General features: G+C 43.4%; 4 protein-coding genes across 5 annotated transcripts in view; 1 reads left to right on the top strand and 3 right to left on the bottom strand.

The window, feature by feature from the left end:
* dlec1 (DLEC1 cilia and flagella associated protein) overlaps positions 1-15,534 on the bottom strand; it is a gene marked incomplete at both ends in the record, with an annotated part of 29,723 nt that extends 14,189 nt beyond the window's left edge. Inside the window, 17 exons of the mRNA XM_080855469.1 lie at positions 381-511; positions 875-968; positions 1,074-1,199; positions 2,301-2,493; positions 3,448-3,605; positions 4,281-4,376; positions 4,567-4,659; positions 4,876-5,012; positions 5,293-5,466; positions 6,760-6,847; positions 7,230-7,311; positions 9,678-9,898; positions 13,795-13,988; positions 14,095-14,205; positions 14,523-14,679; positions 14,782-14,925; positions 15,499-15,534. Of these exons, the coding sequence (XP_080711595.1) occupies positions 381-511; positions 875-968; positions 1,074-1,199; positions 2,301-2,493; positions 3,448-3,605; positions 4,281-4,376; positions 4,567-4,659; positions 4,876-5,012; positions 5,293-5,466; positions 6,760-6,847; positions 7,230-7,311; positions 9,678-9,898; positions 13,795-13,988; positions 14,095-14,205; positions 14,523-14,679; positions 14,782-14,925; positions 15,499-15,534 (2,235 nt within the window). The remainder of the gene's footprint in view (positions 1-380; positions 512-874; positions 969-1,073; positions 1,200-2,300; positions 2,494-3,447; positions 3,606-4,280; positions 4,377-4,566; positions 4,660-4,875; positions 5,013-5,292; positions 5,467-6,759; positions 6,848-7,229; positions 7,312-9,677; positions 9,899-13,794; positions 13,989-14,094; positions 14,206-14,522; positions 14,680-14,781; positions 14,926-15,498) is intronic.
* A 3,007-nt stretch (positions 15,535-18,541) lies between these two features.
* Positions 18,542-40,026, top strand: plcd1a (phospholipase C, delta 1a). 2 transcript variants are annotated; one of them, XM_080855167.1, is made up of 15 exons: positions 18,542-18,674; positions 23,783-23,941; positions 29,888-30,116; positions 30,673-30,802; positions 30,977-31,205; positions 32,368-32,569; positions 32,810-32,954; positions 34,007-34,159; positions 35,566-35,715; positions 36,031-36,187; positions 36,507-36,623; positions 36,973-37,151; positions 37,549-37,684; positions 37,977-38,126; positions 38,663-40,026. In XM_080855167.1, exons 1-15 carry the CDS (start codon positions 18,644-18,646, stop codon positions 38,752-38,754), a joined length of 2,259 nt encoding a protein of 752 aa, XP_080711293.1. In that variant the 5' UTR covers positions 18,542-18,643; the 3' UTR covers positions 38,755-40,026. The 2 variants fall into 2 exon arrangements, with proteins under 2 accessions (XP_080711293.1, XP_080711292.1); XM_080855166.1 differs by lacking the exon at positions 18,542-18,674 and adding an exon at positions 20,028-20,153.
* Positions 40,027-41,205: 1,179 nt separating this feature from the next.
* vill (villin-like) lies at positions 41,206-51,718 on the bottom strand (the record flags this gene model as incomplete). Its single annotated transcript, XM_080855622.1, has 19 exons — positions 41,206-41,319; positions 41,580-41,843; positions 42,422-42,490; positions 42,798-42,986; positions 43,814-43,958; positions 44,544-44,689; positions 44,962-45,141; positions 45,549-45,707; positions 46,007-46,144; positions 46,528-46,628; positions 46,934-47,087; positions 47,346-47,444; positions 47,830-47,908; positions 48,486-48,691; positions 49,199-49,309; positions 49,944-50,052; positions 50,349-50,548; positions 51,065-51,139; positions 51,647-51,718. 19 exons carry the CDS (start codon positions 51,716-51,718, stop codon positions 41,206-41,208), a joined length of 2,610 nt encoding a protein of 869 aa, XP_080711748.1.
* Positions 51,719-59,641: 7,923 nt separating this feature from the next.
* Positions 59,642-70,000, bottom strand: part of ctdspla (CTD (carboxy-terminal domain, RNA polymerase II, polypeptide A) small phosphatase-like a) — a 36,550-nt gene continuing 26,191 nt past the window's right edge. The window contains exons 4-9 of the mRNA XM_080855160.1: positions 68,954-69,055; positions 65,130-65,186; positions 63,897-63,989; positions 63,306-63,491; positions 61,102-61,223; positions 59,642-60,304 (exon numbers count right to left, since the gene is read on the bottom strand). Coding sequence (XP_080711286.1) covers positions 60,250-60,304; positions 61,102-61,223; positions 63,306-63,491; positions 63,897-63,989; positions 65,130-65,186; positions 68,954-69,055 — 615 coding nt within the window. The 3' untranslated portion in view covers positions 59,642-60,249. The remainder of the gene's footprint in view (positions 60,305-61,101; positions 61,224-63,305; positions 63,492-63,896; positions 63,990-65,129; positions 65,187-68,953; positions 69,056-70,000) is intronic.

Raw genomic sequence — 70,000 nt, 5'->3', positions numbered from 1 at the left:
TGAGGGGTTATAGTGGTTGGCATGATTATAATTATCCGACCTAAGTAGTGTAGAATGGACCTGGGACATCATCTTTTATGTTTATCATATTACAGTAATATCACAACAAAAAGTCACCCGAAAAAATGCAAAGCCAATTACCTATTAAAACACTATTGTACCTTTATAATATATGAAAGCCTTGCACTTATTAAGCATTCTATTTCCTATCAAAATCTGATTGTCCCTTATCCCAACTATGAACAATATACTAATGCCATTCAGAGGAAAGAGGATCTGCTTCCAGACTGAAGCCTCAGACTCGTTACTAGGTGTTAGTGAGTATCCCTCCCATGAGAGATGGCACTCGTCTCACCAGGGTCCATTCCATTCTGTCTCACCTTGAACTTGATGTCTACGGGCAGACCCACAGGCTCCGGGTGGTGCTGGACGTGGCACTGCAGAGTAGTCGCCAAATGGTCTGGTTTCCCTCCGGTCAGCACCAGGTCCAGATCAATGCACTCATTGGGCTCTGCAGTCCAAAAAACAAGCACACAGAGCGATCATGCAGTCGCAGTTTGTTGTGTTACATGACTCTGGTAATATCAAGGTCATGGATTCAATTCACAGTGTGTGTTCACAGTGTGTTAACATGTGTGTGTTCACAGAGTGTGTTCATATGTGTGTGTGTTCACATGTATGTGGGTTCACATGTGTGTAAGCACAAACAGAAATGTCTCTCTTATGATACTGTCAGTGGCTTGTTTATCACGGTTTCATGTTGCACAATAAAACTCTTTATATCTCCGAAAAGAAAAGGCTATCTTGTCTGCATGGGTAATAGCTATCTGAATAGTTTTAACAGACTAGCACCCATGGAGACCAATGCACTTACCTATTTCTCCTGTAGGGGGCTCCACCTCTATGATGTGGCAGTCGCTGATGCGCTCCCACTCAAAGCGAATGATGGATTTACTGTGATTCCACATCTGAAACATTGGGCACATGAGTAGTCAGCATTTGTGTGTATGTGTGAGGGTGTGAGTCTGTGTATGTGTGTGTGTGTGTGTGTGTGTGGGTTTACGGTTAATTACCGTAAACCTCCTGCGGATGGTGGTGTGGATGTAGTGCTCCCCGGGCACAAGGATTGCGTACGGCTCCAGTAGAATGTGATACGGCTCAGTGGAACCCTTCACCTCCACCTCCATCACCACCACATCCTGCAGTCTGGGCATTGAGCTCACCGGCTGTGCAGCACTAACACACACACACACACACACACACACACACACACACACACACACACACACACACACACACACACACACACACACACACACACACACATTATATTGTATTATATTATATTATCATATTGGGTGCAGTTAGTCAAGAGCACTTTTGCACATACCCATCCTCTCTTGATTCTTGGGGGAGTTCTGGCACATCCCTTATGACCAGATGACAAACACTGTGGTTCTCAATCAACTGAGGAGAAAAAGAAAATGGGTTTCTTACATCCTTAGAGCAGCCTGGATGAGTGTGTGTGTGTGTTTGTGCATGCGTGTGTATATCAATATTTGTATATTTATTAGAAAACAACAAATACAACGTGCCAGTCAAAATGTCCAGTAATAATGCTCAATCAAGAGCAGCTATAACGTAGGTAGGCTATCCCTAAACAGCCTAAGAACAGCCTACACTATATACTCTTCCCCTGTAGTGATGACTGAATCAGCAGCCGCATCTCTTAGTGTTGCCAAGTGCGCATGGTGCTGATCCACGGTTATGGGGGTTTTACTTTAGCAACAGCAATTTGTCTGGTAAAATAAATCTTCTCTGGACACCGGACAGTCAAGAAAAATCCTAGCAGAAATCTTGATTTATGTGTTTGTGTGTGTGTGTGTGTGTGTGTGACTGTGTGTGTTGGTGTATGCGTATGCATTTTTACGTGCTTGTATGAGGAGCACTGGTGCTTGTGAGAGAGTGTGTGTGTGTGTGTGTGTTTGTGTGTGTGTGTGTGTGTGTGGCTGTGTGGGAGTGGGTGTGTGTGTGTGTGTGGCTGTGTGGGTGTGTGTGTGTGTGTGGGGCTGTGTGGGTGTGTGTGTGTGTGTGGGGGGGTGCGTGTGAGTGTGAGTGTGTGTGTGTGTGTGTGTGTGTGTGTGTGTGTGTGTGTGTGTGTGAGTGTGATTGTGTGTGTGTGTGTGTGTGTGTGTGTGTGTGTGTGTGTGTGTGTGTGTGTGTGTGAGAGTGTGTGTGTGTGAGAGTGTGTGTGTGTGAGAGTGTGTGTGTGAGAGTGTGTGTGTGTTTGGGTATAGTACCTCCTGTGGGTTGTAGGTGATCACAAACTCATGCTCCTGCATGGGACCCAGCAGGCCTGTGGCAGGGCTGATGAGGAAGGCGTCGTCCATGGCAACGTGATTCTGTATGCGGGAGAGATCCGGAGCCTCGCCAGGGAGCAGAGCCTGCACGTTTGGCACCATCACATGCCACTGGAACACCAGCTCCAGATGCCTTTAAAGTCACAGTCACACACACAAACATCAACTGGAACTTATATCACTCATCACATTAATACTGTTACATTAAAAAAGCTTAATATGTTCTACCATGTGCTAAGGTATTAGACTGGGTGCCATCCGTTTGTACGCGTTCCACTGATTGCTGCCTTCTCGCTGAACAAACGTGACCGTTTGGTCAGCGAGATCAGTGGAACGCGTACAAAGGGATGGCACCCAGGCTACTAAGGTATACCAATGTGATTGTTTTTTTCTATACAGCTACAACATAGATTACTATAGATTAGTATATGCTGTCTAATATATTCATACTTCCAATATATGTTCAATATGCTGATAATATGACATCAATGAAGAATATATATTAGTCAGTAGACATACATACTGCATATCTAAGAGTATACATTAAATAAAAAAAACAACAACATTGAGGTGCAGACAGTGTTCTTAACTGGGACATCCATGTTGCCATAGACACTTGGTTGTTTTGGTGGGACTGTGGATACCTTGCATGCCTCACCATATGGGCATACTAATTGGATTCAAATGTAATCACGGCAGTCACTGAAAAGTCTTGCCCAACATTCTGGCTGCATGCCAACCCAGTTAAATATTTTGTGTGTATGGTGTCTGAGTGCGGCTTAGTTGGAGACTGGAGTAATATATCCCTGCTCATTAGGCCGTCAATCTCACGCTATTAGCTCAGTCAGAAACACAAACAAGCCTTCTTGCTTGAATTCTAAACAGAATGACAAACATGTGAGGTATACATTTCTCTCATTCTTCATCATGCAGTTTAACTCATCTATTCATATAACAAGTTTCTGAACGTTAAATTCGGTATTTACAGAATGTTTTTAAAATGTGTCATACAACTGTTCAGTTTGACGATGGTGAAGTCTGTTGAGAAGTGTGTTGATGTGTCAAGAAGATTACTATTTTTCCTTACGCATTGTTTCTGATGACCAGCTTCTTCTGCAGAGTGGAGTAGGGGTTGGTGGAGTCAAAGCGCACAAAGTGATTGGCCGTGAGGTCACACAGCTCCCCAAACTCGGGGCTGTCCTCTCCGCCTGTCACAGAGAGCAGCTCGACCGCAACCACCTGGCCCTCCCCTGAAAGACACACACATGAGTCATCAATGGTCTACCAGGTTTGATGTAAACATGTTTAGCCTGAGAAAGAGCTTGCTTCATGTTCAGTATATGAAATGTAGGCACAGCACATTTATTACATATTTACAAGGCATGTCACGCACTAAGCATGCTCTCCCAAACCATCTCTGAATTCAATGTTGGGTATTCCAAAAATGTTGTCTTGCTATCACCCACTTAGATATTAAACTACAAACAACAAATTAGTGGCCCAGAAAATGTGTCATGATTGTTTATGAAACAAGTGTATGGTGGAAGTGCATGGTCATCATATTTGTATGAGGCACTGTACACCTTAATCTCACAAACTGATGATAGACACTTTTTCATGGATTTTGTCAGATCTATTTCCATCCACCTCACAATGTGGTTGTGTTGATCATTACCGTTGCGTGACACTTAGCTCACTTGTAAATACTATTGTTGAAACACTGTTGACCTTTAATGGTCTGACGTTGCCATTGTGGTGAATTTAACTGTAACTAACAGCTTATCGTAGCCTGACAGGTTTGTTGAGCATAGGAACAAAGGTACAAAGTTCTGACTAGTATGGTTTTGCACAGGAAACAATGGGCAGGAAACAGAGCTTCAGAGTTTGTGGGCAGGAAACAGACCCTTAGCAGACAGCCACTGTACCTTTAATGGTGATGTCTCTGACCTGGCAGTTGTCACATACGATAGTGAAGAGCTGAGAGAAAGGCCCAGCAGTGGTGGGGAAGAACACCAACTGAGAGGGGAGTCATGGAAACAACAGACAGGTGGGTTGGCATCTGAACAGGCACACTGAAGACACTTTGCCATAAGACTCCAAAATCCAGGTAAACAGCAGAACAGCATATTTTATTTTTTATCTTTGATCTATTCTGAACTATCTTTCTGTAATGGTCTATCACCATGCAGCTTTAACCTTCACTTACCTCCAACATGGTTGCTTGTCCTGGCATTAGCTCAAACAACGAGGGATACACAGCAAAGGGATGCTCCTCAGCAAAACTGCTCTTCACTACTACCTGGAGAGTGGGAATTAAATTTGGTTTTAAACCATACTACAAGGAAACGATAAAGATGTACAGTAGATGTAGAGTGTGCATGTAACTATAAAATGTATCTTTTTTGTTGAATGTGATCTGTGGGATTGATAATAACGATAATTACAGGAACTGAAGGCACAGGGGCCTGGTCTGGAGACCTCTGAACAAGGCTAAATACTTCCTAATGGGTCTTACCCTCAGACTGGGTGCAGGCCACTGGTTCTTGGACATGATGCAGAAAGTTCCAGAAATAAAGCCCTCATTCTGACACAGGAGTTCCAGGAACTTAACTCCCCCCACCAGGCAGTATCCACAGTCCAGAACAGCAGGAACTATGGGTCACAGAAGCACAAAGGGATTTCAGTCATTCAGAATATGGTGGTGGTCTAATCCTAAGGCTGATTTGGCCCATTTAACCATTTACCTTCTGCCATTACTCAGAGGACTAAAGTAGTTATATATATTCTATTTAACCCATTGGTCTTCCGTTGAGATGCTTAATACAAACATACTTAATGCTTTTTTTATCCTTAAACATAAAGCTAAAAAAAACTCAGATCTGAGTTATGAATGCATGAAGTGTACAGGGCTGAGGAGTCTTCCTCTACTCACGTGTGAGTACGGGTGGGGGCCTACGGGCCTCCAAGGGCACTATGAGGGAGTGAGGGGACTGGGTCTCCACCACCAGGAAGTCCTCATAGTCTGCCAGCGAGTCCGGGGCAAAGCGGACCGTGTACTGGCAGCTCATCCCAGGAGCCACCATGCCCCCTTTACCCGGGAACTTCCCTGCATGGACATACAAGCTTTAAAGATCCTAAAACACACAGACATGGAACACAAGCACATACCAAAAAACAACCACATGCTTCAGTACGGGCATCAAATGTTTCGCTCACTTGGCTGATATCGTCTAGATTAGCTCTTGTGTCTCCTAATTTTACTTATATGTCCTACATCCCTTACTCATATATGAATTCAAATTCAAGAAAACTCAACATTCAAAACCTAAGCAAATAACTAATTTCTCAAGGGTCTCCTTATCCTGTCATAATTCCCTGCGTCATCCACGGAGCTTGACACAAACACTTGAATTCCTTACAACAGATGGTGCTCTATCCCTTTCTTTTTCAACACACAAACACACACACACTCAAATTGTGATGAGAAACTGAGCAGACAGAAGTTCCCTCCAGTCTTGTGATAATCTTTAGTCTAGCCACAGGCATCTGAGAACACGTTGCTCAATTATCTCCGGTGCTCAACACAAGTGACTGCAGAGACTGAGGTGAGGCAGTCGTGAATTACACATAACCAGCCCTGATTCTTCCACATAACCAGCACCATTCCATATCACACTGTGTGTGTGTGGCTCTGACAGCACAGCATGTTTTAGCTCTCTCTCCATCTCCCTCTCTCTCTCTGTTTCTCCCTCTCCTCCCCTCTCTCCCTCTCCCCCTCTCTCTCTCTCTCCCTCTCCCCCTCTCTCTCTCTCCCTCTCCTCCCCTCTCTCCCTCTCCCCCTCTCTCTCTCTCTCCCTCTCCCCCTCTCTCTCTCTCTCCCCCCTCTCCCGCTCCCCCCGAAGTTCTCTCCCTCTCCCCCTTTCTCTGTCTCTCTCTCCCTCTCCCCCCTCTCTCTCCCTCTCTCTCTCCCTCTCTCTGCTACTGATTAGCTCCAACACTGGGATTAGTAATGATCTGAAGTGTAAAGAAAAGGTTTGTTTTCATTAGAGGCCAGACAGAAACGGCAGTAGGATTTAAAACATTCAGGTCTATGTGGACCCCTGGAGACCAGCGCGTGAGTGTTGGTTGAAAAATCTCAATCTGAAAAAACACAATCGACAACCTAGACAGCAGTCCTTAAATACGCTGTACTAATTTGTAGTTAGTTATGGGTTCATGCTACTGGACTTATAGGACTTATGTTAAACTGTTCATGATTCATTTATATAAATCTTCTTTTTCTTGTTATTTTTAACGAGAATGTGCACTCAGCATGTGGAAAATCTTTAAATATTTAAAGAATCCTTGAGGAACTGTTTTTTCCCTCTGAGCAAATTGGATTAATGGGAAGAGAACTCACCCAGGCCAATGGAGAAGTAGGGTGTGGTGGGGGGGATGACTCGCACGTGACGGCAGGTGGCAGTGAGGTTCCTCAGCTCAACAGTGGTCTGACGGGGGAGGAAAGGACATGGTGCAGTACCAGACATGATCAACAGGGGGCACAGTTCAAGAATCAAGAACAACATGTTTACATAACTGGTTGCTATAATGCAAAACAGCAAATGTATTAAGTGTGATCCCAGATTCCAATTTGACTAAAGCTAATAACTGGCTGGAAAAAACAGTGGGCAATAAGGTTTTTTTAATATGCTGGGTTACAGCCCATCCTGAAAAGCTCATTAGTGAAAAAAAAGCATGGAGTAAACAAGTGATATTTAACAATGAAAACCTGATATTTTGTATTAATATCAATAAATATTGTGTCTATGAATAAAAAAAATAGGTAGATAAGGCCGATAATGCCCCCACACACACGGGTGGCAATGGTACCTCATACACTTGTCCCACTTTGTAGTTGGTGAAGAGGACCACAGGTGGGCTGGCCAGGAAGACAGGCACTGGGGACTCGGGGCTGCAGCAATAAAAAGGAATTTAAAAATCAGCTGCTGGCATTCTACATTCTGTGCCATATCACTGTGACTCCTGCTCCGCAACACAGACATGTAGCACGGCAACGGCACATGGAACCATCCCTGGAATGTCAAAGGGAAGCTCATGGCCTGAGGCGTCCCACCACAGGTTCCTCCAGATGAATTAAAAGCATATCTAGCTGAAAGTAACCCAATTTGGGTAATTGCGGCATGCAGACAAATAAGCCAAAGCAGCGGTTTGAAAAAACAGATGATTGCAGTAAGGCTCTGCTGGAATGCAGTGTCAAATTGAATCAGCAAGCCAAATGAAATACATTGAACTGTCTTGAGTGATTAGGCTAGCAAATGTCTTGGAACTCGCCATGTCATATTATTGAGTTGGGGATGACAGGAGTCATTAATAATCAGTGATAAACACTGAAGTTCAATTCAAAAACTGAAGTTGAATGAGGTCAATCAAAAGTTAGATTTCATGAGCAAGAACTAATCTCTTTGTGCTTAATACTTTTGTTTACAGAAGATAAAACATGAAGGTTCACAAGTGCAGTGCTATGTTTTCTTACATGTTAGTTTTCCCCCCGAGACTCGCAAGCGCATCTGGGCCTCATTTCCCGATAACGACGTATCTTAACGGCCTACGTGGATTTTGGCGACATCGTAGACTCATCATAGCCGTAAGTGCGGCATCGGGAAACCGCTCTGCAAGGATCCCTCTTACGACCGATTTCAAGTCCTTTTTAGCGTTCGGGAAACTAGGCCCTGAACAGTAACTTGTATGTTGAGTTTGTGTTTGTTTGTGTAGGCAAATCTGCATCTGAACAGTAACTTGTATGTTGAGTTTGTGTTTGTTTGTGTAGGCAAATGTGCATCTGAACAGTAACTTGTAGGTTGAGTTTGTGTTTGTGTGTTGGCAAATCTGAAAACAGAGTCAGATGATGGGCTTCTATGGTCTTATGATTCCCTCGGCTCTAATGAAATGGAAAACCCCGTAAGGACATGTGCCTTTCACTTTGGGTCAGATACTCGGTCACACGCAGGGTAAGGAGAGGGTGGCTCAAATCATTTGTTTGCCCAGTCTAGTTTCCATCATTAATATTATCGTTTGCATCATCGTTACACAAGTTCTGTGCTGAACGCTTGAAGCAATGCTTTGCATCGGTGGTAAAAGCACCCATCCTTCTCCTCATGAAGAATGGCCTGGAACTGCCTACACAATAATGCTAAATTAAATGTTCACTTTGTTTTGGCTCAGCCAGAGACAATACCATAGAATTGCATATCAACTGCTGTGTTTGTTTGGTATAAGCCCTACGGAAACAATAAAGACGCACATAATAACAGTGGTGTGACAGATGACATAAGGCTGGGTGTAGAGATGACTGTAAGATCATATTTCACTTCATGAAGGCCCAACTTAAGCACACACACTGGCTCAAACACGGCTGAAAGGCAGCAAACGCTCTTCAATAAAGAAAACAAATAGCATCTCAGTACAGCCCAAGAGACGGGAAACAATGGGCCACATATAGCATTTGTCTCACAGGCTGCTGTTGCTATAAACTGAACACTGAACTCAAAATCTGTTTGAAAGTTACATTTAACTACCTTACAGTGTTACAACATTAAATTACAGTTGTTTATGTAAAACTACATTACTTTAAAAAGTTCCAGAAATTCATTTTGGTACAATAATTAGAGAAATGGACCTGTCGTTTATGCATATTTTGTGGAAATAATTCTTTGTCTTCCACTTATAGAAAGGTAGGTGTGAAGTGAGAAGCAACCACATCCTGTGCATACTGCTTCCGGGGCGTCTGAGTGAGCGGGCCGTTATTTTCGGAGGAATACGTGAAACAAAGTGTGATCAAAGGGTGATTCCAAAATCAGTAGACCACATACTACACCCTGCTTGATTATGGTTGTTAGCTTGCAGAATGCCAAAAGGGATCCCGCCCCATTGCTACAGTCATAATTATAGTTTATCTAACTTTACATTGCTGGTTTTGGCCATGTGTACCTCACCTACAGCTACACCTACACAGAGTTACTGCAACCTATAGTTAACCACACAAAACTGTCTGCTGGCTTTCAGACAGACTCAAATGGCATTGTATATTCTGCAGCATGAGTAGTAGTCTACTATTGTATACACTGAGGTGTTATTTATATAATCTTAATGGCTTGATGTGCATTTATTTAGCTAATACTTTCATCCAAAGTGACGAAGTACAGTAGAAGTATAGACTGTTCAGTATGTACTCTCTGGATATTGAAACCACAGCTTTGACGCTGTTACTAACTTGGTTGAGATAAAACAACACTTCAGTGCCTTGAGAGCAGGAAGTACCTTTCTTCAACAGTCACTTTCTTCCCGTCCACCACTTTCTCTGACTTCTTCCCGCTCAGGATGAGGGACTTGCCGCCCCTCTGGGCGAGGGGGGGCAGAAAGCGTGGGTTTCGCAGGAAGTTCTGACGCTCCTTAAGCCTCTGTAGTGCTGCCCTCTGCTCCGCTCGGCTCTGGGCGCTGGGCTCCTTCATCCACTGGGGCTTTAAGGCTTTATTGGTCTTCTGGACACAGCGACACACATCACAGCACAGGTCATTCTTGGTGACACTTTACTCATAAGGTCAATACTTTAGTCATACTTCAGTCATAAGAATGATGTGACCATGTCATACACATGTTATGGCAGATACCATATTATGTCATGTTAGTTCAAAGATATATGATGGAAACTGAAAACTTAAATTTTCACTATAATTACCCAAGATCATTTTTGTAAAAGTACAACCTCAAGTAATAGCAGGATTGAAGCGAAGACGACAAGGTGCTATTCTTAAAAATACAGTTGTAAGTTTGGGCATCCCTGAGCAAAATCCGTATTTTGTTGATTTTTGGAGTGAAAAGAAGTAAATAAGACCACTGCAGCCAAGGAGCATTTAAAATGAGGATTTCTTCTAATATTTCTGCACTCTTTTTTGCACTTTAAAAAAACAACTAAAATGAACTGTATGGCATGTGAAATACAACCCCTGTCTGCTTGGCAGAAAGGCCAGCAAAACCCCTCATATGACTCAAAATACCTGTAGGAAGATTTATCTGACACAGGTGTGAGCCATTTCAGTGTGCAGTGCTGCTTGCACAAACATTGTCTGTTTAGAAGGGCCATCAGAGGAAACCAACAACCTTATCATAAATGTTACTATTTTCAAGGTGCAGTCTGCAATTCTAATCCCATACACTTTTCATCAAATTTCAGGGAGTGACTCCTCGCTACCTGTCTGTGTTTAAGCCAAAAAAAAAAAAAATAAATAAAATTAAACTCCGGTACCCAGCCCTGGCTCTGTAAATGGGAAACAAACACATACCTCGTTTCCACCGGGGCCGGGCCGGGGCCGGGCCGGGGCCGGGCCGGGGCCGGTGCCGGTGCCCTATCTGGCACCAGTTCTTGACCTTGAGTTGCTGGGCCCAAATCGGGCACCAACTACGTCACAGAGGTGGGCGGAGTTAACCCACCAGAAACAGAAATTTCCGTCGGAAAATAAATTGTATGCATGTGGAACAGGTTAGAAAGGGCAGTTTAATAATTGCACAAGTTACCTGTGTTTCAGTTTCTTTTTTTATATCAATTGTATTGGGGTCTCTGGTAGCCCCCCCTTGTATTGTTCCTCTCTCCCCCCTTCCTCTTTCCTGTTTGATTTATGCTTGAATGAGGTAGGTAGACAAGTTTCTTTGGGATAGATACATCTAATAAGTATTGCCTTTGAAATAGGCATCCATGCGATTATATATCCTCTATAAACGCATGGATGCCTATTTTTAAAGGCAATACTTATTAGATATCTATCCCAAAGAAGCACTTATTATTATATGTATTATATATCTTAATTAGTTATAAGAAATAACCTGCTGACATATTGTTTATATGATTTTCATTTGCTACATGTGGGGGCTAGCATGTCAAGTGAACCTAGCAAGCTGGAGACCAAACCATGTTCTGTTGGTGAGCTTAATACATGTGTGATACGGTTTTTACTTCTCTTTCTTAATTTATATATTCTTTATGTATATATTATCTGTTTGTATAGCCTGTTTGATTTATGCTTGAATGAGCATGTAAAGTGAACCTAGCAAGCTGGAAACCAAACAATGTTCTGTTGGTGTGCTTAATACAGGTTTATATCCATCTTGCAACAGTTGTTCACGAATCAAATATTTGATATTTAATATAAAAAAACATGTTTTCTTTGTCAATTATTGATTGAAGACATGTACAAGTTGTGTTAACTGATGCTTTCGAACACTATTTTGCAGTGGATAGGCGGGGTCTCCAATCAGAAAGTGTCCAACATCAAGCCCTGAGATGGTGACCCACAGCTCTAAAGTACTCGGGCGTCATGAACACTTCCCGCAGACTCTACACACATCCGGGACTGGAATGTGTTGCGTAAGAAGCACAGCAATGACAGCATCCCCTCTCCTCTCTCCTCTCCCCTCTCCTCTCCCCTCTTCCCCCTCCTCTCCCCTCTCCTCTCTCCTCTTCCCTCTCCTGTCCCCTCTCCCCCCTCCTCTCCCCTCTCCTCTCTCCTCTCCACTCCCCTCCTCTCCTCTCCTCTCCTCCTGTGCGGACACCCCATCTGTCTCTTAAAAAGTTGGACTTTTCATTCTGCCATCCGGGACTGGAATGTGTTGCGGAAGAAGCACAGCAATGACAGCATCAGAGAAATCCCCCATGCAAAACTGTGCTAATGCCGTCACCAAAATGATGACTCACGGTTCTGTATTCGTTGTTGGTAGCCAGCCTCCAAAGTGCGATGGCAACTCGCTTTCTCACAGGTATGCACAGGCGATAATTTGCGTCCCTTCTACCTTTTCTGTTTTTAAGGCGGCGACATACATTTCAAAAGGCTTCAGGAGAGACTGCTAAATAACACAAGCATTTTCAGACAACATGTTTGTATTCCCAGTAGTTTCTTGTCATAACTCCTGTTCAAATATTTAAGTTAAATTTTACTTTAAAGTTCCAAGTTTAATAAATCATACATTTTATATTATCCTATTTCTTTTTTGGTATGACTTAAGCATTTGTATTACTTTTATATTTACTGTGATTGTTTAACATTGTAGAGCACCTTGAGACTTATTTGTATTTTAAAGTGTGGTATATAAATAAAATCCATTATTATTACTATTACTATATTTCTGTTTGCCATGTCTTTTCACAAGATAATGTTGCTTGTGAATAACTCACAATTGTAACCATAGGAACAATTGAGTTTTTCAGCTGAGCCGTCAGAAGTAACGTTAGAAAATAGTAATAGCGCAAACAATTGTCAACAAAATGTCAGAAAAAACTATTAAACAGTGGGCCACCGAAGAAAGTGACATGCTCATAGCGATATGGACATCATCTGAGATTCAGGACAAATTAGACAGGGCGGTAAGGAAAAATTAAATTTACGAGGAGATACGGAGAGAGTTGGAGATAGGTGGGTTCATTCGAACAACTGATCAGGTAACAAATAAATAAAAAAAAATAAAGAAAGAGTATCAAGATTATAAAGCGGAAACATCAAGAAGTGGCTTTGACCGAGCCATCAACATTCCCATTCCCAACATGGTGCTTTAGGAGCATGGAAGGGAGGGTGCTGTGAGCTGACAAAATTCCAATTCTGTATTCGGCCGTGGCCGAATAACGTAATTTGAATTTTTGTTTTGTGGACAACCACCCCAGGTCTTTTGGAGTAAAAAGGACCACTGTTAAACGTGTGGGTGGCTCTCATCGGAACGGAAGAACAGATTCCTCTAAAAACATCCGCAAATTCAGAATGCAAATGTCATGCAGTCGGTCAACAGACTGAAGTCTGCAAGATGTTGGTCTCTACAACAGGACACTGATTCAAAGTATACTGTACCTCAAAACACAACACCAATTACTTCAAGAAAAGCAAACCGTAGCTTTTGGAATGCCCTGCAGTCCAGATGTAAAAGCATGATTCAAAATCTGTAGGTAAATCTTAAATATGATGTGCATGCAAGACACCCTAATGTATTTCTAATGCATGCAAGACACATGTATCTCAGAATTTAAAGTGATCTGCAAGTGTGGGTAAAAAACTCATAAATGTGCTGTGATATCTGCCAAAGAAGTGTTACTAACGCTGACTTTAGGGGGTTTAGGCTCTGGGCTCTGTTAAGCGCCTAGAGGCAATTGTTTGTTATGGCGCTATACAAATAAAATTGAATTGAATTGAATTGAATTGAATTGAATTGAATTGAATTGAATTGAATTGAATTGAATTGAATTGAATTGAATTGAATTGAATTGAATTGAATTGAATTGAATTGAATTGACTTAGTTGGGTGTCCAAACTTTTGCACACACCACAATTACGATCATTGTCAATTGCAAGGCAAGTCAACAGCCCTAATAAAACCCAGAGGAGTAAATAGTGGGGCGCACTTGCGGGCGAGTCCCTCTCTCTGTGATGGGGTCCACACTGGAAAATAGTGTGAGTGTCCCCTCTGAGGCCTCGAGCAGATCCTCCTCGGTCTTCTCTGGCCGAGGGATGAATGTGTAGCCATCATCCTGTGCCTGGGTGCAGGTATGTTTGTTGTAGGAGAAGGTGGGATGAGTAAAGCCTGGCGGACCCTCACCTAGTCAGATTAACAAACAAAACAAACACCACAGTTTTATTTTCAGTCTGAATCGCATCATTTTTTCCCACTTCCTGAACATTTTCAGAATATTTCCTGTATGTACCTTGTGGAGCTTTCACTAGAGGCGATTGCTCAATTATGTAATCCTCTGGACATATCAAATTATGGCTCTTGAGAAGTCTACCGTCCACGCACCGCATGAAGGAAGACTTGACTGGATGCAGAAAACACACAGAAAAACAAACCGCCAGATTTGAAAAAAAAAATATTTTCTCTCTCTCTTAACTCAACAAAAAAAATTGGCATTTATCATTAGAAAAGCACACATTTGGAAAGGCCAAGCCTTTTGTTAAGGGCTATCTTCGTATTCACGTAAGCAATTAAAGGAGAAACCAAATCACAAAATGCACCTTTAATGCACAGATGTGATCTGAAAAGCTCACATTTAAATGGTCTAATTTACATCGATTAAATACATTAAATGTTTCTTCATGTTTTCACAATATACAACACAGCGGAGATGTAGCATACCAGGAGGTAGGCCTAACTGAGTGTAGGCCTCTCCAACCTCCTCCACTATCTGAGCCTTAGCTCGGTCCTCTATGGCAGTGGCCTGAATGCGTGCCTGAATGATGTGGCTCTCCAGCATATCCGCATCTTTCATGCGCTTAGTGTACTCAGCATGCACCTGTTTGTGTGTTAAAAAATGCCAAACTAGTTAGCCACGACACGATGAAACATTTGATTATAAACGAGGAAGTGTCTATGTAGTTTTCTGTCACAGTCGTGCCTTCTGGAGCTCCTCCACATATTTGTCATGGTAGCTGACTTGATCTCCCCGCCGCGATTTGAAAAGGTTGTCAATGGTATCTTTTCCGATAACCTCTTTGGTGTAGAGGTCTTTAAAGATACCTGCGAGTAAGTATGAAATGTCCTGTAGTTGAACAAAAGCAAAGTGATCACAAAGATGATATAAAACATATTTTTTTATGCATATATGTGATTATGCTTTTGTTAATTTTTGCTATATTGTTAGTGTACTCACTTATATCCCAAAATTGTAACTGAAAACAGCTGTATGTTTTCTAAATACTGTTATTCTATTATTTTAACACACATGCATTCTGATAATACCTTTAATAATACAGGGAATTTCATTGATGAGTAGGCTACGGCTTTACCCAAAATATGTCACTAAACTGATACCTCAAAGCTCACACACTCAGAGATACATAAAAGACAAGACGCAAACACAGGTTACTTGATTTGCCTATTCCTTGTGATTACATCTGATAACCTTTCCTAAATCATATAAATGTGGGGAGAATGTGGGATAAGGTACATGGTTTTAAAGCAACACAGATTTACTCTGTACTTGTACATCTCTAAAGGTGTGCATGAGTAATTGATTTTCCCTGTTGATGAAAATTATATCACTAATGTATAATCTTGTAAAGTGACATTCACTTGTATGTGAATATCGCTTGGCATCTATTGTTCATCCTACCTGGCTTTTCTCGGAGGCGGGCCTGTGTCGATTCATGTGAAGCTCAGACCCATTCTGGCTGTTTTCTGACCCTTCAGCCATCATACGCTATCTTGTGTTAGCCGGCTAGCTAACTCACACAGTGTTCCTGTTGATCTAGCTAACAAACCAAAGCCAGCTAGCTAGCGACCTCCCTACCTTACATTACATAAACACTGTATATATTTCACATGTCAAATTACCTTTTTGTACACCTAGGTAGCTACCTAGCTAGCTAAGTATACACTTTATTTAAATTCATGAGCAAATGCATTAAAAGAGAAAGGACCTTAATTGCAAAGCATTAAAGTTGAACTGTCTGCCTAAACTCTGTCCAACCATTTCTGTATACACATCGTAACCAAGGAAACAAGTACTGCTCCTTAAAGGGTCCGCGTAGCCTTGAGTGAAGAGATGTTTGTCCCTTTTCTCCTACACTCCCTACCACAAATATTCAGTCTCCATTGTGTAATCACAAAGAAATGAGGAAAAAAATGTTTCCACAGTGGTTTGTTGACCAGCATGATTCTTGGAAGCCAACCCACTGGCAGGCAAAGGAATCCAGTCTTGCCATCTTCCTGCTCTACACATGACACAACACGCCTTTTCAGCTGCCTGGCGCTCAGTTCATTTCTGTCCGGAGAGAACAATCACCCTTTGGATTGTTGTTGAGTAAGATAACTCTACGAAGTGAATGTCTGGTTTGCAGAAAAGGGTGTGCGCAGAGGTGTGTCAGTCATCAAAAGAATTGTTAAAAGTTCAGCAATAAGCTAATATCCTTTCCTCACCTCTGTTAAATATACACATCCCTTGAGTGTGTGTGTGTGTGTGTGTGTGTGTGTGTGGGGGGGGGGGATTCTTATGACTATGAGGGTTTTTCCTTTTTCGAAAGCTATCCATAATGTACATTTTTCACAGGGTAATTTTTATGTTATGGTTATATCAATGCTGACTGAATAATAAGTACCTGCGTAGGCTATACCCTGGACTACACCACTGGTGTCAAGCCTTAATTAAGGAGGTTAAACCAAGCAGACAACTTCAAACCCCTGTGTAATTTGCACCCAGAGAATCTCCAAGCATTATCATGAGGTTTGACACAGTCCTCCTTCTTGCCCTGCCTTCTTGTTCCCATGCCATCCCTGTTAGGCAGTGTAACCTTAATGTTGTAGTTCATTTGGCAGCCTTGATGGGTTAGATACAATAGCGCAATAGAGGGATTGCAGGAGTACTGTGGGGGCAGGAGCTGTGCAACAGAGACCTCACTCTAATGAGCTAAAATGTCGTCTTGTCTGGGCTCTCGGTCATGTGATTCCTTGGCAGGATCTGCTCCACAAGAGCAAAACAGTAGGGTAAAGGGAAGACATGTTGCCATCATTACACTTTTCTTCTGCCAAAGACTCTTTGAACCAATTGGTTATAACAGCTGGATTTTTAAAAGATTCGGTTACAAACTTTATTGGTATTTGCTCAGGGATTTACATACGTATATACATCTGTATCATTCGACTAATTGAATGGAGTTTGAAGTGTTCTTCATTTCTGTTTTCAAGGCACAATTCAGATAAGAGAACACATGTTGCTACCAATGAACTTTGCTCAAAGAAAAACACTTGCACCATTTTTAGCTGTTATTTTAACACATTCTTCTGGATGAATGGCTTTTGACAATCAAACATGGGACCCATGGGCTGGCAACACTGTTTTTCTCAGCCTTGTCAGAGTGTTAGCTATGTGGAAACTTAAAGGCAACTGTAGGACAGACCAAATAGAGTTGGTACACCTTATGCTTTGTGTCTTGGCCCTTATTCCATATGCCACATACATGTTGTAACGTGCAAAGAGTATTGAGGTAAGAGTCTCTGGTTCAGATGTTGTGCGTTAAATGGTGTGGAGAGGTATTCTGTGTTAGAAATGTGTGTGTTTTGCCCTTTCCAGTTTAGAATGTATGATATCGGTGCAGTGTCACCGTAAGTATATCCAAGCTAGACTTGGCTATCAGTTTGCTATATGTGAGTGTATACCAGTCACCAGCACAATAGCATGCCCGGCGTGGGAAAGCTGCTATCAAACTGAGCAGTCTCACTGTGAAGTTTTCTTGGCTAGCTTGTTATAATAATTCCCACAACTGACTCAGATAGCAGATACAGTAGCTTGGGGCATTTAAAAAACACTCGCCCTTGATGCTGTAAAGCTGCCTGCAATACATTGCGGAAGAGTACCATTCAACAAAAACAATTAATATAATTTTTGATTCTTATCCTGTGCCTTGAAAACAACTGTCACAATAGATAATTGGTAAATCACACAAAAACCCCTTAAATATTTCTAGAAAAGGCCTGATATCTTTATATCTTTCATGCCAGAATATCATTATTGGCAGACAGGTCAACTATTACAAATATACAAATTCTAAATCATAAATTCTATCTGCATATGACAGTTTTGTAGTATGATTGATTGATTGATTGATTTAATTGAACTGATTGAATATTATGGGCCTAACACCATTTGAGACAATGGGATTCTACTGCGCGGGTAGATATCTTTTATAAATTATTGAAGCTGTTGCAACTGTCCCTCTGTTCCATGCGGGCAAGGCATAACACATCGTGGTATAAACAAAACAGTTTAATTCTTCACGAAGATGTAAGTAATAAGGTGGTAAACATACTGCTGTACATTTGGAATCATATTTCTAAAAAAAAAAAAAAAATCCCCGTCTGGGACCTCGAGCCAACTAGGTTAGCCTACTCTTAAATCAAAATCAGGCTACATCCACCTATGGACCAGCCGGGGTAAGTGTTGTAGTCTGCACATAATCACATTACATTTTCAATTGTGAGCAGTCTACAAAAACAGGAAACACAGATGCCGCATTAGTATGGGTACGGCCAAACTCAGTCGAATTCACTTGAAGGACTGGTGTTTCAGTGTGGGTGTGTACGAGCACCTGACATCAAGTCTTCCAGTGCGCTCATATTTCTGCCTGAGCGGGTTGGCAGGTTGCGAAAAGGCAACGATTTGCAGTCATTCAGTCTGATTACACATATTTCTGCTGTTGTGTTGATAGCGACAGCTCACCTTACTTACTGGGACTATTCCTGAAGTTGGTAACATTTAAAACATGGAAATAAATGGCACTGCTGGTAAACACGGTAAGCTTTTTGGGATGATCTATATCGTAACGTATGCTATGCTATAGTTTGCTGCGGCTGAATGAAGTAGACTATGTGATTTACACATAAAAAAAGTCTCTGCTGCATACAAGACTAGCCTATAGTGGTCTCTGTCTTTTAGAATAGTCGAAATGTGAGCAATTCTATTGGGCAGCTAACGTTATGAGTTTAGGCTATTTAGTGTGTTCTCTGTCAGAAAAGGCTATCCTACTAACGTCAGGAAAGAAGTTGGAGAAAGTTTAACACGAGGGATGCCTGATGACCACTATACAATCACGGAGTAGGATTTACTGTCAACGTTGTCAGTATGAATAAACTACATAGTCTAGATGTATATGTAATAATTAAAGACTATGTTAGATATTTGGCATATGGCATATTTGGTCAGTGAGGGGCTGTGCACTATTGTATCGATGTTAAATCTAATTTATTTTACCCTTTTGTCAACTGCATTTTCCTTATTGTGCTTGTCTGTTGTTTTTATTCTTACTCGTGACTTTATGCCCTGTTGAATTTTAGTTATTTTTTAATTTGCCACATTGGTCATTGTTATTGCATTGTTCATTGTAGTCTGAGTAATGTTCATTTATTTTTTTCTCTTCCGAACAAAAACTGTGGACCTCCATGGTAAACTACTGCGTTTCCATGTCCGTGTTGTAGGCCTACTGTCAACTCTACCGGAAAATATAACATGAAGTCCTGTCAACAAGCATTTAATTCTTACAGTATGGCGATGTCCAAAAATATAGCCTATGTGTGACGTGGTCATTGAAATACCACAGGAGGGCGCAGTGTAGCTATCATACACTCGGCTACTGTTTTCAGGTGAATTGCATTCCGATGTTAAGGGCAGTAGCTCGAAAGCTTTAAGCTTGGGACAAGCTTGCGTAAAAGGTTCCCCAAACAAGCTGACACATGAACCTTGATTGTCTAACAACATGAGGAATTTATAGTAGTCAGTGACACATACGTTTTTCGGGGTCGTTTATGGTCATGAAAGTTTTTTAAACTTCCATACGCATAAAGAACTGACTAATATTCAGCAAACTTATACAGTAGGTTTATAGAATAGGCTGTCACAGTGTATCCTCTTTATTCAGAGATGGACATTTGTGACGTTTAAGTAGCCTAAGTCGCTTATCATGTAATGCATTTTTCTGTTAGCCGCCCTCTACACACTATGCTCTGTGAGTGGAGTATGCCTGGAGAACCGCCTGATTGCAGAATCACCCACGAACACGCCCCTAGAACCAAATGGAAAACGTAATGTGAACAACCTAATGTTTTTTCAGCCATCCCTTCAACTCACTGTGAACTGCCTCGCCAGTCTGGGATTGTGTTGACTCCTTGCAACAACAATGTCTTGTTTACATAAAAGTCCCAAAAGGACCAAATCTCAGGAGAAAATATATCAAGAGCAGTGCAAAAAAGCTGCGCAAGAGAATGGAAAACTAATAGGTATGTCCCCGTCTTTTTCGTTTTCCTTCAGGAAGGAGGATTCGTTGCATTCAAGAAAGGTGCGCGCCTGTTGAGTTCAGCTGTTGCTGCTGATGTCATTCAGCTTCCTATTGAGTTGATGCGTATGCTTTGAGTCTTGTTCATTCAACGTTTCTCCGCAAAGTATTCAGTGAATTAATAACCAAATAGGCTAGTCTCTTTCACATTGTAAGGTAGGCTATAGGGTGAGTGATTAATGAGTGAGTTAAGAATCGTATGTGCTTGCTTTTCTGAAAGTGTGGATTTTACATAGCTTGCTGCACAGGTTCAAAATCCGTGTTTTTATTTTATTGGTGGGCGTAACACCGTTATTACTGAAATGAACTTAGGCCAAAGTCTGATCAACAGAATGATCTATATAATTACGTTTATTATAAGTTATCCACATGTAGTGCATTGTCTGTTGTTGTCTTTACTGGGTTCATTTCTTTACCAAATAAAATGTTTAATAGGTGATTACAACCTGTCTTCATACTCCTGAAGAGAATAACTAAAAAGCCTCTTTTACATCAAAAGATAGGTCTGATTGAAAATGACTGAAACCTTTGGGAATTGCATCAAAGGAGTTGTCCAGACTGAGTTGACATTCCAGAATTGGAGGCATAGCCTAAGGCTATGATTTTCAGAAGGGAAAGGTCATACCTATTGAGGCTGTGCCTTCCTTTTTGTAACACCATCATTTTCAAGCCAAGATTAGATTCACCTGACGCTTTTATAGTATCATGTAGCTTCACTGGGCAAGAAAAAAAATGGGTGCTCCCTTTATCGCTTAAGCTGGATCTAAATTGTGGTCCAGGCCTAGTGTTTACTGAGGAATGTTTTATTGCAGTTTATAGTAGTTCCTGAGTGCCATGGTGTGGCTTTTCTTTCGCAAGAGACAACGATCCAGTCTGTTTTGGAGATCCTCATGGGAATGTTGCGGGTTCTTCTGAGAAAGGATAACAGTCCGTTTTGCAACGTTTCAGATGAAAAATCCAGTCATTCCATTGGTTTTGGTTAGCGCAGTATGTGGGATGCACATTTTCTACTGAAATACCAGAAGTGTGGGAAGCAAACAGATTAAGAAAGGCTTATCATCACCCAGCCTTACCCTGGTTTGATATGAAAACACGTAGCTGATGTGTCCTACCTAACAAGAGCAACAGAAAAACTAAAACAAAAATGCTGACGTAGCAGCCTGTGGTTATGTTTAAAAGAGAGAACTTTACTGTACGAAAGGGGGGAAATTCAGTTAAAATGATGCCTCTGCCAAGAAACTTTGTTACACTTAGCGTGCAGAAACCATCCAAGAGTTTCAGTCTTGCAGCTCTCACAGATGCAGCATTTACGTCAGCTGGTCAAGTCTCAATAAAATGGGTACTTATTCACATACCTCAACTTAAAAAGCGTGTGTGTGTGTTTATTTTAAGGTTGAAATTGGAAAGATTGTTTTTCGGAAGTAGCCAGCACTTGATTTAGACAGAAATATCTTACTCAATTCCTGTATGCACACTAGGGTAAAGAGGTCTTGACGATCCTTTAATCAGAACCAACTTGCTTCAGGGCGTCCGTTAGTTTTCTGCTGCTCAAATCTTGTTCCCTCTTGCCTGGTACTTCAGCACCAGTGGATACTTTAAATGTTAAGTATGCAGAGTGTAAAGGGCAAGTTCAAGGCAATGGTGCAAACTTTGCTCAGCGAATTTGGGGATGACATGAACTCAGAAGTGTTCAGGAAATGGAGGGATGATTCACATTCATGAGTCAGAAGCTGGACGCACACAAAATACTGAACTTAAATCCAAACTGGGGCACAGAGTTAAAGCAAGCATTTCTTCTTCAATGTAACATATCCATAGCTTTTCTTTTGCACTTAAGTCATTGCAATCTTGACTTTATTTGAAAAAAGCTACACAAATCTCATATATCCATAAGTTATCTTCCAACGTTTTGTCTGAATGAGGGAAAGCTGTGGCGGGGAATTCCCAGAGAAAGCTGTGTAGTTGTTTTGAACTGAACTAAACTCTGACATTCACCCAAACCTGTGAAATAATCGATGCCTGCCAGCATTGACAGGTTTGGACAGGTATGGTCCTAAGGCTTCAGATCCTTCTGACTTCACAGCCACCGTCCCCTCAGGACACACAGAGAAACAGCCTCTTTGTCAGGAGCGTGTCAAAAATGTCTACAATGTCGGGTTGGTGCTGACTGTCCACCGCCCCTTGAGGTGAGGCGAGCTGACTGGGCCACCAGCATCAGAGAGTGCCTCATTAGTTGGTCATCTCAACACAATTGTTGTTGTTGTGGGAGACTCTGAATTAATGCTGTCTTCTCAGTGTAGTAATTGGCTGTGAATTTTACAATTGAGTCAGCCCTCCTCCGCCCTACAGTCTTGTGGTTGTGAGTCAGAGTTGCAATATGGAAGAAGTGACGGTCATAGAATCACAGTGACAACTCTAGCACATGCTGTAGGACTGATGCTTAACAGATGCTGGGGAATGTGGATGGTTTGACGATAAAAACGGATGTTGTGGAATGTCGTTTTCTTGGGATGATTATAATAAACAGAAATCCCTGCGACTGGGCAGGTCCTCAGTGGGGAGGTTGTTAGCGTTAGCCGGAATAAAGCATGCTAAGTGTTAACAGGTAATATATTTAGAAATGTGGAGTCTTGTGGAAAGTTAGCTGGTGGTGCACACCCTGTAGCTGGAAACCACAGTCATCTGTCTATTACGCATGAAATGCTTGGAGGTTTTAGTAAATCTATGAACGCACGGCTGAGACTCAGTCAGGCTTTCCATTGAGGCTGTGACCAACTCCTTTTGAGGGGTCAAACGTGGAGGGACTGACCTGTTCCTCCTTGTCACCAGTAGGTGAAATGGGTATCAAGAAAACTCTGTGTAAGCTCAGTATGAGTTCAAGAATAGAAAGGTCCCAGAATCCTTTACTAGAATTAATGCCAGTGATTTTCTTGTTAACATTCTCTCTAAAGTTCAGGTATCTGAATACACAAAGGCAGACTTACTTGCTTTTGTTATGACACTGTTGTCACTTTCTTAAATCTTGATGCTAGTTCAGGATGGCTTAACCTCTTGCTCTCAGTTTACTGATTCACAAAAATCAGGTATTCAGTAGGACCATGGTGGTGCAGTATGCTGACCGCAAACAGGTGAAAGACCCAAGGGGCAGATTCTTCTAGGATACGATTGCACACGCTTGACTCTCTGGTCTCTGTTACTGTCACGTCGGAATCCTTGCCCCCAGGTGTGAAAGATGTCTAATTTAGAGGTTGAGGTCTCTAATGTCAGCGTTTTTCTTTTCAAAGTAAAGTTTGCCAGTAGCGTTGGCTTCAGGGCCGTTTTTGGTGAGCGTGCTGGAATTAAGTTTACTCTCACTGTCCTCCTGTTTCAGTGAGAACATAATGTTATGTCAGTGTTTTTCTTTTTTACAGAAAACCGTATTTAATGTGTGTATTTCTAGATACGATTTGAACAAGGCACTTTTTATATCTGTTATTTGACACAGTTCCTTAATGAAATCAAAGATAGACTAATGTTACTGTGGGGGGTTGACTACATGAGCTCCTTCCTAACTGGCTTGGATCTGCTGTGCAGGGTTAGAGGGCGATGCAGACCTGGAGTTCCTGCTGGTGGGTGGAGAGCTGCAGAAAGTGCGGTCGACCTCTTGGAAGAAGAACCGCTTCTACAAGCTGCAGGAGGACTGCAAGACCATGTGGCATGAGTCCCACAAGTACTTCAAAAGTACTCAGACCTGTAAGTGTCAGTGTTTGTGTGTGTGTGTGTGTGTGTGTGTGTGTGTGTGTGTGTGTGTGTGTTTGTGTGTGTGTGTTTATTTGTTTGGGAGAGTGTCCAAGGGATTTTGCATGTGTCAATTTGGTTGTGTGTGTGGTTGTGTGCGCGCATGATTGCACAGGTGTTTGAGTAGGAAGGGTTCAACCTCAAAGAGCCACACTTAAATATTGCCATTGAAAGTGATAACATTTGAGAAAGTGATAACAATCAATCTGACACATTTTCAGTTCAAATTCACTCACCATCTACGAGTCTGCCACAGCCGCTTGTCCATGTCCTCCCCAGCATCACATGATGTCTTGCTCTGTTGTAAATGCAGGGATCTAATTCCTTATCTACTCAGTGCAGGAGTGACTTGTCTTTGGTTTCATCATTGCAGCACTGGTAGCAGATCTGATATCTGAGATCCTGAATCAAGCACAGCCACAAACATGCACTTTAACTCACTGTGCTTTGTGGTAAACATAACTGATTGCCTTGAGTTGTAATCAGTGGAGTTGTGTTTATGCAGGGTGTGTTTGTGTGTCTGTGTGTCTATGTGGATGTGTTTAATGTCATCCTATTAATGCATAGGGAATTTGTTTGATGTGCAAGACATATTCCAGAGTAACCTAACAAAGTGTAATTTAATCAAAGGTATCCTAATCCGGTCTGGCAAGATAAAAACCGGTTGCGTCATGCCATATACCCAGAGAGTCTTGACTGAACTTTACCCATTATACACACTCCACAAACACCATTCTCAATTTATGTCTACTCAACAACTGTTAATAGTTTAGGCCTTAATATGTTTATCATGTATCTGAACAAACATATCCTCTTAGGAACTTAGATGACCAGTTTTAACGAGTTCCTCTCTCTGATGATCAGGCTGGTAGGAATATACAAATATAACTAACATAAAAACATATACACCGTATAGACTGCAGAGCAAGAACGTTGTTTTCACCAGCCAGAGCTGTCGTAGTTAGCTTTCTGAGTTCTGGTTATATCATCTAAAATGATCCTGCGCTTTCAAAGCAGGGTCCAGCTATCAGCCCAAGGTTGTAGCTGGCTTTCCGATTGTTGGGTTTATCAGCTTAAACGAGCCTGCTCTTTCGAACCAGGCTCCAGCTATCAACTGATGGAAGTCTCTCAGAGGAGCTGTGGTGATAGAGACAATGGATAAAAACAGGAAGGGATTGTCTTCTGCACTGAGAGACATGAGAGAGACATGATATGCCTGGACGGAGACGGTATGTGTGCCCTGCTGTGTGAGATAAAGTTCAAAGCAGAGAGACCACACCATCGCACATATCTGTTTCATTTCCCACTCAGTGAACTGCACACGTTTCTTTTCGTGTTCCAGTGGTCAAGTCTCAGTGTGTGAACTTGTTTTGTTCCTGTTTGTAAGACATTTACAACACAATGGAAAAGGCTTTTTGATTCAGCCTCGTTCTGACCTCTCAATGAATAATCACAGTGGCAACCTTAGTAGCCTGCCTCAGAGGCCATATTAAAGGGGGGGGGGGGGTATTCCTTTTCTTATTTTGGAAGGACTGGAATGGAAAGAGAGAATATCTCGAAGGATAACATGGCCAGACACAGACAAGAGAGGAAAAAAGACCTACCTCCCTCCCATCACACACACACAAACACTCACACACACACACGCACACACCGACACACACACTCACACACACACACACACACACACACACACACACACACACACACACACGTACGCACACCGACACACACACATCAACATTCTCCACCATCTTTCCCACATACTATCTGAAGCCCCATCCCACCCTGGTGTTCCCCCCAGACCAATCCTGGCCAAAGGGTTCTCCTCAGGCCCGGTTTATCAGCTCAGTGCCAAACCACCGCTGGCTCCTCTGGAAGTCTGGAGGGAAACACTGAAGAAGCGCTCGGAACGCCAGCCTCCTGTGGGCCAACTGAACAAACAGCACGAAACTACAGCGAGGGCCGAGAGATATACAGCATATTATGTAAATGTAGAGTTGATGTTTTATTGCAGTTTGGGTTCGCTCTTCCGGGAGTCTTAGGGGCTGAAGGGATTCAGATGTTCCAGGCATATTTCGCTCAGATGTGGAGGATCCACAGTACCCTAGCTTCCGTTCCTCAGAGGCTTTACTGTCAAACGAGGCAAGCAGAGAGCAAAGGAGGACAGATGTGGCTAATGCTAATGCCAAATATGTGAAGACGACAGAGAGATGGAGCATGGAACTGTTTTATATAAAGACAGAGGAAAAGAAAAGAACGTCTGCCTTCAGTGGCATTTCCTCGTATGGGGAACTGGACTTTTTATTGTCTTCCTGTGAGGCTTATTGTGCCAAGTTCACTGCTGATATGAATGCATCTGCAGGAAGGGAGCAGAGAATGGGGACACATTGTGTTTATAAAATATGGCCCTGCAAACGGCCCCGCCTCAGCACACTTCACTGTCACTGTTTTGTCCGCGAGTCATAATAAAGACTGCTGACGGGCTGAGGCTGGATGCATGGCATGTGTGCGTACACACAAACAGATGTGCACACACACTCACACACCCACCCAGACACGCTCACAAACACACACGCACACAAACACACACACACACACACACACACACACACACACACACACACACACACCCACCCACACGCAAGCACTTACTCACACGCACACACTCACACACCCACCAACCCACACACTCACACCCCACGATTCACACGCACGTCGCACACATTCACATGCACACACACACACAGTGAGGCACACACAGTGAGGCACACACACATGCATACACATTCAAAAACATAGAAACACATAAACAGACACCCACACACACAGATACTCACACACACAATCACTGCTGTGCACACATTCACACACACAAAATCACTGGATTGCACACATACTTATGCTCATATCTGTCTGTGACACACTGTTATCAGTCCCCTTAGGAGGAGGAGGAACAATTTGGGCCCCAGTCAACAAGAAGGGTGTTTATATTGTCTATCCTGTGTTTATGGTAGCCTCCCTCTCCCACACAATGCTACACACACTCATGACAAGCCGCTCTGTACCCTCGCACTGTGAGTGTCCGAGGCAGGTCAAACAAGGTGAAATATGACAGAGTTAGATAATGTGTGTGTGTGTGTGTGAGAGAGAGAGAGTGGGAATACATGCCAAGGGGGTCTAATTTCGTAGCGAGCAAAACAACGAGCAACAAGCAAAGTCTGCCGCCCATGAACTAAAGCTAATTTAATAACTTGGGAAAACAATTTAATACCATAAGCAAGATCCTTAGCACAAACATGTGCGGGTCAATGCAGTGCTCCCACACCGCACACGATAGTTTTAGTTCTTGCAAGACAGACTTTGCTCGTTGCCCGTTAATGACATTCGGGTCCCCTGTGTGTTTCTGGGCCGAGTGGTCAGTGGATGTGGTCACTTCAGCTCTTGAGTGGTCAGTGGGAGTAGTAGTGAAATGGAATGTGAAGGCCTGTGGACGTGAAAGACAGGAATAAGAAAAGAGAGGACAGCGCTGGAAGTGCATAACTGCACTGAGAAAGGAAGCAGCGCCTCGAAATTCAGCTTCTCAAGTCACTGGAGCACTTTCATGTGAAGGGACAAGGGCTACAGTCACTACGAAGAGATTTGTGACACAACTGCCAAAGCTTTCAGATACTGAGTGTTCATATGGGCACTTCCTGGAGGTAACTGCCTTTTAGTTTTAGGCATTTACTGTAGCTTGAGCTCCAAAGCAGTGCAGTGGAGGGAGTGTATGAACAGCCGATTGTGTGTGTGGATTTGATCAATGTTTGTCTAACTCTGTGCAGTATCTCTGTTTTTTTTCACTTCTTTTTCCCTTTTTCCCATCATAGGTCTTGACATAATAATTGTGTGAATGTTTTTAAGTCTCACTGTTTGTATTCTTCTAACTAAAGATTGCTGAAACATATGAAGGCCTCCTCACTGACTAGTGGAGGTCTTAGTCAAATAAGATGCGTCTTTAAGCTTGAAGCTTGCTTGGTGTCCTTGTCAGAGAAGACCTCCCTTGGATTTTTCTGTTGTGAAATAGGAAGTTGTCAAGAAGTTACTGTATCAGGGTCAGAAATATATCATGATAGCACAGTGAAAACAGCGGTAGGTCAAAGGCAGAAGGTGAGATTTAAGCAGAGTGTTTATGATGGGCACTGATCTGAGAGAGGCAAGGATCTGCATGGGACATGAAAGGGATGATTTTCGGAGGCATCGCACAACAATGTCCCTTTTCTTCCAGCGCGTTTAATGGGAATGCAAAGAATTTCAGCATGACATGTCTGGGACACTGCCCGCTCAAACACACACACACACACACACGCAAACACACACACACACACACACACACACACACACACACACACACACACACACACACACACACACACACACACACACGCACACGCACACGCACACACACACACACACAAACACAGAAAGTGAGCCCTCCACTTTGGATTGGGCCGTAATCCAAAATAGTTTGACGACAATGGCGCAGTTTTCTGTGGGCTCCTAAGTGCGAGTGTGTGTGTGTGTATGTGTGTGTTTTGTGTGTGTGTGTGTGTGTGTGTGTGTGTGTGTGTGTGTGTGTGCTTGCTCTGCTCTCCTCTTCTCTGCTCAGCAAGGCAATGGGGCGAGGTCCAAAAACAGCAGCTTATCTTCTGTTCGCTGGTTCTGTAGTATTTGACCTAACCCCTCATCAGCTGAGCATACATGACCCTGCCATGCTACAGTTCACTTCCCTGGCCATGCATTGTGTGGCGCTTCCCCTCCGCCTCACTTCAAGAGTCTGGCTATACTTCACTAGTTTAGTGAAGACTAGTTTCCTCTATTTAATTTCCGCAAAAGCATTTAAATCAGCTGCGCTGAGTCCGCTACAGGATTTGGTTCGAGTTGACTGAACCCCTTTAATGTTACGGGAATAGAAAAACAACCCCCTTTCACTGCCAGCTGCGCCAGTGTCATGAACGTATATATAGTATATTACGCTGTGGGCAGTCCAAGGCTGTGATTGCAGGCCAGACACAAGGTATGACGACAGGAGACAAAAGCCATGAGTCAACCCTTGTTTTGGTTAGGATAGTGTGTTTTGTTGTCTCTGCCTGTGTGCGTAGCAGACTGATAAATGGATTGCGTCATGGGTGACCCTATACGCTCTTCCGTATATTAAGCTGCTGCACAATAGGCCAGGTCCCAGAGCAGTGCAGAGGGCCGAGGTCAGCCCTTTCCAACGCATGTTATCTTTCAGGCACAGCAGGAGCCTAGGCACTATATAACAAGATATAACATGGGATGTTTACTGTTGCCAGTATTAAGTTGTATGTCCATATGCATGGTAATTTTTTTGACATGTAAGTGCCGGGTTTTCAAGTGCATTGTCAGCTGATGATAGGTCTGGTGAATTAAACCCTTTCGCTAATATAAGCACATTTAAACCACAGCTTGGTTGGATTGTTGTTTTCTGGCTTAAAACTCAGCTTAGTGTCTTGGCTGCATCACCAGCCATTCTCTTCTTTTCACTTCTGCCACCTGCACAGCATGTCGTCCATTATCTCTTACATGAATTGGAGGGGTCGGAGGTTAAGAAATGAAAAAATAGTAACCGTCATGTTGATAATGAGGTCTGGATGGGCGAGATAGAACCTTTAATTGGTTAACTTTTGGCCCTTAGCCGAAACACAAACAAACTCTTATATTCTCAGATATTTTAATTTCAGCTCTTTTTCCTTTTTTAATCAGCTCATTTCAGTTCCTTATATCTCCAGGTATCACTTTGATCTGTCTCTCCCAAGGCATGAACTTTCTTTCTTCTCTTTCTCTCTATTTCTCTCCCTCACTCTCTCTCCTCTCTCCTCTCTCTCCTCTCTCCTCCAGTCTCCATTGATGACATTGAGGCGGTGCGTCTTGGCCGTCAGTCGGAGGGGCTTCAGAAGTACACTGACCCCAGCCTGGAGGAGAGCTGTTTCTCCATCATCTTCAAGGGTCGGCGCAAGAACCTGGACCTCACGGCAAGCTCCGTCGAAGAGGCCAAGCGCTGGGTGACGGGCCTGGAGAAAGTCATCACCAACATGCGCGGCCTCAACCGACAGAAGACCAGCGAACAGTATCCTTTCTCAGGGGCCAAAGTAACCGAGGGTCACAGGGTTTGTTTAGAAGACTCATTCTCTAACAGGCTATAGTTAATTGCATGAACCCAAAGGATTGAAATCTTTCCACTTGTTTTAACAAAGCAGATTTGCCACTTTTAAGCGAGATCATGTGATTAGTCAATCATTTTTTTTAAATGTATTAAACACAACATTCATTTGAACTCCATTTAAAATATGTGATCATCATGAAACCATTAGATGTTTAACTATAAGATATATTTAAATAAAGATATTTTTTTATTTTTTAAACATATATTTCTTAAGATTTTTTTCATTTTACAAACAAGACAATACAACAAGGCACATATAATGCAATTTGCCCTCACATATAGTAGCACATATAATAAAAATACATTATTTTGGAGAACTATTACATTATTCAAGGAAATATAGCAGAATTGATCCATCATTATATCCTTTATTGATCAGTTGAAACAGGAGAGTTTTCACCTATTGTAACCAAAGGTTTCAAGGCTCCAGTCATTGTGCAACCTTACATCAGTCACTAAGTTGGATCTTCAACTGCATGCGCAAGGCGGACAAGAACAAAGACAACAAGATGACCCTGAAAGAGCTTAAGCACTTCCTGCGTCAGATAAACATCGAGGTGGATGACACGTATGCCGCAGTGCTCTTCGCCGTGAGTACTAAAATCAGCAATCACGGACCACACACATAATGTCACATCCATCATTACAAACACCTCCTTAGCGCATCTGTGCCACTGACTTAATAGCATCCTGTGTTTATTCTTGGGGTATTGTCTTGCGTCGGTCATGACTTTTTCCTCCCGTTTCTGGCAATTGTCCATCAGAAATGTGACAAGTCCAACTCGGGCTCCCTGGAGGGCTCAGAGATCAAGCACTTCTACGACCTGCTGACGCACCGCGAGGAGATCGATGTGATCTACGCGAAGTACGCGCAGACCGAGGGCCAGATGAGCGCCACTAACCTGCTCGATTTCCTCCTAAACGAGCAGAGAGAGACCGTCTCCATGGAGCACGCCGTCAAGCTCATTGAGAAGTATGAACTGGATGACACAGGTAAGATAGCCAGTGTGACTGTAAAACTTGACTAATTGGATCTACTTGGACGTTGTCTACATGCATATTCGTTTGAATTCCAGTCATTAAATAGTCTGGGAAGTCCCGCCCCACTTCTTCTGGCCAAATTGATTTTGCCTCAGAACTGGGTCTGGCCAAGTTTGCATACCCGTTCATTTCAAGATTTCTAGAATCCTTGGAGCCAATCACAAACTGGCTTTTGGCTACCTGGCGCGCCATTGGCGGATTTAAACTTACCACGGCTACCTACTGCACGGAGAGTTTTTAAACATTGGACATGGTGGCCGCCGAAGCACCGCAAAACTTCGATAAGGCAAGTTTTCTTTGAAAACAGAACAGAAACTTGCCCTGGAACAATTCATACAGAAAAAATATGTGTTTGCTTTATTACCGATCGTTGTATCGTTGTATAGTATCGTTGGTCTAATTGGTAAAAGGACTGTCCAATCAGGTGGCTGAAGTGGAGCGCCGTTGAGAGTTGGCCAGACCAACTGAACAAATGGAATGCAGTGAAGGGGCAGGGAATTCCCAGACAAGTCATTAAAGGCACCCAGTGCAACTTTCGAGGCTTAAAAATAAACATTCAATTTCAAGTCTTTTTTACACGTAGTAAGTTTCAATAACTCCATACCATTACATATCGACATTCAAGGAGCAGAGATGAGACGTCGTTGTGTGGTGAGAACTGATAGAAAATCGATAACAACAACAATCGCCGCCATTTTCTTTATTTATTGGTGCCACCAATAAATAAAGCAGGATTCCGGTCAATGTAAAAATGGCCTCTCCCCACCGGCGATTGTTGTTGTTTACGATTTTCTATCAGTTCTCACCACACAACAACGTCTCATCTTTGCTCCTTGAATGTCGATATGTAATGGTATGGAGTTATTGAAACTTACTACGTGTAAAAAAGACTAGAAATTGAATGTTTATTTTTCGAGTCTCAAGCCTATAAAGTTGCACTGGGTGCCTTTTAAAGATTTTTTATACAACACTCAATAAAATGATGGGATGTGTGGCTTCACAGATGTATACCTTCACTGACATGTTAAACATCTACTATCATTACACTCCTGATATTTAGTATTTATGTATTACGATGGACTAAAACGTAATTATTTTTGTGCTCACATTGCAGCTAAGCAGAAGAACCACATGACCAAGGACGGTTTCCTGATGTACCTGCACCAGGAGGAGGGGCTTGTCTTCAACCCTGCCCACAAGGAAGTGTACCAGGACATGACCCAGCCAATAAACCATTACTTCATCTCCTCCTCCCATAACACCTATCTGATGGAGGACCAACTCAAGGGGCCCAGCAGCACAGAGGCCTACATCAGGCAAGTGCCATGAACATCTGTCCTGAGGCTACTGAATACTCCCCCTAACAACCCCAACTGTTGTTGACATATAAACGACAGTTGGTGGAGTGTGAAGATCAAAGCTGACAGATGAGCTGTAGCGTCTGGGCATCCAAAACCTAATAACCTTCTAGCAGAGATATAAATAAGTGTCTCTCTATCATTTAACAATGGTCAGCCCAGATCTACTCTGACTATGCCAATGTGCTGTGTCCTCAGAGCCCTGATGAAGAGCTGTCGCTGCGTGGAGCTGGACTGCTGGGACGGACCTAACGGAGAGCCCGTTATCTACCACGGCTACACGCTCACGTCCAAGATCCTCTTTAAAGACGTCATCAAGGCCATTAAAGAGTACGCCTTCAAAGTGAGTTCAGGCAAAACTGCCATAGGGAGAGAGTTCTTCAAGCCAATGAGTACTCCAGCTGTTTGGACAACCAATTTTTATACATCCATTTACCCCACCCATTGTATTGAATATAGTCATTTAGCTATTCTGAAATCCTTAAATGATGTATATTTAAAGAGTTCTGTGAATGTGTGTTCAAATCCATATTTTACCTGCAAATGTTTGTGTTTGTGTTTTTTCTTGAAAAAACGAATCATGGAGCCTTGGCAATGAGTTAGCATCAGTTGTGGCAGTGTATCAATACCTGTGGTTGTTAGGCAGAGAGTTTGCCTTCAGTGTCACTGGACCCATGCCACTCTAGGGAAAGAACTCTTATGTCATCTTAACGCAGCCTAAACACCTATTCATAGATTAACACGCATTGCTCTCAGTGTTTACATGCTTTCAAGATATACTTTGCCTTGAATGGCACATATAGCACATATAGTATAAATAATTTAGCCCAAATCCCCCTCTAAGACACTGAGGACCTGCTGCAACCTCACCCCTTCAGGGCTCAAATACACATACGCGTCTTTTTTCAGGCAGAAACGCTTCAGTAACGCCTTGGCAAAGTGCGGCGGCCAAAACAGAAGCGGTGCGCTTCCCTGCCTTGCGCTGGAAAGTTGAGAATAGGACAACTTTTAAGCGCACCTAAAAAAAAGCCACAAAGACGCAACGCGTGGCGGAGAAGGGGCGCCCAGGCAAAGCGCGCCGTCCCATAGGAATCAATGCATTTGCTCGAATCCCGTTTTTTAAAAACGCGTATGTGTATTTGAGCCCTCATAAAGGTCCTGAAATACCATGTGGTTTACATGATGGTTCTCTTTACTGATATTTACTATGCAGGAGTGAACACATATGATGTTTATGATATAACACTTAATATTGCCCAATGTTTATCAAAGCTAATGTCATCGAATCAATGTTTATTAATGCACTGAATAATAAAATGTATAATATATAAACCTATCCTTTACATGGTGACCTCTCACTAATGTATAGTGACTCCTATTGACCCCCTGTGACAGACCTCTGAGTACCCGGTCATCATCTCCCTGGAGAACCACTGCACGGTGGAGCAACAGAAGCTCATGGCCCAGCACATGACCTCCATCCTGGGAGAGTCACTGCTCACACAGCCCCTGGGGGACCAAATGCCCTCAAACTTCCCTTCACCAGAGGTCAGTGTTTTTTATGAAATGGAAATCAATCAATCAATAAATATACAAATGGTAAATAATAATAAATAAAGAAAAGAAAACAAAGAAAACCACAATGAATATAAGGTATATGTAAAGGCCAGCAAGACTTTAGTTGCCATTGAGGTAATGGCTCAGATGCACCGAGCAAAGCACCATGGGATTACCACAGAGGTCAAAAAGAAGTCAAGCTATCAAGATTTGCAGATGTTTTAGATAAAAATAGACTGGAAAACAGTTATTTCAGTTATTATTTGCACAGATTTGAGTATGCCTGTTTATGCTATTAGGTCGAGGCTGTTTTGTTACACCACAGCTAAATATTGACACACCCAACACTCCCTGTAAAGTTTTTCAACATCCTCGCATAGTTCCTGTTTACCATTTCCAAGAATTCAGATCAGATGTTTTAGAAAGGGAGTGCACGGGAGGACATGTTTGTCAGAAGGTATCACTTTTGTGTGAAGGATTGCACCCTTTTTTCACTCACAAGCACAGATGTTGCCTGAAGGGTGTGCTGCACCTTTTAGGGCTGAGCGGCTGGGATGGGATTGGGGTGTTGGGAAAAGGAATTTCCTTTAGATTTGAGCGGGAGCCGACTTCTGTGGACTGTTTACAAGGCATGAGTGGAATGCACACAGCTGGCTCATTTTCCCCTTCATTATACGCCGTTATGATGAGTCTGTTCTCTCCACCGTGTATGTGTGCAGACAACGACTGTCAGGAGAGTTGGGTTCACTTGGCACTGTTTCTGCTCGGGGCTAGAGCTCTGTGCAGCAGGGAGGGGGTGAGAGGGGGGGTGCTTGGGTTGCAGCACCTGGAGAGAGATGCCTCACACACATGCATGCTTACACATGCACAGACACACACGCGCGCGCGCACACACGCACAAGCCTGGGGGAAAGGGGGAGGTAGGGTGTAAAGCTCGACACCTGAGAAAGTCTAGCTCTCCAAGCTTCAACACACATGAACAAAAAACACATTTTCTAATGTAATGCACACTCCCTCCCAACAGATAACAATAGAGAACGGGTCCTCTTACGCCGCCGTTCTTCTCTGCAGGGCAGCATACTGTGTGCAAATATAGCGGGGAATGCTTGTGGTATTGTGTCTCTGGGAGGGAATTTATAATTATCACTTACATAAGGCTGTGCTGCCTCCCATTGGCTGGCCGCGTGGTGTGACTTGTTATTATCCAGCCACCACGCCACTCTGTTTTTCACTGTTTTTCACAGCCGCTTTGTTTGGAAAATGGCCGTCACTTAGTCCTAATTTTTCAGGAGTGTCTGCGAAAGCTATGAGTCTGCTAACACGTGTTGCTAACAAATACTCTACACTTTGCTTTACAGAACCTCATTAAAGTTTTACGATTTGTTCTTTTGTCACAGGAGCTAAAGGGGCACTTTCTGATCAAAGGCAAGCGGCTTAATAAGCTGGACGCAGCCTTCAACAACAACAGCGCTGAGGAGGATGAGAGTGTGTCGGAGGAGGATGAGGCAGCAGACTGCAAAGAGAACATCCAGAAGCCCAAAGAGAAGGTGTGCTGGCTGTGAGCGTCTGAACACTCAGTCAAATCAAACACTGATTATTTACATGCTTCAGAGTAGGAATCTCTCCACTCAAATGCACAAGAGTCACAAAACCACAAACCAACCCTACACAAACAAATCGAGAGCCTACACTTGTTTGCGTAGACAAACAATGTGGTACGCTGGTTTTTCAGAGGCCAGGTGATAAGCAAAACACAACACTGAGCTGTTACTATTTGGTTAGAATTGAGGCAGAAAAGAACATTGAAATGTCTGATTATTAAGAAAAATTGAAATCACAGTCCGCATTTAATTACTTTTCAGACGTCCAAGATCAAGCTGGCCAAGGAGCTCTCAGACTTGGTCATCTACTGCAAGAGTGTGCACTTCGGTGGCTTTGAGCACACTCGCGATAACCAGGCCTTCTACGAGATGTCCTCCTTCAAGGAGGGCAAGGCTGTCACCCTGGCAGACACATCAGGTACACACTGCAACGGCCTCTCCTCTGAGACTCACATGCAGTAGGTTGTTGGGGGAAAAAAAGGTTCTCTTGCTGTGGTGGTGATGTGGTTGTTTCACTCAAAGTGATCAGCCTTGCAAAGACATTTCATAAGCGCTTATCTTTACTAAGCACTCATCAACCAGCTTGGTCTAGTGTTGCACATCATCATGGAAAGTGTTGCCATGGTTGTTTTGTTTGGCCCTTTGTTTGGCTTCACAGTATGGCACAGTATGCTCCTAAATGAGAACATTCTGTAGGTATTACATGATGCTAATTTTCTGTTGTTTTCTTTTGACAGCCACAGCCTACATTCACCACAACATGGACAAGCTCAGCAGAATCTACCCAGCCGGCTCCAGGACAGACTCCTCCAACTACAACCCCGTGCCTCTGTGGAATGCTGGCTGCCAGATAGGTATCAGCAATTCGTCCAATTAACATGAATGACGTCAGGCTTACAAAGTCGTATTTAAGGCTGCTACACACATACACTAAGTGTGATTGTGATCATGCTAAGTGGTTGTTTCAAATCTGTGGTACAAAGAAAACTGGGAGAGTTTTAATTTACTAATATCTAATTTACTTTCTAAATGTAGTGGTCCTCTTCTGGTCCATCCTGCTTACACAGAAAGGCACTTGTCATTTGATATTGGTGGAACGAAAGAATAAACTGTGCGAGGACTTTTACTTTCTTAAACCAATACTCCTAGGTCCTTCCTGCTTACACAAGAGGTGAGCACTAAATACCCCCACTTCCCCTGCAGTGGCCCTGAACTTCCAGACGCCTTCTAAGGAGATGGACCTGAACCAGGGGCGTTTCCTCCCCAATGGACTGAGTGGCTACGTCCTCAAGCCCGAGTTCCAGAGGGACCCGGCCTCCCAGTTTGACCCCAACAGCCTCCAGAAAGGCGCCGGGTACAGGAAGAAGACGCTTCACCTCATGGTACCTGTCAATCACCCCCTTACCTCAATGCCAAAGTTGACATAGGTTTAAGTTAACTCATTTACAAGACACTTTCAGGTAAGGTTGGCATTATGTCAGTTTCCTGAGCGATGAGTGGCACCCTGCTCTACCAGTGCAGCTACAGGAACAGGATATGCTCATTGCCACACTCTCACAGAGTGGGAAGGCCTATTGGGAGTATTTATAAGCCTGTGCCATCTACCCCATCGGCCTACGTAAATGAATGATTAACCACCCCCAGCAGGGCAGAGATTTTCCCTGTTACTCTGTTACCCTGTTAGATAGTATAGGTGTTGGCTCTCGAAGTCAAACAGAGGCCAGCTATGCGTGTTCTGCTGAGTCACGTCCTGCCCTGTGTGTGTGTGTGTCCCCTCAGGTGATCTCAGCCCAACAGCTGCCCAAGCTCAATAAGGACAAGTGCAAGTCCATCGTGGACCCCCTGGTTAGAGTGGAGATCTGTGGTGTCCCGGCTGACGCCGCAACCAAAGAGACGCAGTCCATTGAGAATAATGGCAAGTGGACTCACCAGCACATGATTGTTACACTGATATTGTACTGCTACTTTGAGGAGCTCTGTACCTATCACCACTGAAATGCAGCCAGCTATCACGTGTCATAAGCATATATTCAGTGGGTTTTGTGTTTTACTTAAAAAATTACGTAAATTCATTCTTAGGACTTTCCTTAGATCAAGTATAAATAAAAAATAGCGAAGCCGAATAATAATGGGAGTTAAGTGTTCAGTACAAAGGTGCTGTGGCTGAGAAAGACCAAAGACTAAATTGGGTTTGGCTCCTCCTGCAGGTTTCAATCCCATGTGGAATGAGACCTTCCAGTTTGACGTGCACGTGCCAGAGCTGGCTATGCTGCGCTTCCTGGTAGAAGACTATGACACCACATCCCAGAATGACCTGATCGGTCAATACTGTCTGCCCTTCACCAGTCTACAGCACGGTAAGTCTCCTCTTCTGCCTGTCACAGGATATTGCACCAAGAACTTTACTTTTGGTCTAAAACTAGCGAGCTAACTGTCTAAAACGCATGCAGGTGCCTTGCAAACATTAACAACAGAGCTAGTTGTTGGTGTAAAAGCACGCCTCAAAAAGTGGCAAATTCCTGCAAAGTGTTACTTTAAACAAGACACTAAAATTTGTAATGACTAGATGCTTTGACCAGTCGCACTAGAGCGTGATGCATCTCAGGTACTCATCAGTAGGTTTACCACACACTTAAACTGGATGGTGAAGTGTGCTACTTGTTAGAGACAGGGTGTTTGCATGGTCATTGAGTGAACCCATATAATGGTTAGTGTCTGGGTCTGCCTGTGGAGGGACGGTAGTCTTGGGAAACACTTACATCAGCCTCGCATTTATGTCTGCTGAGTAGCGAGCCCCTAATGATGGAGATCCTCGGACTCCTGTGGGAGCCTATGCCATCTCCTCCCAGTTTAGTTGTGATTTGGATCTAAAGCCGACTTCCTGTTTCTCTAGGTTACCGTCACGTTCCGCTGCTCACCAAGAGAGGTGACGTCATATCCTCCGCCGGACTCTTTGTGCACATCATGGTTGTAGACGCAGAATAAAGCTGGACCAACATCTAAAGGCCAAACACCTTACTCGGAGACCATCGGACGCGCCTTGCTATTGTAGCTTAATATCCCTCTTTTTTTAAAGTCAAGGCAAGTGTACACCAAATTGACTGTTATTACTGGTATGTGAGAGTTGTCTATTGCAGTGTATGGTAAATTGCTTGCACCTTACATTTACAAGGGGAAAACTTTCATGTCAGCCCTATCAATTAGGTGTAGGGTGTCATATGATGGACAGCAGATGAGAATGTAAATGGCAAAATGTTAACTCATCTGAGGTGATCTGAACTCACTTCAGAGAAGGTGTAAAAAATTCACAGCTTTTGAGACTTCACTGAACACATTTGGAGGCAATTAAGGGGGAGTCTGATTTGGTTTTATCACAGCATTTTTTAATTCTTTTGAAGACCGTGTGTATATACAGAGTCTTAGTATGTGGGCCAACAGACATTTACGACACTCCGCGGTCAACATTTAAAAGGCAAGAAACTGGCTGTTAGTTTAAGGAGTCATACAAAGGTTTTATATTGATATTAAATGTTTTTATTTCACTCTTGAAAGAGTGAGAATTGTATGTGTGAAGGCCGAATAGACAAGAGTCCCATAAAAGTGGCACGCTAAAACGTACTCCCGCTAGATGAACTCTGGTTCGGCATGTATTCATCCTGCATGACATTTCAGTGTCCTCCTAAACAACTACACAGCTTTTATGTAAGAGTGGCCACTAGAGCTGCTTATGAGGTGAATTATCAGATGACTCTGACTAAGCCGTCAGGTCAAATATGCTATTTGGGGTGAAGTTTTATATGTTTCAACATATGTATCATGTACATAGACACAAAGGCTTCAGCAGTCTGTTAATAATATAAGAAATGTTGATGTTTCTAAATGTGCACAAGATCGCCCTCTTGTGTATTCAACTAGTAGTGCTTTTGCTATGGGATGCTAGACAGGACTCATGATGAGTGAGTCCATTTGTTTGTTGTTTATCAGTATTTGTGTGAAATCTAAACATTGTGTTTTACTGAAAAAGACTCCTCTGATGGAGCCGAAACACTGACATTGCACAATTTATTGCATTCATGGTCAATGTTTTTTGTATTTAATGTTTTAAACAGTTATTGTAATCATACTAACACATACAGTATCTGTAAATGTACTTATTACGTGTTTTTGTTGTTGTCAGAATATTTGTACACATTTAACCTTTTTAATGTTCTGTCTGAATTTGACTATATACATTTTTACATTCTGTCCTAACAAGCATTCGCATTGTGGTGTTGAGTGCGTTTCTTTGGGAGTTTTGTGAGAGGATTCACAGTACATGTTAGTATCAGAGTTAGGCACCTTTTCAGTTTCATAGAAAATGCAATACTAGGGTGCACTCCAGAAATGAAGTACAGAATTATTTTCATACAGCATGCTCTGTCAGTGGACAAATAATTCTCCAGTTCTGAAAAAGGTTCTTTAAAGCGATAGCAAATTCATATGGTTCCACAAATGTTACAAGGAGTTTCTAAAGTACCCCTGACAGAGTTCTAAGTGGAGCCCACATGCAATTTTCCATGGTGACAGGAAGGTTAATTTCTGTTTTTGAGAAGACTGAAAGGTCCAAAAAGTTCTTTGCATCTCTTGACTGAAGCTGCATCATTAATTTACAGCAGTTTTGAAAACAACTTTTGTTACATGTCTCTTTTTACATGTCAGCTCATTAATACTGTCTGGTGTCAATGTTATTACAGGCGGTAATGCCTGAATCATCTACATATCATTTTTTTATTTTAACATCCTATTTCAAAATATGAAAAGTAAGTGTAATGTTATTTAGCAGGTTGTCTTTTAGAATAAGCAGTCATTCTGTTGCTATGGTTATTTTCATTAAGCTGCAAATGCATCTAAATAAACCGTTAACATTTTGATGAGTCTTCTAATCCCATCCAAGCAAAAAGAGAGATGGCATGCCAAAACAGTTTAATTTCAACAATCTTTATGGAATACAACAACTCTAATCCCACTCAACTGCCAGTATCAACAATTTAAAAGGTGTTTTTTTATAATATAGTAGTACATTCATTTAGTTAATGAAATGAGATGCTAAATAATTACCACCAGGACAGTGACGCAAAAGCAAAGCAGCACAATGTGATTCCACTGAATATTTCAGCTGTGAAGGTGTGATTTTCAACTATACTAAATATGTATGGCATTCTCCATTACCAAGATCCTGAGATACACAATACAAACAGTGAGCATGTGTACAGTTATGTTGAATCAGTGAGATAAAGGTTCTCCTTTGTGAGATAAATAATGCCATTTGTGGTCCCTGTGGTTACAATGGCTCTCAGTGTGGCAGATTCAATTCCAAGCAACGTACAAACAAACATAAATACGTGTTTAAAAAGTATTATTTCTCTATTGTGCTCTCAGAAGGAGATGGAGCCATGCTCAGAAAAGCCCTGCCTTCTTTTTGAGGTCGTTCTGGCGCCATTTGGGCAAGCGCTGGAAGTCAGCCTTAGTGGAACCCAGAAGATTCTCAAAATCCGCATCCGACAGGAAGTCCTGGAACACAGATAATATAATGAACAAAAGGAAAGAATGGAGAGAATGGATAGTGCGAGCGAGAAAGAAGGAGAAGTAGAAAATGCATGATAGTCAAAGGGAGGGGGCACATCAGAAAAAGAGGTTTTGGATTTGTTATAAAAAATAGCAATAGTTTCCAGTGGTAGCAGATGGTGATCGACCAAATTATTATATATTCATAGTGGTTAAAAATCAAATAAACGGTCTGTTTAAATAGCATTAAGACAATTGGCACTCACCTCCCTCCTACTGGGGTCAATGCCCTCGGGCAGCTCATCTGGGGCTTTATTCAGGAGCTGCTCAGGACTCCATCTCCCAGAGTTCCTGTTGTTGGAGCTACCAAAGGAGATGTGAGGGGTGGCACTGTATGGGCCACCTGATGGGCCCCGTTGCCTTTGGGACTTGTAGGCAGGAGGGGGACTGCCACTGACTGGGCCACCTGGAGCGCTGTATTTGCCCCCGCCACCTTCAGATCTCTTGTTCAGACTGGCATTGTTCAAGTTCTACAACAATAGACAAGTATGATAAGAAGTCTCTCAACTCTTAAGATAGATAGATAGAGTGGGACATAGATAGATAGATAGAGAGAGATACATAGATAGAGAGGGAGAGAGATGCATATATGATAGATAGAGAGAGATAAAAAGTGTTAAAATACAAAAGAAATTGGACTGAGTCTAAATTAATTTAATTCAGCAGAGAGGCTCATGGGTGTTGAGCAATATGCGTCCAATAGCTCTGACCATAATATAGCCTGCCCTTGTCTTAATTAGATTCCCACTATTAGCCTAATCATAATGCAGTGGGAAGCTGGAGAAATCCAGCAGGAACCAGGCTGTGATTTATCCTACTTACCTGCACTGTCTCATCCTTGCAAGAGAATATCCCCTGCAGACTCCATTAAAATCATATCAGAGGAAGTACGCAGGGTATCACAGGTACAAATGTATAATAGCCCAACATGAGTTTGCATGATAATGGCAGTACCACTCCTAGTACTAGCTATTAATATCTATAAACTACTACTACTACTATTTGACATTGTGTGACAATACACTTGAGTTGTCGGTGGATGGCTTACCACAGTTATCTGGGAGATGGAGGCCACATCACCTAGCTTTCGCTTCATGTCCTCATAGGACAGGCCTCCCTGTGGAGAGGAGCTCTTTTCAAACTCCTGGCACATCCATTACACTTTCATCATTCAGTGATACATTACTTATGTTTTCTCAGTCAGAACCTCATCGCCAGTCTTAGTGCTCCTAATCTGTTTTTTTTAAACATCTATAAAAAACAGAATGTATAAAACTGATTTTACAGTGTGTGTAAAAATCGTTCTACATAATTATTCAAACTACTTGATAATATTTATTGGTATTATGAAGAGTTATGTCTCAGTCTGTCATGTCTCTACCACCCCCTGGTGGACTGAAATGGCAACTGCTAGAGGTACTCACACTCCACTTATGGGGGTCCCAGGCATTGAACCAGCCAGTGAAGGTGAGTGGTTCATAACCCTGCTTGACTGAGATGATCGGCGTCTGGGGATCCCGCCCAGCTGGGTGTGTCCTCAGGTACTCAAGTGCACTGTTGCACGCCTGCTCAGTTTCATATTGGTTGGCTGAGCTGCCAATCCACAAGAAGATCTAAGGAAAAGAGACAACGAACAGGTGTATAATCTCATTCATTATCACCAGCATGGCCACTCCACTGTATCAACAATCAACCCTGATTGTCAAACACCATGGCACACATAGTTTGCCCTGTGACAGTATCTAAGGCATATGCTTACATTTACAATGCAGGGATGGTATACATTTTATCATCACATTTGGTCTCTAGGAAGGAATTAGATCATAACAGGTCATCATGATAGGTTTTCTGAATCATCTCTGTAAGACGTGACGGTTACACACGGTGGAAATGTGTCAGAGCAAAGAATACTATGGAGAGCAATGAAAATGTCTCAGATCTCAGACACACACAATCCCAGTGGTATTGTATGTTTAACAACACCAAAGGTTATAAAACAACACTAAAGATTCTGCAACAACACCAAAGGTTCTGAAACAATGACGCACAAATCCAGTTGTATTGTGTGTTGAACAACACCAAAGGTCCTGAAACAACACCAAAGGTTCTGAAACAACACCAAAGGTTCTGAAACAATGACGCACAAATTCAGTTGTATTGTGCATTGAACAACACCAAAGGTTCTGAAACAACACCAAAGGTTCTGAAACAATGACCCACAAATCCAGTTGTATTGTGTGTTGAACAACAGTAAAGGTTCTGAAACAACGGTAGACAAACACAGCCCTAACACCTGCAAAACCTTCCCAAATCATATTTTTTCAAAACGACCAGTTGCATGGTAACCACGGATGTAGAGCTAGACTGATTACGGTAGTCCATGGTGACGGCATGCCCTAAGGTGAGGTGTTTGATGTCAATGTGCCGGACAGGCCCTCACCTCCTCCCAGGTGTCCAGAAGCATGACGTCATCCTCGTCCAGGTCATCTTGAGCAAAATCCTGCACCTCCGTCATAACAAACCGGCCCGTCTGATTGGAGCACTCGAACAGCCGAGGGCTGTGAAGAGGCTCCTCCCTCTCAAACCTTACCCAATCAGAAGCAAAGCCAGGTGTGATTGATCGATTGCCTGTGCAGCCGCCCAATTAAACACACAACAATAGCAAAAATGGCTGTAATTACCTTACCACTGTAGTGTGAGTAATTATACACTGACTCACTGCGCTTTCTTAACCTGTCAAGTGGCTGGGTGGGACCCATCCACTCACTGAGTATTTAAATAGCGCAGTGGCTTGTAGAAAAAAAAGAACTTTGGAAGCTGACATGATTTAGACACTGATGTAATGGTTCTCTTTGTGTTGTTCCTTCTCTATGGTTCCTCATGACTATAAATGGAGGCATCCCTCTTGTGTTCACCCCCACAATGTAGTCGTACATTGCGTATATTTGGTCTGTAATTGTTCTGCTCACATGGTGATGTGATGTGATGTTTTAGGTGGTGTCTTGGAGAAACAAAGTGGTAGAGTACGGGTGTTGTTCTGTTTCAAAACTGAGTGTAGATAGCCATGGCTACTAGGCTCAGAAATATAATTTTCATACATACATCTTTATATTATGTTTGGAGGGCTTTGAGAGTGGGATGTGCTATAGTATATGGGGTGCTGTGCTGACCTTTTGTCACTGACATAGGGGGCCTTGCCTCCCAGGGCCACCCAGAACTGAGCCGTCTCCTGACCCTCCATCACCACTTGCTTGTCCTGCTTGGAGAGGATGTCACTCACATACTTCCCCATCTCTCTCTCATCCCCACTGCATCCCTGTGGAAACAAACACACACACACACACACACACAAACACACACGCACATGCCCATGCACACACACACCACCACACGCACACACACACAAACACACACGAACATGCCCATGCACACTCACACCACCACACGCACACACAATCACACACACACAAACACAATTTTGTAACAGTTGATATAAATGTGATATAAATGTCTACTTTCCCCTTACAAACTTTTAAACCGTACCAAACTGACTCTACTTCTGAACTGCATGAATGAGTGGGGACTTGCCTTGCCATACCAGAGGAATACCATCCGGTCACTCTTCAGGAGAAATACATCATTAGTGTTGAGGGAAGATGCTCGGGGTGGCACCTCCGTTGCCTTGGTGTTGTACTCATGTGTGCCCTTGACCTGGAAGAGCTTGGTACCAGTTGGGGGCTTCACCACCCCAGGCTTGCCTGTGCCACCCTGTGGGCAAGACAAATAAATGGTCATACCAGGACCAGAGGGATGAATGGAAATACTGGAAAAATTGTAGAAACTACAATGATTTCAAAGTCAATTGGGATAATATCACAAGGCAAAGCTGTAAGCGTCAATAAAATAACGAGACATGTACAAGTTCTAAACATCAGTGTAAATATGCTATTGCAGGAATGTCAGGATACTTGCCAAAGAGAGGTAAAGGCCTAGTCTTACAGAGCCACACAGAAATCCCCACCTCACACATCACTCAGAACAAACAGATCCAAACATAATTAACACAACCTGGGACAGAGACAGAGAGGGAGACAGAGAGAGAGAGAGAGAGAGAGAGAGAGAGAGAGAGAGAGAGAGAGAGAGAGAGAGAGAGAGAGAGAGAGAGATAAGCCCACCTCAAAGATGATGAGCTTGCCCTTGAAAATGGCCAGGAAATGACGCGGCTCCTTCCCCATGGTCACCCTGACCTGAACAGGAGCTCCGTTGAACTTGTTGTCCACGGCAACAGCCTGATAGGCACAAGCCGTGATCTCATCTTGGGTGGCGTGGCGTCCCTGTGGCATCCCATGATTCATTTCAGTCAGGCATGTCAGAGTTCAACGTCATTTATGAGCATCTGCATGGCTGCACAGGACTCTGCCAGAATCATTTGTGTAATCAAGGGGATTTTGTTTTGGTACTCTCTTCTTCAGGTTCAAAAAACATTTGTTCAAGCTTCTGAAGCGACTATAACCGTATACTACTCTTTCAGATTTCGGTTTTTACTGTGCAGCTACACTGTGCATTTTCATACATAGAATGGCACACTAAGTCAGGGTGATAAGACCACATGGTAGTTCTGTACTGTACCTACCAGCCACATGTAGAGGATATACTGTGGTCTGTTAGCCCTCATGTAGGTGTACAGAACGATATAACAGTCCCCTCCATAGAATTGCCCGAAAGAGCTGGGGTGAAGTTCCTGAAGTTCATGCTTCTCAATACGCCAGATCTGAGAGAGTGAAGAGGGAGGGAGTATTTAGCTGAGGGGTAAGCATTACTGAGAACTGCTATTGTGTTTACATTTTGGGTGTGGTAACATTAGTAATGCTGAAACTATTATCTCAGGGTGGGAAAACAGGAGCGGTGAGTTAATAAGAAAGGTGATTAAACGAGATCAAGTGAGATCGAGTGAGAGAGAGAGAGAGCGAGAGAGAGAGAGAATTGTGGAAATGAGGGAGAGAGCATATGCTTCTCTGTCAGTGTATGTGTGTGTGTGTGTGTGTGTGTGTGTGTATGTGCGTGTGTGTGTGTGTGTGTGTGTGTGTGTGTGTGTGTGTGTGTGTGTGTGTGTGTGTGTGTGTGTGTGTGTGCGTGTGTGTACATGCCTCTTACCTGCACATCTCCTGAGGCGTCATCCACCATGCGCTCCTGTGCTGCGATTTCAGGGCGAGCATGAAGCTCCATCACGTCAAATGTCACTTTGTCAACCTTAGCTAAATCAAAGATTCCATTCAGAGCAAACACACTCAGTCCATCCAGAGAGTACACACTCAGTCCATATAAATAGTAAACATTTAGGCCATAAAGAGTACACACTCAGTCCATATAGTTCAGAACATTTGAAACAATATTGAAAAATTATAAACATAATGTTTACTGTGGCAGCACTTTCCTCTCCTGGGGCTTAAGCCTTCTCTCCTAACAATGTGTTTGCTATGCTCAAGTTAACAGGTGTATGTACTGTAAGAGCAGCCGGTAGATATATTCATGGCTGGTGGGTTGCTAAGGGTGACCATACCAATCTTGCCCATGGAGTAGGTTCTACCCATTCCTTGGGTTTGGCCCTCTTCAGTCCAGGACTTGAAGAGATGTTTGAACATGGCCGACTCTCCACCCTCTCCCATCACCTCCACACCAGTGGTGGATGGGTAATTTTTAGCCTTAATGAATCCCTAGAGGATGACGAACAGATTGGTGAAAAGACAAACCACTAAACACCACAGTATACCAACCACATAATTTTATATCCATGTTCAGGTCCATTTCATCTGATGAGGTGAGGCGTAGAATAAACTTTATGCCAAGATGAAGGTGATAAGTCAGACTATTTTATATTTAAAGTGGTGAACCGTTACAGAGAAAATTGAGCCCGGGGCTTTTAAGAGGTGTGTGTTGGAGAGTGGATTGCTTTGGCTGAAAAGATAACGTACCACAGCCCTGGAGAGAGCGGTACGACGCTCCTCTTTAGAGGCGTGCTTTCCCTTCCACACAAACACATGCGTGCCCCCCTGGTCTACTATATAACAGTCCTGAGAGAGAGAGAGAGAGAGAGAGAGAGAGAGAGAGATAAGGAGAGAGAGAGAGAGAGAGAGAGAGGTAAAGAGATGACGAGACAGGGAGAGAGAGAGAGAGAGAGAGAGAGAGAGAGAGATGGATGGAGGAAGGGAGAGGGAGAGGGAGAGAAATGAGCAGAATAAAGACAGGCAAAGACAGAGACAAAGGCAGAGAGAAATATAAATACATACAGTATGAGAAATTGGGATGTTGGGATGTCCAATTAGTTTTTTGCAGCACTGTCATTTTAACATAGTTCAATTTATTCTCTTTTATGTCCAATGCAGTATATTTTATGTAATAGATTAATGTATTTTGATGCGTTTTGATGATTAAAGAGCCTGTAATGATTTGGCTCACAGTAGAACGCAGCAGATCTTGGGTCAGTGGCTGACTGGCCACCTCCTGCACCACCAGCTTCCCACTGGTATCTGAAACACTGTCAGCACACAAACACACACACACACACACACACACACACACACACACACACACACACACACACACACACACACACACACGGACATAATATATGGGTACCCGAATACAGTTAAAGTTATTCTTTCCTGTCATGCTAAACTCAAATTGATTCAGCTAATAAGCCCATGTCTCAGCTCAATGCAGATCATTAATCGTGTTAAACTACTGCCACCCACACCAGTGGAGCGTCACATCTCAAGAATAAAGCACAGAAACTAGAGAGACCATGGCACACACATTCAGTTTTTCACACATATACCTGTATGCCTATGTGATAACATGTTACCATATACTTTTTTCCACACAAATGGAATGTCCTAATTACAGTAAAAACTCTAGTTTGATTATTCTATATGTGTAATTAAATGTAATACTTTTCAATTGAAAACATAACTATGGAAAGATGATTTGTTCTGAACGCTGTCAGTGTTTTTTTTAATTCATATATATTATATACAAACAGAAAAACGAAAATGTCAGAAAATAAATAATGCTTCTGGTGGATGAAATGATAGCTTTCCAGGGGCACTACAGACCTGTAGAGTCTGACACTGGCGATCTGGTCCAGGCCTGATTTGTTGTCAGGGATGGCGTCTCTCAGGCCCCCGGTCCTCTGGCCGAGCACTGCCTTCATGATCTTCATCAGCTCAGGGGAGTCATCCTCACGCCCCCCCTCTACCACCCCGATCTGAGCTCGACCCCCACGCTCCCTATCCCGGATGTCCTGGGCCAGGAGAACAGCCTGGGGAGGACAGGAGAAGAGACATGAAAGGAGGAAAGAGGAGAGCAGAGGAGAGAAGAGGAGAGTGGAGGGAAGGAGAGATAATAAGAAGGTAGGAGAGATAATTGGGGAGGAGAGGGTAGAGTAGAGGTGAGGGAGGGTAAGAGGAGAGAGTAGGGGAGGAGAGGTAAGCAGAAGAAAGGAAAGGAAAGAAGAAGGGAGGAGTGGAGTAGAGAGAGGTGAAGAGAGGGGAGAATGGCAGAAGAGGAAAAAAGAAGAAAGGAGGGGAGAGGGGGCAGGAGGGTAAGGGAGGAGAAAAGATGATAGTTGAGTACAGTAGAAGTAAAGAGGACATGAATAAGACAGAGCAAGAGAGGGGGAAGGGGAGAAAAAAAGAAAAAGGAGTAAAAAGGAGGTAGAAGGAGAGAGAGCTGAATGTCTTTGATACAGCAGTCCTAAACAAATGCATTCCCCAAACAAATAACACCCCACCACAGCGCGCACCCCCCCCCCCCCCCCCCCTCGTACCTTGAGTCTCTCCCTCCTGTTGCTCTGGGGACCGTTCCACTGCATGATGACTTTGCCCATATCCAGGAGGAATATGTCCCCCTTGTTAAAACTGTTCCAGGACACGTCCACCTGAAACGCAGCAGATGGCACCACATTAACAAGCTCCATTTGCACAGTAATACTCATCTTCAGAAAGTTTCACTTTAAGGATCCACACAGGCTAAACGGCGTCTGTGATCAATCTCCAAACCAGCAAATTTACAAGAGAATGATTCATGCTGCTCTCATTGTCAGGCTGACAGCAACATTTATCCTCTCTTATTTACAATAGAAAGTTGAAAAGACCATATTTGAAATGGAGATTTCTTTTAAAGGGTTTTTTATGTAGAAACAGATGAGCCGAATCGATGACAAATCCATAGCCTTTTCTGAAGTGATGGCCAATGGAGAGTTAGTGGCCGCAAGTCCAGTTCATTTTACCCTCATGACGTGCTAAGCCAGTTATACAAAGGAATTCTTACAGATTTTTTATATAATTTTATTCTTTCTATTTTTTATTTTCTGTGGTGACACTATGCTAACATTAACAGACCCGAGGAACCAATAAATGTTGTAACAAAATAAAACAAAACACACCAAACAAAAAAGTATAGAGATATCAGTGAAATGAGCAAAAAATGGCATTAACCCTGTTAATTAACTCTTTTTTGATTGTAAATGTAGAACATCCCGGCTGTAAGTGTAGGTGTTCATGTGTCGCTACCTCCGTGGCCGTGATGAGTTTGGTCCCTTTGACGTGCAGCAGCCTCAGGATGTTGTAAGCATTGGTCTCGACATGCTGGAACCCTGATGCCACCCCGCCCTTCTTGTAGCTGAGGCCAAACACCCACACAGAGAACACATGTGTGTTAAACATCAGGCATCTCAAGCTAATTCAGGGCTTAACACTCACAGCATCTCTGTTGTTGCATTTAAGTCTCTCTTCTCATGATATTTGTAAACACACAGATTATATCAATTGCAGACCTGACATACAGTGGTTGTTGTATGCTATACGTGGGTATATGCTTAGTTGGAAAGCTTGCAGGCCAGATTAAGATGAAGCACATCTTAGTCTCAATGGACTCCTCTTTGGTAATGCTCAGAGTGGCATGGTGCTGAGGCTTACATGAGTCCGTTCTTGAAGTAGCTCCTGAACTTGGACGACTCGTTGGCTTGCACCTCCCTGTGCTGGACTGGGCTGCCCCCCAGGAACTCGTCCATCTGGGTGACGTAGATCGCCGCCGCTCCCTGCTCGTCCTGGGAGGAGGCGTTACCGATCCAGTAGTGGATGTCGGTGCCGGTGGAGTGAGAGGAGTCATGACCCACCTGAACCAACAGTAACACCGAAGTGAATTACAGCAGAATGGCAGGTGTGTGTTTTATGAGGAAAACAAAGCAAAAACATGCAGCTGTTAAAGAGACACAGACACAAATGCAGCACATTTGATGCGTATTGCGTGTGCTCATGAGTATGGTTGGCACTGATGGGGTAGTTTTGTTGAAAATCAAAAGAATAGAGTAGTTCTGAACATAAAGGCTTAACGTCCTAGCATACTGGTTGAGTAAATCAGTAGAATCCAAAGATCAGAGTAGCTGTTAGAATAGCATATGTTCCATTTATACATTGACAACAGCGAGAAGGGAAAATCAGACTGCCATCTCTAAATGGCCCTTTGTACAGCAGACGAGTGCTTTGAACACACAACAAGCACATTGTAAATAGCCTTGGCCGAGTTGTTGTGACATGTGTGCCTATGATTGGATATCTAAGTAGAGAGGAAAAGCTTGCGTGTTTCATGTTGAAACCAACGGCTTGGCAGCACAGTTGGCTAGTGGACTCACATGAAGGACTATGTAGCAATCCCCCTCAAAGAAATTTCCATAGGCTTGCTCAGGCACGGGGACCATGTTCATACTCTGCAAAGGGAAGACAATGGAGCCAAAAAAATAATGACTGCGGGGCATAGAGAGAAGAAGAGCGGAGATGGAAGACGGGGAGATGTGAAGGGAGGAGAGGGGAGCAGGGGAGATGAAAGAGGAGAGGAGGACAGAAAAGAGTGCAGAAGAGAAGAGAAGATAAGAGAGACAGAGAGAGATGGGGGTAGGGGGCGACTGAGGAGAGGAAAAATTAGAGGAAAAGAAGAGGTGAATTTAGGAGAGGGGCAGAGCTGCAGGGAGGAGAAGGGGGAGAAAGAGAAGTGGGGAGCTATAGAGGGAGTTGACCTATGAGCTGGTAAACTGAACAGACAGGAGAGTGGAGGAGGGAAGACAGTGGACGAGATGAGAAGAGACAAGTAGACAAGAAAAGACAAGAGCAGAGAGAAAAAAGAAAATAGCTTGAGATGGTGATTGAAGAGGAAAGGGAGAATAGAACATATCTGTATAAAGGTACTCATTATAGACAGTCACCCTCTGGCTGCTTACATTGATGGTCCATATCTGCAGTCCAGGTTTCTTCTGGATGCTCTTCAACAGGTCTGCTGTTTCTTCTGACATCCTGTGTAACTCTGAGGAAGGAGAGGTGGAAGAATCGGCGTGATCTCACAGCCCTTAATTAGAGGGATGGGTTGCGATGATAAAGTTTTAAGGAGTTTGAATTATACAAACCGGAGCATAGGACCACGAAATGAGAAGTCATGCAGAAACTTTTATCATAATCGACCCATCCAAACTGGCTGACAAACATCACATATCATACAGATAAATAAAAGCTTTTTTGAGCAATCTAACTGAGGTCAACTCACAGAACACCACTAGGACATGCAAGATGAACAGTAAAAGAGATGCTGAAAGATGACCCAGTCATCACCTTCTCCTTAAGGACGGGGAGAGAGGACATAATGATGATCCATGCAGCGCTGGAAGTGCCAGTTCGTCTCCAGCTCTGGGTCGTTAATATCAGACTTTTCATATCTTTGATGCAAAATTCATAGCAGTGCAGGTTTTTATAATGAGGGAAAGCTTCCCGCTTCCGTCTGTCCTCTGATAGTGCCAAGGCTGTAGGACGCTTGCAAGAAGATCAAACAGCAGATAAGACACTATTATTCAATATTCAACCTGAAGGTACTGGAGTCCTGTACTGATCGGGAACAGACTCCTTAAAGACCATGAGGGGATGAACACAAGGCAGCGAAGAGCAGAGCAGAGCCCTGTCCAGGTCATATGTGCAACAGTCTTGCTCTCCTAAGGGAGCATAATTGTCTGGTACTCTTGTTTCTGTTCTCAAACAATACACCCCCCACCACCCCCCAAACAACCCACCACCCCTCAGCTGTCAACAACAATGCAAGTTGTCCCACCAGCAAGATGAGGGTGAAAACTGCCCAGTGGAGTGCTAATGGGGGGAAATCCTGTGTGATTCAGGGGCACTGGACAGGCAGCCTGGGACATAAAAAGCAGGTTAGATTTGTGTATGTGTGTGTGTGTGTGTGTGTGTGTGGGGGGGGGGGGGGGGGGTGGGGGACAACCCCTAGCTACACCCCTGTCAGTGTCCCAGTGAAGCAGCATACCAGGAGCACCTGTTTCTCTATTGCCAGAGTGAGATTTAAGGCTATTTAGCCTTTAATAACCCACCTCAGCATAAACATTAAACCCCCACTGAGAGACAACCGACATTTAGAAGCTCAAGTGCAACTGTTGCTAGGAGATGACGATGCCACACACCACATAATTGACAGGTCAGCATAGGTAGCATTTACACAGTGACCCTCAAGCAGGATATGAGAATCTGTGAGCGTGCCACCGCCCCTTATTATTTTCCTTTCAGCGACAGCCTCCACTCAAGAGGTCAGCCCTGATAGAGACACGGACTTAACCTCCACTCAAGGGGTAAGCCTTGATAGAGACACGGACTCAGGCTCAAGTAAAGAGCAGCGCCTTCGGAACAATTGGCAGCACACCAGCAGGGTTTTAATTGGCCTTCTGACTGCAATTTAGAAGGTGTTACTTAATGAGGAGGCTCGCAACTAACTACAGCTACCCCGGAAATATGGAACAGAACAGTGGAAGAGTATTTCTTATTAATGCCCTCGGAGAGCTGAGCTCATTACACAGAATTCTTTTGTACTGTCACCGACTTCATTCCTGGATCTTTTCTTCATGCACTGACCTCAGTTAACCCTTTGGCTTCGACTTCACGTTCAACCTAAGGGCTCTTCAACAATATCAAACTGCTGGTCAATCAAATCCACTGAGAAAGTGCTTTCACTGTGTGTAAAGTCCTGTTTAAATAATGTTTGATGGGTTGATTGATCACGGTGGCTTTATAGTGCCAGTTCAAAAACAGAGGTTCAAGTCTCCAAACAAACATTTAAAATGTATTTGAAACACATTTGAAACGTGCTATTCCAGTTCAGTCATTTGATGCGCATGGGGTAATTAGCAGTCACTGTTTATCCGAATGAAAAATCTTAAGGCCTCACAAAACAAAGTTTTAGTATGTTATAAAACTAACTACTGAAAAATACTAACTACAGAAGAAATGCACAGGATGCATGTAAATAATGAGAAACACTGTTTATGTCTAATAAGATGCACTGCACTGTTCATATAGCAAGCACACCTGCCAATGTTAGATGGCATTATTCTTAAAATAAGAAATAACTTAGTACTTTAAAAAAAAACATTTTAAAATAAATAGAGCTCCCCCCTCCATTAACAGAAACTCGAGAGACAATAGACCAGAGAGCAGCTGCCTCTGATACAGCGCTGGGCCTAATCAGGGTCTTCTACTCCCTGGGAAGTCATACACTATTCACACACAAAGTGTAGCCTGCTCTAATGGAGCCTCCCTTTCAGGTCTCATGCCTGGGCCCAGTCAATACAGCCAGGCTTAGGATTCAATTAGTCGCCACTGTCCTTTCAGTCCGCAATTGTAAGCGAAGGACATTCTGAACAATACGGCTGCAGTCCATTACGTCTCCATGATCATGTTACATCATATTTAGGTGTCCAGGCAGCGAAGCAATTTTTCCTCCCGCGAAACACGATGGGCAGCAAAAAAACAGAAGTAAAATCAAATCTTCACCATAGATTCCAAATCAGAACACCTTATACCCTACAGAATAATTATAATGACTACAACAGGCACATTTAGAACCAAAAGGGATAGAACAAAAAAGTTGATCCCTTTCAAAGTTATGCATCAATCAAATCAAAGGTATGGCCCATAATGCTCTATGGCCAATGTATGATGTAAAAGTTCAAACTTAATGAAACGTGATATATTCTATCACTACAACATTCTTTGGATGCATGTCAAATTTAGCACATTTTCATCCAAAGGGGGCGCAACAACTGACACATATCACAAACTTAAGAGCTGCTTAAGCAAAAAACCTGAAGTTTGGTATAAAATTTGCTAACATTTCTTAAAAAGGCCAGTGGGCTCATTCATCAAAATGGCTACCATCAGCCAATCAAACTTCATCAATCAATGTCTGCCTATGTAAATGGCCATTCATCATGAAACTTAATAGGGTCATTCATAATTGAACATATAAGCACATGTACGTTTTGGGTCATATCTCAGGAACTGCACAAGCCCCCCCCCCCCCCCCCCTGGTTCCTTTAATCTCCCAAATCAATTATGGCCAATATCTTGACATGTAAAGGTTCAACGAACCAAACTAGACACCCTGCATAACTAGAACATTTCTTGGAAGCATGCCAAATTTTGGATTTTTGTTTATAGTTAGCAAAACTGGCATACTGCAATATCTTCAGAACCACTTAAGCAGAAAATTATCAAATGCGTCAATTATACAGGGCCCAATTTCCAAAGTGCCAAGGTCCTCCTTCAACTGTTGAAGTAGTCAAGTCTGTCACTTCTGACACATTGCACATTCTGCTTGGACCCCGATGATCGATGATTTTATTAAATGTAATCATATTTTATTCTATTATTCTCCTGTGAACAATTAAACTATACAATGCTTCCCTCTCTCTGTTTACTACCAATGGTCCATCAACACAGCGTTTACTCAGAAAATCATAACACAAAATTCTACATATTATTTACTTATGCTAACTTACAAGATGTTTCAGAAAAATGTTAGAAATATGTTGTCATACTATTGTAAAGTTATTCTATATAATTTCAGTCAACAGTAGCACAGCTCCGTACTGCAATCAGATAATACCAGCACATATTATCAATGTCCATGTCCACATATCCATAACCATACATACAATAGCTAGGCAAATACCTAGCCAAAGTTTAACTTGATGCAATAATGTTATGCCATCTGGGGAACACTTAGTAGCCTGTATGCATGAATGGAAACTGTGCCTTGAGTTAACTGGAAACTCATCATGCACAAAGATAAGAATGAAAATGAAGTTAGTGTAGGATTCAGCTGACACTAAATTTTGCCAACCAAATAGCAGCTTTATTTGCACAGGGAGTTCAGTCAGCTGAAGTGGCTGTTTGCATGGGTCTTACCTTAAGCTGATGAGGTGGGTCCCTGGCGTGAGTGTGTTTTATCCAGAGGTTGCTGTCTGTCTGTATCTGGTTGTATGGAAATGAGCGTTCAGCTGGCTGTTCCTTTCTGTGGTTGACTGTCTGAATGTGTGTGTGTGTGTGTGTGTGTGTGTGTGTGTGTGTGTGGGTCGGGCGAGGAAGTGATTTTCTGTGTGTCCCCACCCAGGTGGAAACACACCTGCACGCACCTGCGCTATGCACTAAAAAGGTAAAGAGGTAGGCTGAGTGTCCACTCCCTACTACTCTTAGAACAATGGTATGCTTCAATCTATCTCTGTTTCTTTCTTTCTCTCTCTCTCTCTCTCTCTCTCTCTCACACACACACACAAACACAAACACAAACCCACACACACACGCACACACGCACACACACATACACAATCTATAAAGTACAAAGTCAGTATATTATCATAAAATGGGTTAAATAAAATAAAGGAAAACAGAAGTGCACCAATAAATTACAAAGTGCCACATTGTCTTTGATTTGGTTTTACATTTCGATCTTAACCTCTTCCCACTCGTCTCTAAGTTGTCTGTACATTAGGCCTGTGCTGAGCCTGAGGCGCACAAACCTAAGAGTCTGCTCCCTACTGCTCTTAGAACAGCAGTATGCCTTTCACACACCACACACACACACACACAAACACACACACATTACACACACATATCACACACATACAATCTGCAGTAGCTGTAGTTGTTTTTTTTTATTCCATCTTTTCTCCCAAGCCTCATCTCATTTGTACAGTAGGCCTATATTCCACTTCTGGTGTTTGACGGACAGGCCAAATAGACCCTGTGTGTGTGTACATGTGTGTTTGTGTGTACATGTGTATCTGTGTACGTGTGTGTGTGTTTCGGCTGGAGCTAGCTCTCTTAGCCTTTAATCTCCACCACTGCTGACTCCTGATTGCGCTCCCAGGCGGCCGCAGTTGCACCCCTCCAGGCTTAGCCAATGGCCCCGCGTGCACACGAGGGCTTAGCGAGAGGCACTCGAGAGTGAGAGGCAATTATTAAATTCCCATCCGCGAGCAGATGGAGAGCCGAGTGAAGGACCGCGCTGTGAGAGGCTCTTGGCCTGAATTGAGAGGGTTCCTGGTCGAGAGCTAGGGAACAAACGAACGAACGGCAGATAGCCGCGCATGGCACAAAAAAAAGATTCCCTTTCAATGTTTGGTTTAATCATCTCATCTCATCTCATCAAACTCTCACACTGACAGCGAAATGAAAACAAGATGGAGAGCAGAAGTAACATGTTTACCAAGAGGAGGGGAGGTTTAAAGAGTTGGCTTGAATATTTCTTTTTTTGTTCTGTTCTTCCGCTCAGAAATCGTTTGATTGACTACATCTGGGTGTCCCTTTGGGTTCCTCAAGGCAGTGGGGATAATTGCAAGACATCTAACAGATGGGCCGATTTTCACTAGGCATCCCAGTCTAGGAGGATTACAGCTTGACGCCATCATTACGCTTCAAATCAACACTAAAACGAACAGACTGACACTGTGCAGTTTACAAGCATACAAATGGTTCAACATGACATCTCTACAAGAACACGTCTTCATACTGCTGCGTCTTGTGTCATCTGTGCTCACAGTTTGGATTCTGTTTAGGGGTTGGTCGGGTTCGCTCAGTTCAGTTCAGTCCCCTTTCAGTCAGGCAGCTTTGGTTCTGAATGGTGCCTTTGAGTGGCTGGCTGTCCTCATTGAGAATGGTTCACCGGCGGGGACCTGCGCGCCCTCTTCATTAAGCAAATGAGCGTATCTCTCCATGCGTGCGTCCTTTAGGCAGGCTGCTCGTTGTGCGGTGGAAGAGGTAGACACAGGCTTTTTCATGGGGGATTTGTGTGCGGAGTTCTGTGCCTTCACTAATGAGACCGTTCCCCCCCCTCCTCCTCCGCCTTGCATCGGAATACAAACACACACAAACAAGGCCCATCCCAGCACACATAAACACATACACAGACACACACACAGATATGCAACCTCGCACCCCCCCTAATTCACACGTACACTCTGAGCCCTTTCCCTGAGCCCTCTGACAACACCTCCTACTCTCATCTCAACACACAAACACACACACACACACACACACACACACACAGAGCGAGAGAGAGACAGCACACTCTCCTCTCATCCAAACACACACACACACAGAACGAGAGACAGACAACACACTCTCCTCTCATCCAAACACACACACACACACACACACACAGACACACACACACACACACACCAACACACACACACATTGGGAGCTTTCCCCCTGGGCCCTGAGTGAAACAGACAGTCATGACTCACTGTCCTCGTTCCAGGGCCCCATCTAGTGATTGGGCTCTCCCTCTCCCCTCCTCTCCCTTTCTAGTCTCTCCTCTCTCCTTCTCTCCTGTCCCCTCAAAGCGTCTCTGACACCTGTGCCTAACCCTTTGCACATCCCAAAGGAACACCTTCAACATACCAAGCAGGCCAGCCACCCGGCCACTTATAAGAGAGCACATAGCTCATCAGGTTTGCAGGCACATATTCAAATCAGCAGATTTGTCATCAGGGCTGCATGAGTAACCATGACTTGCCAGGGATCCCACTTTTGCTATGGAGATGTTCAGTGAGATATACGAAACTGGTGAAAGCAGATTTAACAGGCAGTCTGTCAGTCTTCTGTCAGTCAGTCAGGGTTTTGAGTGGTTAAAGAAAAAAAAGTGACAGTCAATAACACAATTTGCTATTAAGTACAAACAGTGTACTTGCATTTGTCATTAACTGACACCTTTGAAGTACACTTGATGGTGAAGTTTAATGATATACTGAAAAATCCCAATGAATGCAAATTAAGAGTGAAAGTTGCCATTATTGAATTTGTCAATTATATTTTATAGGCTCTGAAAAATGCAAACATACATGAAAATGCCCCAAAACAAAGAATGAACACAGACAGGAATAGGGGCAACTCCTTTTGGTCTAGAAGCAGTTCAATTATTTGACAATACAAACTGAACTGTACCTTTAAATCATAGCTATTAGCATAACTGTACCACAGGTTTCCTTTTTAATCGTGACTGAACTCCCTGTGCCACCAAAATATCAAGAATTTAAAGAAAAAATAACACGTTATTCACACATACAGAAACACGCACACACACACACACAGCTCCATTACAAGGCATGTCTTTTAATGTCATTTGAAGAACTTTTACTTACCTTTTTGCATCCTCAGGCGGTTCTTGGTGACTCTTCAATCACTGCTGTAATCATTGAATGAATCACAAATTTGGTCCCAGCATGATGTCTGATGATTATCAGAGTATCCTTTATTTACAACCAGTGGGAGCAAGACCCAAATCTGCACTCTGTGTGGCTCTAGAAGTTTCTGTGGGTCCCCTGATATGACACAAATTCTTCACAGAATCAGCTGACTTCTCTCCCTCTGGTTGCTAGGCAAATAAGTGACCAAAAGTTCACGTCAACTCTGGGCAGCACCTCGTCCCGACACACAAGTACAGCGATTGCTCATTAACTTGAACTTTTTTTCTTTCTTACCTCAGTGACTTTGTATGTGTGTTTGTGCTGAGATGAAGTTCTCAAATACCCTGTTTTTGTGGACGCGTTTATTTATTTTTGTTTTGTTCCAAGCCACTCACTAGATGTATAACAATGGATGTATTGTATTATCGTCCCCTGTTCTCTCGTGGTTCCCCCCTTTGAAACACTCTTGATGTTGTAGATGGAGATGTTGTAGAGCTGTGCAGTGTGGGCCCCTGTCCAATAACAATTTACTCAAAGAATATAATAGCTTTGCAAATTGGACCCATGAAGAAGGCACTGATGTAACACACACACACACACACACACACACACACAAAGACACACACAGACACACAGACACACACACACTCACACCACACACACACACACACACAAACTCACAGACACAGACTGAGGCAGAGAACCAACTTATTTTAATAATGCCACTTATCACTGGAACATGATTCAAGACTTGTATATGCTATTCTGTTAAGTTTTGACATACTTGCAATTTGTTTTCAATTACACTTTAGGATATATTGATATATGTTTTACAGTTTGGTCAAAATAGATTCATTCAATCATATGCAGGAGATGATTCAGAAACTGTCTGCATTGTTTATTTTCTTCATGATAAAATCATCAAATTGCAATTGTACTGGCTTGCTGTTGATTAACAAATACAGCTGTTTTTGCGTTATACTGTATATCATATCATCTCATAATAAGTCATATTGCAATTAGCCCATTAATGCAAACACCATAAAATAATGACCGTAAGACAATATATTTTGTCAAAATTTGAGAACAAATCTTAGAGTCAATGTAAGCCGTTGATCAGTAAATATTTTTAAGATACTTGTGGCAACGCACTTGGAAAGTCCTCTTCATAAATAGGATTTCAAATGAAAGACATATTTCTCCACTTCTTTAGTGTGTACTTTTTTTTAAAGGTTCGAGAATTTCCAGCATAAAAAAATGTCATCATCCTCATACAAAGACCAGTCAGAAGGCACTTGGTTGGGTTAAAAGAAGATAATCACAGTTGTTGGAACCACTGCTGACCGAGAGAGAGACTGCCTGCATAGGGAGAACAGAAATGAGAGGACAGACTGTGGTCTTCAAGACCTCTCTGAAAATAACTATTTTCTTTTGTTTTGTTTATTTTGTTTTGTTTTTATTAACTTTTTTTGTTGGTAAATATATAGGACTCAAGAGGATACTCAACTCTTGTCTCCCTCTGGTATAAAAAAGTAGGTTGTTTTAGGGCTCAGATACACATACGCGTCTTTTTTTAGGCAGAAACGCTTCAGTAACGCCTTGGCAAAGTGCGGCGGCCAAAACAGAAGCGGTGCGCTTCCCTGCCTTGCGCATAGTTCAACTTTTAAGCGCACCTAAAAAACGCTTCAAAGACGCAACGCGTGGTGGAGAAGGGGCGCACGCTTTAAACGCGCCGTACCATAGGAATCAATGCATTTGCTCGCGTCCCGTTTTTACAAAAACGTGTATGTGTATCTGAGCCCTTAGTTGTCTTTCTTTTCGTTCCATGTGGATCATTCGAATCAGAATTACAAACATATATTATGTACACGTCTCCTTGCCAACAGTCTTACTGGTGTCCGAGTCCATAGATGGCAGGATGTTTGTTTGGACTCCACCCTTGAGGGTGTGGCCATGTTAATGTATATCATTGCCTCCTTCCATGCCCCGTGGGTAAGACTGTCGCCCCCTCCAGGCGAGCACCAGAACAGCCAGAGTCTAAGCCGGAGCTGCAGCACAGCGTATGTGTGTGTGTGTGCCAGCCCGGAGAGCTCTAAGGCAGGTTGAAAGGTGGGACAGTGGAGGGGGGTGGGGGGAGTGGGTGGACATGGTGCTACCTGGCCCGGAGGTTCTGTAGCATGGTATAAATTTCCGACTCTTGGCTGAGTCCCTCGAAGACAGGGATGAGGTCCAGTAGCTCGGTGTCTGTCATGTCGTCAAACCACGACTGCACTGGGACCTGTGGAGACAGTCAGGAGAGAGAGAGTTAAGTTGGCCTCGCAGTAGAGGACTTCCGCATGGCACAGGTTTTGCAGCAGGCCAACTTCAGACAAGTGATCAGTCAGGCACCTTCAGGAGTGTCATGATGGTCATGTAGATATATTTTCAATCAGATTGAGATAGACACAACCACTCACCCAGAAGTACATTATTTCCACACACAAACACACACACACACACACATACACATGCACACACGCACACACACACAGACACACATTTCCCCAAGAGACTTTCAATGAAGTTTCAAATGTAATAATTAGAGGCCTCAGTCTGTGTGTGAGAGAGTGTGTGTGTGTGTGAGAGTGTATGTCAGTATGTATGCGTATATGACAGTATGTGTGTATGTATGACAGTATGTGTGCGCGAGAGAGCGAGACGGCGAGAGAAGTCTGGTGGCGCACGCCCACGCACGCTCAGCGCATCAGAAATTCCTCCGACTGCCTGGATGAATAAGAAATGGATGTGGAGGCGAATCAAAGGCACGTCACCACGCGCAGCGACTATCCTGGAGACGAATCCCACCGGGAAACCTCAACGAAAAACCCCCGCACAGACATCACAGGGGTCCGCAAGAGAGCGTGAACACACCGCCTACACCGCCACACGAGCCTCATGCTCTGTGTGTTGGTTAGGAGTGCTCTTGTCGCTCATGCAACATGCCCATAACACCAAGGTCAGGGAGCACACAAACTTATATGCTAAAGCATACCATAGAGATTATAGTCAATACATCTGAATAAAATAATCAGAATAAGTTCATTCTATAGAGTGTGAAGAATTAGTTTGTATTTATGTTAGAATGACAAGATAACAGAAGTATACAGTTACTCTGACATGCAAGTGCTTTTGTGTTCTTTTTTGACTTATGATGACTGATCAAGATTAAACAGAAAATATCTATACTGAACAAACCAAAAAATGTAACACTTTTTGGATACATAAGCACTAAAAGGGGTTTTAAATTGAGCAGTCCTACCATGTTGATTCCTATACTGCATGCCTAGTGTGTGTTATTGAACCATAAGACCTATGAAATGATATGCTTGAGGCTGGACATTCAGCAGTGGCCTTATTCAATTTGGCTGATCTCTGTCGGACCAAAGCTGACAGGAATGTGAATTAATACACGATTTATTCATCCACGGAGCAGCGATCCTTTACTCAACCTCGGCATGCATGGCTGCGTCGAGGGGCTCAGAGCAATATGAGCCCTGCCCTGCCACACCACGCTACACCACACAACACCACACTACGCCAGAGGAGAGAGGGCAACTCTGCAGGCCTGCGACGCAGCTGACTGCGAGTCAGAGCGATAATACCGCAGCACATCAAAGTAGCCGTGCCCTGCTGACCACACAGCTCAAACACGGTGCGCCTGGTCAGACACCACAGGCTCGCACCGGCTCCCCCAGCCACCGGCAGCCCTGTCTCTCATCTGGTGGTGCATACGGCTGACTTTGCCAAGGTTACGCATTGTGCATCCGGGTGAACAAATACATAGTGTGTGTCATAGCATGTGTACTTGCACAAATGCACTAAAAGATTTTAGAGTAGTCATTTTAGAGTAACTGTATTTTGTATATTATATTTATACACAGCCTAGAGTCTCTCTCTCTCTCTATCTCTCTCCAGCGTGTACCTTATAAGTTAATGTATGACTTCGGCTTCAGCAACACATTTAAAGTTTCTGCATTTCTACATACCCATCTTTTTTAACTCAATCCATCCATCCATTCATCTACCCATTCCTCCATAAATGCATCCATTCATTCATTTCTTCATCTATCCATCCATTCATCCCTACATCCATCCACCAATCCATCCATTCATTCCTCCATCCATCCATCCATCCATCCATCCATTCATCCCTACATCGATCCATCCATCCATTCATCCCTACATCAATCCATCCATCCATCCATCCATTCATCCCTACATCAATCCATTCATCCATCCATTCATCTCTACATCCATCCACCCATCCATCCATCCACCCATCATTCCTGCATGAATGTATAAAATGATCTGGCTGGCTTACAGCGTTCTCTGGGTGGAAGATGTAGGAGGCAGGGGAGTTGTCAACGATAATGACTTTGCTGAGCTCCCGGCCCAGTCGGCTGAGGTCTTTGACGTAATTCCCTCGATGGAACACGCATGATTCCCTGAAGAGCCGGGCCCGGAACACCCCCCACTGGTCCAGCAGGTCCGCCACGGGGTCCGCATACTACAGAACCACACCAGAACACAGAACCCAGTGAGGGTGGACACAATCCACACAATATGGTCCACAAGCTAGTTCAACACGCCTTATCAAGTGAAGATTTTAGGCAAAGAGAAGTTAAATAATAGTAGTCTTACATCACCTCTGATTATTAATGTTTAAGTTAAAGTACTTCTTTGATTATCTGGTTAACGAGAATTTTTAGAGGTCAAGGCAGTTCTGTTCTGTTCTTTTCTAAGGGATCCTTTTCCCTGTGGGTTTGTAAAGACTTTTCAGAGTGCAAAACTCTACAGAATGCTACTCATGCAACAGCTTAACCTGTGCCTACAGCACACATCCCAAACACCAGGTCACCCCCCTGCTATCCCCCCCCCCTGATTCATCTCCAGCCTGGGGATGGAGCCTGACCTTGGCTAAGCTGGCTGTGAAGAGCACACACTCAAAGAGCTCCCCCATCTTCTGCAGAAACTCATCCACATGAGGTCTCTTGAGGACATACACCTGCAATGACAGCAAACGCATCAGAGAGTCAGATGGCAGAAGGAAATCATTACATCTTGTCAGCTCCATAAAGACTTGAGACAATCTTGGGACCTGTTGACGGAAGTTTGTTTCTAATATTAAAATAACCAAAATTGATTAATATTAATATTATTGTTTGTTACAAGGCAACTCTTATCTTCCAACACATTTGAGCAACCAAATCCTCTCCTAGACATGACTGTGATAGCTGAAGTGTGTGTATGTGTGGGTGGTATTTCTTGCTACTAGATATAGAGCTGTGTCCCCCTACGGCCCAAAGTAAATGGCCATGTGGTCTCCTCTTTTATGGATGACAAACTGCTGAAACCCGGTGCAAGTAACCAAGAACAGGCCGACTTCAGTGTTTACAGCCTATCCTGGATTACTTGAATCAGGTAGGAGCAATCATACCAGGGCTGGGTTGGCTGCACTCGGATTGCTCTCTCAATTTACACAAACACTTGCAAGACAGATCAAACATATATATGCAGAGACACACACACACACACACACACACACACACACACACACACACACACACACACACACACACACACACACACACACACACACACACAATCCATTCAAGTGAAACACCCAAAGGAGTTTGCCGCGACTCCGGAAGCCCATTCATATGCATTCTGTGTCTTGACATTTGATTAAGCGGTGACAGTGTCAAGTCACCTTGGTCAAGGGCAACCTGCTGCTTTTGCATCTCAAACACAGATAAAGCCGACCACAGCTTGAATGATTTAGGCTGTGTCTCCTGGGCCCTCCTACACACAGCTCGCTAGCAGATGAAAGCGAAGTGAGGAAATTATATAAAAAAAGAAGAAATTCACAACAGCCATGGAAAAACCACTGCGGTGTTTCTGATTTGCCCAAAACAAGGCAACAACAGAGGTGGCTACTCATGGTTCCGTAATCAAGAGAGGAGAGTCAGTTGTTTTCTTTTAGTTAAATGTTCAAATCTTATTTTGCTAATTAGTACTACAGATGAGAACGATCCAGATAAGATCCAGAGAGCTAAATCGAGATTACATGGCAGGAGCGAAGAGGTGCATTAAACAAAGAGAATTTGGCACGAGTAAAGAGCTGCCTTCAGAACGAGCGTGGTACCTGATGAACGGTTCCTTCGATCTCCACCGGGACAATAAAATCTGCATTGCTGATGGGCTGCAGAGAGAGAGAGAGAGAGAGAGAGAGAAAGAGAACAGGAAGTCGTTACACAACAGCTCCAAACATCCTGAATCTTTAAAAAAAAAAAAGATGTATAACATATAGGCACAGCAGAGTCGTAATGCCATGAGACATACCCCCTTCCCAACCAACCCACCCTTACTCCTTCCTCCCTTGGAGGGATGTAGCCAGGACACAAAGGGGGGTGGGTGGATCTACTTGGGGGAATCAGTGGGTATGAAGAATCATGGACCAACGATGGTGAGGAGATCTAACTAAGGTCTGCACACCTGCACGTTGATGGGAACGGCTTAATGGACACACACACACACACACACACACACACACAGACACACAGACACACACACACACACACACACACACACACACACACAGACAAACAGACACACACAAACGTCCTGTCATCCTGAGAGGAGAGACTGAAGTCATGTTCTGGTTTAGAGTGGAGGAGGAGGAGGAGGAGTGATGAAAAGAGAAGAGGGGGGAAAGAGAGGGAAAGAGGGAAGCACACGAGAGGCAGGAGATTAAAGACGAAAAGACTTGGCAGGTGGCATAGTGCTGTCATCACACCAGATAGAGGAGAGAGTAAGAGAGATTAAGAGAGCGTAATAGAGAAAAAGAAAGAGAAAGAAAAGGGGGATGGGGACAGCGGAGGGGATAAAGGTTTGGCCCCCAACAAGTTTTGAGCAGACGGTTAAGTTTACCCGAGGGCTCAGGCGTCGGGCGTGAGGATTAACGGCTCCTCAAACAGAACGATGGCACTATAATAAGAACAGCTCTGCATTCACTCTCATTTAGTTAGACAGACCACACATGAAATAAACCATGTTTACGGAACCCTCCCCACCCCCCCGAAAAATGAGGCCACGGCTCACTTACCAAATCACTTTAATTTCATTGGACCATAGTCATTCTACTGAATGAAAAAAAACATAATTATCTGCATAGGGAGTATGCATAGCGGTTTACTGCACTTAGGACGTTTTAAAGACCTGATGCAGGAAGTGCAGAAGTGACTGACTGGGTATGTATGGCCAGAGGGGTAAGACAAGGGTCAGCCAGCAGAGGGAGACTGTGAGCTGGTTATGTGAGGGAACTAGCCCTCACAGAGGGACACCATTTACCACTGAGGTAATCAAGTAATCCGGCACCATGTTGAGAATCACCAAGGAGTGTGTTCATATAGCAGGCTGCATGGCCATTCAGGCCATTGATATATGAGGGAGGTTTGTGCCTGTGGTGGGCTGAGCTCTCAGCCCAGTCCTGTGGCAAAGAAAGCTACTTTTCCCCCCATTCAAAACCAGGCTGGACTTCTCTTACTTGAGTTGAAATAAGGCAACTTGATGACTCACAAAGACAAAAAGCAGAGAGAGAGAGAGAGAGAGAGAGAGAGAGAGAGGACTAATCTCTCAGTTATTAATTGACCAAAAGCAAAAAAAAAGCATTTAGCCTGAGAGTAAGAGATAGCAACCACAGCTGACAGAATATTTAGATTGGAGATCTCAGCACAGAGCGAGTCGACCTTTCTGCAAACCCAGCTAAATGAGCTCGCACGAGCCACTCCTAATCTTCGTCTCCCATTTGTGCTGGGTCTTCCTCTCTTCCAGTCGCCCTCCGCCCTCCCATTCTTCGTCTCTCCATACCTCTCAGACCCACGTCATGTACATGGAGAACCTCTGAGGGGGCATTAAGGGTGGAAGTACAGAATATTATGCCCCCTGGCTGGGAGGTAATTAAGTAGAAAGCTGTGGGCCAGATTAGAGGGGTGGTGTCGCCGTCAGGCCAAGCTTCGCAAAGCTCGAAAACGAAAAAAGGAAAAGATGGGCGGGTCTCCAAGCAAATGTTTCGGCCCTGTGCGGACCAACAATGTCTCACGGCTCTGGGACACACACACACACACACACACACACACACACACACACACAAACACATCCCTGTGTGGACAAACCATGTCTAAAAAACTCTGGGACGCTGGACCAGGAGACACACCCTTCAGTGTGTGTTTGTGAGTGCAGCAGCATAGTGTGGTTTTCAGTGTGAGTTTGTCAGACAGACAAAACAAAACATTGGATGAGAAAGAGAGAGAGAGAGAGAGAGAGAGAGAGAGAGAGAGAGAAAGAGAGAGAGTAAGATGGGGTGTGTCATTCTGTGTGTGTACGCATGCGTATAAGTATAAAAGAAACTGACAAAAACAGGGAAAGTATGTGCAAGTGGGTTTGTGTCTGTGTGAGTGTGTCTGAGTGCACGCATGTCTGAGAAAAAAAGAAAAAGCATGTGTGTGTGTGTGTGTGTGTGTGTGTGTGTGTGTGAGTGTGTGTCTGTCTGTGTGCGCGCACTAAGGCATGCATGTCTTTCTTCTTCCCTCTCTCTGGGCCTCTGGCTCGGCCTCCACCCTCTCTCCTCTCTGTCCTTACACAACACACTGCTGGGCACTCACTTACACACACACACACACACACACACACACACACACACACACACACACACACACACACACACACACACACACACACACACACACACACACACACACACACACACACACACACACACACACACACCACACACCACACACAAACATGCACTCAAACAGTGTGTACGTCAGAGGAGGGACAGAGAGACAGAGGAAACAGATTATGTTCATAAGCCAGTGTCAAACTGTGGCTCATACAGGTTTGGGTATATGTGTATGTACATGTCTGCTTTGGCAGGTGTGCATGTGTATGTGACTGTGTGTGAGTGTCTGTGTCTGTGTGTGTATATTCATGCATGTGTATATGAGGCTCTATGCAAATGGGTGTGGGCCTCACAATGTCTGTGTATATGTGAGTGTGTGCGTGTGAATGTGTGATTGTGTGTGTATGTGTGTGTGTGTGTGTGTGTGTGTGTGTGTGTGTGTGTTAACATCTACCTTAGTAAAGACCTAAATGTCTGTGAACTGGGTCATCGGGGTGAGCAGGTGTGTCCCTGAATGGGGTACTTTCGAGGGATACAGATCTCTCTCCCTCTCCATCTCTCTCTCTCTCCCTTTCCATCCCTTCCTCTCTCTCTCTCTCCCCCGCTCTCCCTCCCCCCCCCCTCTCTCTGTTAGTAATCTTAACAGAGGATTTCATTCATCTGGGACTTTTAATCCCCTGCAATCTGAAAATAGTCCCAGCCATTGTGGTGTGTTACGGAGCCTTTGTGGAGTGTATTTAGTGGATTATAGAACAGACTCAACAGCACCACATTGCAGAGCAGGTTTCAATCGAAGTGTGACGTTTTATCACCTGCATAAGCACATGGTTGATGTGGATCACAACCCCTCCGACACAGGATTTAATTACTGTACATATTGTATGTATAGTGTTACCCAATATTTATCGTCCTGTCACGCCTTGTTAAACGCCACACAGAGTGTGAGAGTGGGAGTGTGACAGCGGTATTGACTGGCTTACAGAGAGAGTATGGCTATATGTGTGCATGCTGTGTATAGGTGAGCATGTGTGTATAAGAAGGTTGTGTGTGTGTGTTTGTGTGTAGACTTACACATGGATAGGAGTATATGACCAACATGTGTGGGTGTCTCAGTATGTGTGTGTGTGTGTTTGTGTGCATGTGTGTTTTTTTGTGTATATGTGTGTGTGTATTTACATGTGTATATGCATGTGTGTATGTGTGTGTGCACATGTGTGTGTGTGTGTGTGTGTGTGTGTGTGTGTGTGTGTGTGTGTGTGTGTGTGTGTGTTTGTGTGTGCATGCACCTTGAAAGAGCTGTGCACCAAGGTCTCATCGAGATCGATCACCACACAGTTTTTGCTGTACTCGTTGATGCTGACCTCAGGGAGGAGGTATTTGGCCGGAGACTGCAGAGAGAGAGAGAGGAGGGTCAGAGTTAAGATGAAAAAGATTAAGAAAGCTGATAAAACACTGATGAAGGGGAAAGAGGGAAGAGAGAGAGAGAGAGAGAGACAGAGACAGAGACAGAGACAGACAGACAGAGAAAGAGACGGATACAGATAAAGATAAAGAGAGACATACAGAGAGACATACATGGAGAGAGAAAGCATCCTAATACATGGTCAGAAATATAAAGTGGTTGGTCTGGATTTGCCAGAAAGGCTGAGTTCAGCTGGACCTGACTGACTTTTATTTTTCTTATTTTTATTTATTTCTATGAGATGATTGTAATTCTAACAACCTGTTTGTGAAGTGACCTTGGGTGTCATGAAAGGCGCTTTAAATTAAATGTATTATTATCTCAACACACTGGTGCTCCTTCCGGTCCCCTTACTGACCCAGAGTCAGCCGGGAAGATGATCATGAGTGCGTACACTGAAGCAGCCATGATCAGGGCTTCAGGACATTTCTCTCTCTTATTACTCTTTCCTAAATCAATGACAAGTCGCAGATAACCAATAACAACACATTCGAGCTGGTCACCTATTGAACTGCTCTGCTGATACACGTAGTACTTAGAAGTGCTATAAACCATCCAAGTCCATATTGATATCAACTGAATGGGTTTAAGCTGATTAAAATGACAGACTACTTTTAAAGTAGGGGGTCAGCTTTTCCCCAATCCTCCCTTTCCGGCTGGTAACTCTGCCAGTGTGGCTCGTCACCTATCAGTGGCTCGTCACCTATCGGTGTCTTCCCTGTGCATGTTTGTCTATGTGTGTATTTATGTGTCTATGTCTGTGCATATGTGGGAGTCAGGCACTGAATACATTTGTGCCTTGCACATCTGTCTGTGTGTGCATGTGTGTGTGCATGTGTGTGTGTGTGATTCCATCTGTATGTGGACATCC

The sequence above is a fragment of the Sprattus sprattus genome, assembly GCF_963457725.1.
Source record: "Sprattus sprattus genome assembly, chromosome: 17".
In the NCBI taxonomy this organism is placed as follows: domain Eukaryota; kingdom Metazoa; phylum Chordata; class Actinopteri; order Clupeiformes; family Clupeidae; genus Sprattus; species Sprattus sprattus.
Note: the sequence above shows the minus strand (reverse complement) of the source record. Positions and strands in the feature narration are given on the sequence as shown.

Coding starts and splice junctions, on each gene's coding strand:
- plcd1a (XM_080855166.1), top strand. CDS start 20,054: ATGTCTTGTTTACATAAAAGTCCCAAAAGGACCAAATCTCAGGAGAAA. Junction 20,154..23,782: donor AGAGAATGGAAAACTAATAG/GTATGTCCCCGT, acceptor TCTGCTGTGCAG/GGTTAGAGGGCGATGCAGAC. Junction 32,570..32,809: donor AGCACAGAGGCCTACATCAG/GCAAGTGCCATG, acceptor CTGTGTCCTCAG/AGCCCTGATGAAGAGCTGTC.